We start from the raw sequence: 60,948 nt of genomic DNA, 5'->3' as shown, positions 1-60,948 counted from the left end.
CTTTCATTGATATGATGGGTGACTTATTATTCCCTCAATAAAAAACTTTACACTAACATTTTTTTAAAAATTGAGTTCAACCGCATATATTTAAAATATAATACAATTTAAATACATTGACCATAACTTTTGTTTTATCATCAAATTTAAATTAATATGCAGATTATATATTAAGTCATTGACGTTGATATTATCTAAATTTATTCTAATTTTAATTGAAAATTTAAGTATAGATCTAATATTGATAATACCTATTTTTTAAATTTGTATATAAAGATAAATATAAATATTTATATATATATATATATTTCGCCATTTTTTCTTTCATCTTCGTCCTCGTTATTGTTTTAAATTAATAAAAATATCTTTAATTTATTAAGTAACCTAAAAAAATATTTTTATTATTATATTTTTTCTTTTATTGTCAATATTCACTATGTTTACTTAATTTTTCAAGGTAAATTTTCTCTTTTAATAATCTCGATGGCATTTTCTTTTCTTTAGGTGATTCATTTCAAAAATGGTGTATTATATTTAAAGAATAGTAAATATCAAATTATCAAATAAAATATTTTTTAAAACACAATTTAATATTTTTTAAAATTTAAATTTTTTATTTTATTTTTATTGTTTGAGAATTTCTCTATCAATTTCTGAGTTTAGAATCATGTTAGTTCTTTAATTTAAAAAACTTAATTCTGAATCATTCTTTTGTTACACAATTCTTCATTCTTCCTTCTAATAATAATAATAATAATTATTATTATTATTATTATTATTATTATTATTATTATTCAAGTTGTTTGATATTTATTAAGTCACTTAAATATCTAAAATATTTTTCTCTCAACATTTTTTAAAAAATAACAAATATTATAGTTATAAAATTTTAATTTTATGTAGTTGTGTGACAAATAACAGATATTATAGTTACATTATTTTAATTACATGTAATTTTGACTTTTTTTACATTAAATTGTCAATAATATCATTTTTTTACTGTAGTTTTTATATTTTGTAAAAAACCTATTTAATTAATATTTAGTATAATATAAAAGAAAATGATTTTCTGCTCAACCAAGATGTGCAAAGAAGGGTATAATTTTTTCTTCCTATACAAGATACATATAGTCAAGCATGGGAGAGAGTAGAATTGGCGGCATGAAAACATTTGAAACACGTGATAATTAAGGAAATTTTCTCCGTATTTTTCATAAACCAAAATTTAGATATATATTTAAGTCCGAATTTATTACAGACTAATTTGATTTTGTTGTGTGAAATAAATACCCTTCACTAATAAAGCTTAATTATAATTTAATTATGATTTGTGGATATTCTGTTGAATATTATTTATTAATGATGTGTTTAAGTTTTTATTGATGTTGTGGGTAAAATATCTCAAGATACCAACGTAACATTAATTATGTAATATTTGGACATCTCATTAATTTTTACCGAGATGACAAATATTCATCATCTACTGGATATAATTATTATTATCATTCTTATTAAATATTGCAATAGATTATATATTAGCATCTAACCTATCATTTGACTACTATTCGAAAGTGAAAAATTATCCTTTTATAATTCGATCAATCCCAATTAAATCTATAATATATTTCTTCTTCTCTTAATATTCAAATTATCTATTCAAACATTTATGGTTGAAATCTTTTTTAAATAATGAAAGTATCTTATCCGTGTATAATTATGATGATTTGTACTTTTAATTGGGTTAGTTACTAAGCTTCTCTAAGCAATTAAATTAATGGTATCGTAGTTGTTAAGAATAATTAATATGTAAGGAAGACAAATATTTGTGAATCAATCCAATCTAAATATTTCAATCACATCTTAAATTTAAATCTATATTTTTTATAAAATTAATTTGAAATTTTATAAATCTATCCAAATATTTAGATTGAAAAATCTAAATTCATTTTTATTATTAATACTCTTCTTTTATGTTTCTTGTTTCACACTTTCACATGATCCATCCATAAAAGAATGAGATGATTATTTTATTTCCTTGATGAGATTCGTTAAGAGATTTTTTTTCATGAATAATTGAATTTTGTTTTATAAATTATATTGATGGATAGATTTGTGTATGTTATTACTTAGATGTTACCAATAAATTTATGTACATCAATAATTATTAACAAATTTTACTGACAAATATAAAAATAAAAAAAGTTATTACATTTTTTAATTATTGAAAAATAAATAATATAATAATAACAATATAGAGCAACATCAAATTCAAATTCTAAAAATGCCTGATTATTTTATTGAATAGTTCTTTACACATTTTTTTATTTATTTTGTAAGTAAAATACATCAAAATTCGATTAATATATCATCGACGATATATTTTTCCAGCTCTATCTAAATACAAATGACTCTCAATAAAATAGGGAGGATCTTCAAAAACTTCAACGCCTTCCTCAGGGCACAATGACAACCCATGTTTTGCAAGGCCATCAGCTGCTGAGTTTACCTCCCTGAACACGTGATTCCAATGAATCTTGTTAGCCGTCTTACTTATCTCAATTATTGAAGACATGTCATTTTGACTTTGACTTGTGTCGCCATTGCTTTGTTGGACTACAAGGCTAGTAATAATATCAATGGCAACTTTAGAATCACTTTCAACCATTAAGTTTTTGTATCCCTTGGAAATTGCTATTTCAATTCCAATCTTGATTGCCTCTAATTCAGCCATGAGTACAGAATAATTTTTCAAGCCACTAGAGAAACCAAAGATAAATTCTCCTCTCCAATCTCTTACAACCCCTCCTGCGCCTGCTTTGTTTCCGTGCATTGTAAATGCTCCATCACAGTTAATCTTGACAAATCCTTCAAAAGGTGGTGTCCACCAAATTAATCTTGAAGGTATTATATTGTCCTCCTATCAAATTTTTCCACATGTTAATATAAGTTAATAACTTAAAGGAGTTAAATGATACTTCATAATAACAATGTAAATTATATACCTTCACATCAATAGAAGTTCCCTCTGAAATAGACCAGGAATGTAAATTTCGACACTGATCACCATACATGCAATTACCATTTATCCAATATTTGCATGTAATTGATGATCTCAAACCAGTCTTAATCGCACTTGTTTTGGATGTCTTCCTATAAGGAAATCTTTGATAATTTCTATTACATCCTTCATTTCTGATAACGTGTTTCATCCTTGTTGCAACCTTGAATCCAAAAAATATAACATAAAATAAGTAAAGAGAAAGTTAGTCTCTACACTATTTTTATTTTTAATTTCTCAAAAAAATTCAAAGGACATTTTTTTAAATAAAATTCTCAAGAAATGAAAACAAAGAGTAAACTACATATCATAATATTTTTTAAGAAAAGTCATTTTCACCTCGCTATTGTCGAAAACGATATCGTTTTGAAGCTTCACGTCGCAGTGAAGCCCTTCCCCGATGGACCTTGTGCATCGCCGCATGAAAGGCTCCGGGAGGTTTCCGCCGTGTTTCTTGACCTGATCGGCGAGGGAACCTCCGGCGGCCTGTTCGAGGAAGACGTTGTAGAACTCCTCGCTGTTTTCGACGGTGTGATCGTGACCGAAACAGTTGATGATGTAAGGGGAAGAGCCAAGACGATAGAGTATCTCCTTTTCGTGTTTTAGCAAACACGCGTTGTGGGAAACAGAGGATTTGACGGCAGCTGCAGAAGGGAAAAAAGTGGAGCCGCTTGCAGGCACGACGATGTTGACGGTGGCGAAGGCTCCATGGCCGAGTGAGTCTCCACAAACCCAGTTCATGTTTGGTATAGCAGTGTACGATGATTTGTGTTTTAAAGAACAAAGAACACAAAGGAGTTGTCTTTCCTTATAAAGAATGAAATCTTGTTATCGAAGAGTCAAGCATGGGAGAGAGTAAAATTGGCGGCATGAAAACATTTAAAACACGTGATAATTAAGGATATTTTCTCCGTGTTTTTCATAAATCAAAATTTAGATATATATTTAAGTCTGAATTTATTACAGACTAATATGATTTTGTTGTGTGAAATAAATACCCTTCACTAATAAAGTCTAATTATAATTTAATTATGATTTGTGGATATTCTGTTGAGTATTATTTATTAATGATGTGTTTAAGTTTTTATTGATGTTGTGGGTAAAATATGTCAAGATACCAACATAACATTAATTATGTAATATTTGGACATCTCAATAATTTTTACCGAGATGACAAATGTTCATCATATACTGGACATAATTATTTTTATCATTCTTATTAAATATTGCAATAGATTATATATTAGCATCTAACCTATCATTTGACTACTATTCGAAAGTGAAAAATTATCCTTTCATAATTCGATCAATCCCAATTAAATCTATAATAATATATTTCTTCTTCTCTAAATATTCAAATTATCTATTCAAACATTTATGGTTGAAATCTTTTTTAAATAATGAAAATATCTTATCCGTGTATAATTATGATGATTTGTACTTTTAATTGGGTTAGTTACTAAGCTTCTCTAAGCAATTAAATTAATGGTATCGTAGTTGTTAAGAATAATTAATATGTAAGGAAGTCAAATATTTGTGAATCAATCCAAATCTAAATATTTCAATTACATCTTAAATTTAAATCTATATTTTTTATAAAATTAATTTGAAATTTTATAAATCTAGCAAAATATTTAGATTGAAAAATCTAAATTATTTTTATTATTTATACTCTTCTTTTATGTTTCTTGTTTCACACTTTCACATGACCCATCCATAAAAGAATGGGATGATTATTTTATTTCCTGTAATGAGATTCGTTTTTAGATAAATTCACAAGAAAATTTGTTCCTTTAACATTATTTCACTTGTGTTATTTTAATTTCAATTATTATATTTTTTTATATTATATGTTCCATGATTAATCTTATATTATATCTTAAAACATTTTCAATCAAGTTTAAAATTAAGATAAAATTTATATCAAAGTGTATGTAAAAATATTTATATAAAATATATAATAAATTAAATATTTTAGTTTAAATTCTTTTTATTAATTTTTGACTAATACGTATTTATTAAGTTGGAAAATGTATTATTATTTAAAATGTTTGAGAAATTATAGATATTAAGTTTTATTTATTTATTTAGACCGTTAAGATTACCATCTAGTAAAAAATGTTATTTATTACGATAAAAAAAATTACAAAAAAAAGTTAAAGTTGTTTCGAAGAAAATATAGAGTCCTAATAAGATTCAATCCTTAATTCATCCATATAACAACAGCATAAAAAACAATAAAAATATAATCTTTCACAAAAATATAATTATTCTCAAACAAATTTAAAAGATTTGTAAAGCAGTTTCTTTGAATATAATTTTCCAAAATATATCTACAATTTGCCAAAGGTGGCGGAAGTAATCTTATCCTGTGCCTGCTTAATTCACAACTAATGAATTACAAAGAATCAAAGAATGTGATGAATTGTGTTGGTTAAACATAGAACCACCAACACTTCCAAGAACTTCACCTAACGCTCATCCACCCATCCGATTCTGACCAATTCTCCGGTCTCTTATCGGTAACAAGCTGCCGGATACGACTCTCCGGCGAACACGACCACCCAGACCACTCGTCGGAATACGGGGAAGACGGGAACGAAGCCGTTACGGTGGAAGCCCAGTGAGGAAAATCGAAGTGGGTACTTGGTGACGGCGGCGGTAACGGCTCATTAACTTTATCAAACGAAAATGAGTCAACTTTGACGAAAGGGTGTTTGAGAAGCATCTCAGCGCTCCACCTCTTCGTGGGATCCTTAACAAAGCACTTTCTCAAAAAGTCCTTCCCCTCTTCCGACAAATCTTCTGGAATCTTTGGTAATTCTTCTCCCACTCCAATCCGAATCTACAATGACCAAATACTCGATCCCGCGCCAACATCCCACGCCGGTTTTCCTGTCACCATCTCCACCACGGCGCATCCCAGGGCCCAAATATCTGCCGGCGGCTCATACTCATTGTCATTCACCGATTCCGGTGACATAAACAACGGCGTTCCCCTGCACTCGCACTTCCCCTGTTTCTCCCCCTTCTCCTTGGCGAGCCCGAAGTCTGCTATTTTCACCTCGCCGTTGTGGAAAACGAGAACGTTTTGAAGCTTCACGTCGCAGTGAACAAAACCGTGCTCGTGAATATGTCTCAGCCCTTCCACGATGGACCTTGTGCATCGCCGCACGAAAGGCTCCGGGAGGCTTCCGCCATGTTTCTTGACCTGATCGGCGAGGGAACCTCCGGCGGCCTGTTCGAGAAAGACGTTGTAGAACTCCTCGCCGTTCTCGACGGTGTGATCGTGACCGAAACAGTTGATGATGTAAGGGGAAGAGCCAAGGCGACAGAGTATCTCCTTTTCGTTTTTTAGCAAATCCGCGTTGTGGGAAACAGAGGATTTGACGGCGACTGGAGAAGGGAAAAAAGTGAAGCCGTTTGCAGGGACGACGATGTTGACGGTGGCGAAAGTTCCATGGCCGAGTGAGTCTCCACGAACCCAGTTCATGTTTGTTACGGCAGAGTACGATGATTTGTGTTTTAAAGAACAAAGAACACAAAGGATTGTCTTTCCTTATAAAGAATGAAATCTTGTTATTGAAGAGTCAAGCATGGAGGGAGTGAAATTGGCGGCAGGAAAACATTTTAAACACGTGATAATTAAGGATATTTTCTCAGCGTTTTTCATAAATCAAAATTTAGGTATATATTTTAGAAATATGTTTTATTAACAACATCTACCACTAACAAAGACTTGACACTGTGGTATTAATTGACGCGACAGACATGATATTTAGTGAGGATGTGACACTGACTCTATATTATAATACATGACTCATAGCACACGCCAAATTGGTTACCTGTGTGTAAGTGGTTACTTATATGACATTTATGGTCATCCACTCTTCATGAAAAAAAATCATTTTTTTTTTAATAAGAACCATATATTACATCGGTTAGAAGTTAGATGACTTAACCGGTGTAATAACCCTATCAGAAGTGGTTACCTAGCCACAAGTTCCTCCACATATACTGACACACGCAAAATTGGTTACCCGTGTGTCTGTAAGTGGTTACATACGTAACGTTTATGGACACCCACTCTTTCATAAAAAAAATCAATTTTTTTTAATAAAAACCATATATTACATCGGTTAAATGACTTAACTGATGTAATAACCCTACCAAAATTGGTTACCTAGCCACACGTTTATGACCCACCTACTCTTTATGAAAAAGAAATCATTTTTTTAATATGGGTCATATATTACATTGGTTAAATGACTTAACCGGTATAATATGGGTCATTCTGAGTAAAAAAAATATATTACACCGATTGTTATCAAAAATATATATTCTTTTTTACCTTATTTTGAAACTCGTGCTGCTCATTCCCGTGCAATCTCACCCTATCATATCATTGCCAAGTTTGCAACGTCAAATGTGTATTATATTATCAGAGGGTATCAATATATCATTGTCTCTATATTTTAAATATAAATTTATTAGAGACTAACCTTCTGAGATTGAAATACCTAATCGGAACTCAATTTGTAAGTAATGGAATTGTGTACCTTTTAACTTTGCCTCTCTTCATATTTATATTAGTTTTCTTGGACTTTTTAATGATAAGAATATCTGGAAATAAAACTTAATTATATCTTCAATTATAATTTATAGATATTTTATTTTATTTTATATTATTTGTTAATGATATATTTAAGTTTTTAGGGTAAAACATATAAAGATGCTGACATAATATTAACTATAAAAATATAAACATAATATTAAGTATCTGACATGTCGACATCTCAATTTTTTTTTATCAAAATAACAAATGTCTGTTATCTCCACCCTTAAATATAATTATCATTCTTATTAGATATTACAATATATTACATATTAGTAACTAACTTATCATTTGATTGCTCTTTGAAAACGAAAATATATATTTTTTTACCAATTAAATCCATAAAATATTCCTTCCTAACTCAATATTCGTATTATCTATTCAAATATTTATCATTGATTTTTTTTTAAATAATGGAAATATCTTACGCATGTATAAAATCATGATGCTTTTTCTTTTCAAGAGAGATACTCTCATCTAGTTATTATTTTTACCCTTCACAATTATCTTGTCTTATTATATAGATACACATATTATATTAATCTCTTTTGAGATATGATATTTGTGTAATTTACGTATATATTGCACTAATTTATTTATATCTTTAAGAATAATGCGCAGGATTCGATAAAGTTAGAAAAATATTAGACAAGATATAAGGATTTTTATATGATTAGTTTGTATTGATATTTTCTTAAAATGTATTAGATTTTATTTTATCAAATCGCAATAAAATAGAATAATGTATATATATTGTTATATGAGTATAAAGATTAAGGATTCATTTTGTGTAACTGTATTAATTATGGGCCCTCACATGTAATTCATTGTGGAAAACTTACAAAATTGTACTTCATGTTGTTTGTTTTAACTTCTCACACGTTAAATGTTAGTTTTGAAGTAAATAAATATAAAATAGTGCATGATTTATATCATCGGGTCTTAAAAAAAAATTCTCTCCTTTAAAAGTAGCCAATTTTATTTTTTTAAGTTATGATATATAATTAACTCATACCACGACTTTACAACTATTTTATAATATGTATATTAAATAATGTTCATTATAATTATTGTATTATAGTTACCATACTTTATTTAATAAAAAATAATTGCTTCACTTTCATAATGATCCGATTTTTAAAATTTTCTAAAAAAAAATAAAATAAAAGTATATTAACTAGTGTTTTATTTGGTTAATTATAATCTAGTTTGTCCAACAGAAAAATTAGTTAGTATCTCACTTTCCAATAATAAGTTAGTGTTATTGAGACAAAAAAATTGTTAATTATATTAAAGTAGTTTATTTTATCATCTTTTAACTTGTAAGCTACTTCTGTTAACTTAATATTTTAAATTTATATCTTATTTTATTTTATTTTATTATCATTCTTATATTTTAATATATTTGTTTATTATTCTTGATTTTTTACCTATTAATTCCTATTTCATTTTTATGGAGGCAATTAATATTGAATTGATTTTAGTATTTGTTATACCACTTTTCATTTTATTTTTTAAAATTTAACATTCATGATGTGTGAAAATTATAAATAATTAGTGGACACAGAGCCTTTGTGTATCCGCATTTTTTATTTTTATCATTTATATATATTTATGTTTATTATTCTCATCAAGCACTTTTATCTATAATGCTTTTTTTTTCTTTTAATTTTCTATTCAATAAATAAAACTCTATGGTTTTTTGTTTTGGTATTTTCTTTAATAATTTTTTTATTATCATCATATAGTGCCAAATACATGCATACATCAATTAAAAAAAATTAAATTCACACATTGCATATCCATCTTCTATTTTATAATTGAAAAACAATACTTACTGATTGATTTCGTGGTTCTTGAATGATACTACAACTCCTGAAAACAAAAAAGACGTTTGATGGGATAAAAATAAGATGGATGGAAAAATATGCAATTGTGTAATTCTGTTAGTCTCCCTTTAAGATATAAAATTAAAACTGCTCACAAAAATATCTCTTGTCATATATTTGTAAAATAATGAAATAAAATAAAAATATAAGGATCAAATTGAAATAAAATAAAATGTCAGTTTAGGGAAATCCCCTATATATAGAATAGGTATAAAGTATAAATAACATATATTAAAGTTATATATACTTTAATATAATAAAAATCTGAAAACATAAAACAATTAAATTATAAAGTATATTCCATGTCCGGTCAAAGGAAGACTTTTGCTCAGGCTTTGAGAAATACATGTGACATTCCTTTGTCCCAACTACCTACCCCTTTATTAAGGGTGACATGATTGCTGTCCAGATTGATGAGGCAGATTACTTGGCTGGTCTTGAGGATTGCAAAACCCATCTCCATGGTCGGGTTATTCTATCTAAGGGGGATAAACCTCTCACACACCTGGATTGTTGCAGCCGGTGTGGAAAGCTCTTGGACCATGGAAAGCAATTCCTCTTGGAAAGGGTTTCTATGAGTTTGAGTTCGCTTCTATAGAAGACATGAGATGGGCCCTCGGAATGGGTTCCCTCAAGTTATCTCCTGGTTTATTGAGATTGTTTGCCTGGACAAAAGACTTTGTCCCAGCTACCATGAAGAATACCAAAACTCAGACATGGGTTAGAATCTACCATTTGCATTTGGAGTATTGGAAACCAAATACAATATATTCCATCGTTAGAGGCCTTGGTACTCCTTTGTCTTTGGATGAGCATACTATGAGAAAGAATAGGGGTGTGTTTGCTAGAGTGTTGGTGGATATTGATCTTCTATCCCCTCTCTCCGATCAACTTTTGGTTGAACGTCCAGACTTTGCTTTTGTAGCTGGTGTGGAATATGAATGGCTCCCTCCTTTTTGCTCTCATTGTAAGATGATTGGGCACGAGCTTGCTCAGTGTCGGGCGATCCATGACCAGGGTCGTGTTCTTGGGCCTCAACATAAACCTTCTCAGAAGGCATCTTCTGATGAACGGGACCAAGGGAGGACCGTGATTCCTAAACAACGTAAAGAATATAGGAAAAAAGATCCAGAGACAAAACTCGTGGAAGGCCTCATTGATAAGTTGAAAGTTGATGAAACAGGTGGAGGGGAGGATGTTTTTGCAGATATGCCTCCTCTTGAGGATGCTTCAGATCATGATAGGTCCTCACGCAAGCAGGGGTTGTCCACTCCCACTAATGCACAAGTTCCTAATGTGGAGGTCTCTGCTATTGTGACTGTACCATCTCAGTCGTCTCATCCCTCCCCTCGAAAGGCTAAATATCTTGGGGATGTTAAAGCAATATCGTTGGTCCTTCAAAATCACTTTTCTTCTCTTGATGGTTTGGAAACTACAGATGTGGGAGTTGATTCTCATATTGGAGCGTCAACTATTCCGCCTACCATTGTTGGAATTAATTTTGATCATATTGAAAATCAGGTTGTTTCAAAATTTTGGACTGACTCTAATGACATGGAGGAGGATGACAATGATAATGGGGAGGAAACAGTTCGCACTAAAAGAAAACCAGGGAGACCACCTAAGGGGACTGGTAAATCCAGGAAAACTGCTAAGGTAGTTCTCTCTACAACGTCATAATGAAGGTCTCTTCATTTTTTTGGAATGTCAGAGGATTGGAGAACCACAAAACTGTGGAGATGTTGCTTAGTTTACTTAACCTACATAAACCTCTCCTGGTTTTTCTTGCTGAACCCATGATGTCGTACACTAATGCTTTCGACGTCCTTTTCAAATATGTTAATATGCATTTGGTGGCTACGTCTCCTATTGTTAATAAAGTTGCTAAGCTTTGGTGTTTTTCGGTTCCTAATCTTGTCCAAAATTTCTTGGTTAATGATCAATTTATCTCTGTAACTTGTCGTCTGCAGGATAAAAGTTTTAGCTTTGCAGGTGTTTATGGTGCTAACACATACTTGTCTAGACGATTTTTATGGAGGGATCTTAGTTTCTTCACAGGGCCTTGGTGTATTCTGGGAGATTTTAATGCTGTGCTCTCGGCGGATGACTGTAAAGGGGGGTGGCTCCTAATCAGGTTTCTTGTAATGAATTCCTGGACTGGATTAATACTAATGATCTTTCTTGTATGCCTTTTACTGGATCTTGTTATACTTGGTGTAACGGAGGGAGAGGGTTGCATAGAATTCACAGAAGACTGGATAGGGCTTTATGTAATGGAGTGTGTCTAGATGAATGAGAATCTTGTTCTTATCAGGTTCTTGTTAAAAATTGTTCTGATCATTCTCCTATTGTTGCTAGTCTTGCTAGTAATTCTTTGCGGAAGGTTAGCAATTTTCATTTCTTTTCGATGTGGCTTCAGGACACTTCGTGTCTAAAGCTTATTCATGATTCTTGGGCTAATCAGGTTGTTGGTTGTCCTATGTTTATCTTGCAACATAAGTTAAAAAGGTTGAAACTTGAGCTTCGTGACTGGAATAAAAATTCTTTTGGTAATGTTCATAATGAAGTTCTTCTTAAGCAGGGCATCCTTCTTGGTATTCAAAAAAGCTTAGAGACTGCTAGTTTGTGTGATAGTGATGGACTTCTCTGTCAAGAAAAGATTGCTAAGGAGGAGCTTGATCATGCTCTTCACTGTCAATATTTGTTTTGGAAAGAAATGGCTAAGATGTTATGGTTCAAGGATGGAGATCGAAATACTGCTTTTTTCCATGCGGTGGTCAAAAGGAGATATAATTCTAATGGGATTCATCGTCTACGGATTGATAATGAGGTTACGGAGGATCCTAAAATCATTGAGGATCATATTTTGGACTTTTATAAAAACTTTATGCTGAGTCTATTTCTAATGTTCTGCATACTGATAATATGGAAGATTTTATTGGTACTTATATTCCTATGATGGTTTCCTCTGAGGAGAATATGATGTTGATTAAGTGTCCAGATTTCTCTGAAATTAAAAATGTTGTTTTTAATCTTAACGGTAATAGTGCTCCTGGTCCTGATGGTTTTGGTGGTGTTTTCTATCATTCTTGCTAGGAAATTATTGGGACAGATGTTTGCAATGCTGTTCAACAATTTTTTAAACAAAACTGGGTTCTCCCTGGAATGAACAGTAATGTGGTATCTCTTATTCCAAAGGTTCAGGGTGCTGATTCCATTAAAGATTACAGGCCAATTGTTGTTGCTAATTTCAAGTTTAAGATTATTTCCAAGATACTGGCGGATAGGCTTGCACTTGTGGCTGCTAGAATCATTTCTCCTAATCAATATGGATTTGTGCAGGGTAGACAGATTCAGGATTGCATTAGTATTGCTTCTGAAGCTATTAACCTGCTTTCTAAAAAGGTTAGAGGAGGTAATGTGACTTACAAAGTTGATATTCATAAAGCTTTTGACACTCTAAGTTGGAAGTTCTTATTATTAGTTTTAAAACACTTTGGTTTTCACCCCTCATTTGTCGGTTGGATTAGTACAATTCTCCGTTCAGCTATGCTTTCTATAAGAATAAGTGGTAGTTTGGTGGGTTTTTTTCCTTGCAGTCGAGGGGTAAGACAAGGTGATCCATTGTCTCCTTTACTTTTCTGTCTTGCAGAGGAAGTTCTTAGTAGAGGTCTCTCTAAGCTTGTGGATGATAAGAAGATTTTAAATATGGCCAGTCCGCACGGTTATCTCACTCCCTCTCATATTTTGTATGTTGATGACATATTTATTTTTTGTAGGGGGATATTAAGTCTCTTAGAAATTTGAGTTCTTTTCTTAAAACATATGGTGATTTTTCTGGCCAATATATTAATAACTCTAAAAGTAGTTTCTTCACCATGGATAATTCTCCAAGATTTGTCACCAAAATTCAAAATATTATTTCCTGTAGTCATGGTTGTTTGCCTTTCCATTATTTAGGAGTGCCTATCTTTGTTGGTGGTCCAAAGTGTCGGTTTCTTCAACCTTTGGCTGATAAAGTTAAATTGAAGCTAGCATCTTGGAAAGGTAAATCTCTTAGCATGATGGGTCGAATTCAGCTTGTCAATACAGTGATTACTGGATCTCTAGCTTATAGTTTTAATATGTATAAGTGGCCTGTTTCACTTATTAAGCAAGTTGAGCAGTGGTGTCGGAATTTTATTTGGACTGGTGATATTCTGAAAAAAGGTATTGCTACCGTTAATTGGGGGAAAATTAGTTCACCTCTTGAGGATGGAGGCTTGAATATCATTAATCTCCATCATGAAAATAATGCATATCTTCTTAAGCTTGCTTGGAACTTTGCTTATAGCGACAAACCTTGGTCTTTACTCTTGAAAGCCAGGGTTCTTAAATCAAAATATGAATTTCAAACGGTTTATAGATCTTCCTCTCTCTGGCCTGGAATTAAGCAATTTTATTCTACCATACTTGACTATACTTATTGGACTGTTGGTACAGGTTCTTTTATTAATTTATGGAATGATAAATGGTGCTCTACTACTTCTTTAGCAAATATTGCAGGGTTATCTATTGGTGTTAGCATTCCGGATACAGTCTCTCAATTTTGGACAGGTTGTGATTGGAATATTCCCTTCTCTTTACAGCAGATGCCTCTTTGTTTTAATCATATCATGATTAGAGAGGAACAGGATATTCCTAATTGGATTCTAAATGAGTTTCACTCTTAAATCGGCTAGGACTTTTTTCTTGGAACCAGGAGTTCCAGGTGGTTGGGGTAAATTCATTTGGTCTTCATCTATTCCGCCTTCCAAAACTCTAGTACTCTGGAAAATTTTTCATGGGCGACTTCCTACAGATCAACATATTCAGAATAAGGGTTTGCATATATGTTCTATGTGTTCGCTTTGTGAAAAGCAAGAGGAATCTATTCAACATCTATTTTTTGAATGTTCTAACGCATTGCATATTTGGAGTTGGGTACGACAAATTTTTCTTACTTTTCATTTCTCTAATAAGGATGATCTACTTTCTTTTATTAAGAGTGATGGTAGTCCTTTGGTTAAATTGATTAAGCTTGCGGTGATAACCTTTTCTATATGGATGATATGGCGTATGAGGAATTATGCTAGATTTCAGGATAAGATTGGGGTTTCTAAGGCTATTTCGATAATTAAAGATTTAACTTGTCTAGTGGGAAATTCGTCTAAAGCTTCAATGAAGAATGATATGTTGGACTTCAACGTGATTAAGTTTTTCGGTATTAAGACTCGTAGTGGTAAAGTTCTTCGTCCTCTTCCTATTAGATGGGAATTTCCTTCACCAGGCTGGGTCAAAATTAATACTGATGGGGCTGCTAGGGGGTATCCTGGTCTTGCTACTTGTGGAAGTATTTTTCGTGGGAGTATGGGAGAATTTATTGGTGCTTTTTCAGCGTTTCTTGATGTTCAAACTGCTTTGGTTGCTGAGTTTTATGGAGTTATACATGCTATGGAGGAAGCTCAAAAAATGGGACTTACTAATGTCTGGCTTGAATGTGATTCTGCCTTGGTTTGTGCTGCGTTTACTGCTAGGACTAATGTTCCGTGGATGCTTCAGAATCGATGGAATACTTGTCTTAATTTTTGTGGGACAATTAGGTTTAGGGTAACTCATATTTTTCGTGAAGGGAATGCGTGTGCTGATAAGTTGGCTAATTTAGGATTTATTCATAGAGAATCTTTTCATTGGTATAATAGACTCCCAGTTAGTCTGTTCTTAGAATTCTTTATGAATAGGTATAATCTACCTATGTATCGTTTGTGTTAACATATGGGTTTTGGTCTAGTCCCCCCATATTTTTGTATTTTCTTTCTTTTTTCTTTTTTTAATAATATTTTTTTTTCATGTGATGGCAGATGATTGTTGTTTCTTGAGGTGTCAACTTAGCTGAGATGTCAAGTTGCATAGTGATGCCTAACACGAAAACTTTATAAAAAAAATAATTATAAAAACAACATATTAAAGTTATATGTAGTTTAATATAAAAAAATGCGAAAACATAAAAATTTAAATTATAAAAATAACATATTAAAGTTATATATTTTTTAATATAATAAAGATATAAAAAAATATGCCAAATATTCCTTTAAATAGATTGGAATTCTAATGATATGAATTATTTCCTCACAATATTTATATAATAAATCATAAAATTATTTTGTATACAATAAAATTAATCGAAAACTAACATTTTTATGTGGTCGGGTAAGATTAAATTTATCAAATTTGAAACCACTGTTTTTTTTATACAAATCAATTATAATTTAGTGTATTAAAAAAATTAATCCGATTCATCTTATACAATACAGATAGAATTTGATAGAATGAGTTTACATTTTATATACATCTTAACTAGTAAGATAAATGAACCTTTTTATTTTGGTATTGTATAGACTTATTTCGATTTTGATCCGAAATTTCACATGATGGGAATATAAAAAAGATAATATTTTATTTTTAAATTGAATAAGAGGATAATAATGAGTATGTTTATTTTTTTATTTTTATCAGCAAAGAATAAATAAAATAAAAAGAGACACTTTAGGAGTGTCTCAACCCTTATACAAAACTTCAAATTACAAGATCCTAGAACCCTACCAACTAAGGATCCGACACACATAATGAGTATGTTTATATTTATTCTGGTTCTGATATTCGTTTTTGTTTTAAATTATTAAACATCTTTAATTTATTAGGTAACCTAAAAATTATATATTAATTTTTATGGTCCTTAGTTTTGTAACTTATTCATAGATTATACATTTATTCAATTTTACTTTATTGTTTTGGCTGTCTCATCTAATTTTAGCGAGATAATTCTATAATGTATTTTTTCTCTCTTTTTATGGGGTGTAGGAAAAAAACACCCTAATAAAAAAAATACAAAAGTGTTTCCTCCAACTTTTATTTTCTATATATACTAAAAGTGGATTGATATTTTTTTTTAAGAAAATTTTAACTTTTATACGCGAGTCATCCCTTATGCATGGTGGGTCAATAGATTGAATCCGCATTATTTAAAAGGAGGCAAGCTAACCTGACCGCATTGGCAACCCTAATTTTAGAAATGACTATTAACAACCTAATTTTAAAAATAACTATTGTTGCATATCTTTTGCTAAGATATGATCTTTGTTATATGCGTGAAATCTTCTATGCATCCCTTAGATATATGCTTGATAAGAAAAATGGTTGCTCTTGTGTAAGCTTCACACTTTTTGAATTTTTTTATAGAAAAATAATTCAAAGAAAATATCATTTAAAAATATATAAACATATCATGAGGAAATAATATATAATTTTTTTTATATTGTTACAATAAAATTATTTAATAGCAATTAATTTAGAGAAAAAAATATTTTAATAACTATAATAATTAAATTAAATATTATTTTATAAATTAAAAGATAAAAAATAAATAATCATTGATATTTAAAATACTTTTATTTTTACTAAAAAAACATATCATAATTTATAAATTAATACAAACATTACCTATTAAAATTTTAGCTACTAATTACTTTATATTTTAAATTACTTCTTTAATTTAAATTAAAAACTATTTATGAAACCTTATCGCAAAATAAAACTCTTAACAATCCTAATCAATAACTAAACAACCCAATTAGAACCTTTTAAAATTGATTGCATAAATATGGTTTTTGGTAGCCTTTTCAAATAGAAATTTATCCCTAAAATATATCTTTAGAGTAGTTATATATATAATATCAACGATTAAAATCACAATAATTTGATGTTAATTATTTATTTGACATTTTTTAATTCCAAAAACTAGTCCGATAATCTCACACGTTTATTTTTGAAAAAAAAAGGTGAATTAAAATTGAGTATGAAACTGAACAGAACAAATGGCGGAATGGTCTTTCTCCTGTATCTTCCTTAAACCCTAATAGCATTATTTCATTCATTCTTCTTCCATCAATACTAGCAATGAAACGCTTCCTACTTTGTCAATTTCAAACCCCAATATGAAGGATCAAAACCCACTTGAAGTTGTTTTCACTAAACATGTTGCTTTTTGCGCGCAACATCCGTGGCATGGCCTCACTGCGAGTAAGCTCCTCCTGTTCCTCATCCCTTCAAAACCCTTTTCCCCTTTTCTTCACTCCTTCATTCCTCTCCTCTAAAAATTCAATTTTTGCTCGCCCTATGATTTGGTTCACCAGCTTTCTGTGTGTTATGAGATACCCATTTGTCTCTAAATCTTCATCTGATGACATCGCTTCCGAATCAATGCGTAGTTTCTTGCTACAGGACGGTCCCCACATGTTTGATTCGGCATTGGCACCCGTTTGGGTGTCTGTAGCTTTGGTGAAGCTCAAAGGGGACCCAAAATCAGCCCTTAAGTTCTTTAAGGAGGCAGGGGCTCGAGCCGGGTTTCGCCATGCCGCGGAGTCTTATTGCGTTTTGGCTCACATTTTGTTTTGTGGGAGGTTTTATCTTGATGCAAGAAATGTAATTAGGGAATGGATTTTGTTGGGGAGGGAGTTTCCGGGGGTTGACTTCTTTGATATGTTGTGGTCTACGAGGAATGTTTGTAGGCCTGGGTTTGGAGTGTTTGATACTTTGTTTAGTGTTTTAGTGGATTTAGGGATGCTTGACGAGGCTAGGCAATGCTTTTGGAAGATGAACAAGTTTAGGGTTCTGCCCAAAGTGAGGTCTTGTAATGAGCTTCTTCACAGGCTTTCAAAATCAGACAAAGGGAAATTGGCATTAAGTTTTTTCAAGGACATGGTTGCGGCTGGCCTCTGTCCTTCGGTTTTTACGTATAATACAGTGATTGGCTGTTTGGCCAGAGAAGGGGACTTAGAAATTGCTAGTAGTTTGTTTGAAGAAATGAAAGGTACAGGTCTTGTGCCAGACATTGTCACTTATAATTCTCTTATTGATGGTTATGGAAAGGTAGGACTATTAACCAAAGCAGTTATTGTATTAGAGGAAATGAAAGATGCAGGATGTGAACCAGATGTGATAACATACAATTCTCTTATTAATTGTTTTTGTAGATTTGAAAGAATTCCTCAAGCTTTTAACTATCTGCATGAGATGAAGCAAAGACGGTTGCAGCCAAATGTTGTAACTTATAGTACACTAATTGATGCATTTTGCAAGGCAGGCATGATACTGGAAGCAAATAAATTTTTTGTTGACATGATACGGGTGGATCTTCGACCCAATGAGTTTACATATACCTCTCTGATTGATGCAAATTGTAAAATTGGCGATCTCAATGAAGCGTTTAAACTGGCAAGTGAGATGCAGCAGGCTGGGGTGAACTTAAATATTGTCACCTACACTGCATTACTTGATGGTCTTTGTGAAGATGGAAGAATGAGAGAAGCAGAAGAATTATTTGGGGCATTGTTGAAAGCTGGATGGACTCTTAATCAGCAGATTTATACTTCCCTTTTCCACGGATATATCAAGGCTACTATGATGGAGAAGGCCATGTATATCTTAGAGGAAATGAACAAGAAAAACCTCAAACCAGATGTGTTGTTGTATGGAACTAAAATATGGGGCCTCTGCAAACACAATAATATAGAAGAATCTGAGGCTGTAATTCGTGAAATGATGGATTGTGGTCTGACTGCAAATAGTTATATATATACAACCCTTATGGATGCATATTTTAAGGTTGGAAAAACCACAGAGGCTGTTAATCTAATACAGAAGATGCTAGAATTAGGCATCAAGACTACAGTAGTAACATATGGTGTACTAATTGATGGTTTATGCAAAAAAGGTTTAGTTCAACAGGCTCTTAGTTACTTAGAGCACATGACTCTAACTGGTTTGCAACCTAATATTATGATTTATACATCTCTGATTGATGGTCTCTGTAAAAGTGATTGTGTTGAAGAAGCCAAGGAGTTGTTCAATGAGATGCTGGATAAGGGAATTAGTCCAGATAAATTAGTTTACACTTCTTTGATTGATGCCAATATGAAGCATGGAAATCCTGAAGAAGCTTTGAGTTTGCGAAATAAAATGGTTGAAATAGGTATGGAGCTAGATCTGCATGCGTATACTTCACTTATTTGGGGGTTTTCTCGTTATGGTCAACTACAACAGGCAAAGTCATTCCTAAATGAGATGCTCGACAAAGGCATTATTCCTGATCAAGTTCTCTGTATTTATCTATTGAGAAAGTATCATGAACTAGGAAACATCAATGAAGCTCTGACACTTCATGATGATATGATGAGGAGGGGCCTAATTTCCAGGACTATTGACATAACAGTTCCTTCTGTACACTGTTGAGAGGGAAAACATGTTTTACGCACTTGGTTTACAATCTAGATTCCTTCATTTTATTCAAGTGTTCAATAGCATCGTTGAAATGAATTTGATGTGTTATTATATAAAGGCAACTGGGTGTTCTAATTGATGCAATCTCATTCTCAAGACACTGGACTTTTTATGATGTAAATCCTGGGCATCTGGGACTTGCACATCAATGATCATGTTCTCATGTGATAATCAAGAGAGAACCATAACGTGATGTTTTGATGGTATGAAACCAAATGGCTAATATTATAACTAGTAAGTTCATAAGTACTGGACACTATTCTTCTATATACTTAGATTTATTTCCGTATCAAGTTTCATAGTTGATGCAAGTTGTCTTAGAGTCTTATTCCTTTTGTTACAGTGCATTTCTTCTACAGCTGTGTTACAACATTGCGCAAGCTTTAGTGCTTCCCAATCAGGCACTGATTTTCGGAGAGCAGCAAATCTTTAATTGGTGGACGTAGAAGAGTTCAGCCATAGGGGAATGCCCTTTTCACCACTTAGACATGGAAGGTGTATGATACTTTCTTAGCATTTCATTAATTTAATATTTACACATGCAACCATAGTCGTGATCTTAAGTCGCTTTATTAAATTATTACATATTGGCTCCTGTACGAAAGCTTCTCCATCTTATGAGAAAATGAATTTACTCTTAAAATCTTTCATCACAGTTCATACGGTTCGAATGTAATTTTTATTTTTAACTGTCAGCATTACCATTAATGTTAGGTAATGCTTACTTTAATCTAACAAATCAATGTATTTGCTTGGAGATTATAATTGAATTGAGTTTAATGTTGCTAATTAAATAGGCAAGTCTAAGATAGTTTGCTTCCATATTTCTACATATTTAAGCTATAACATGGAACAGGCTGATTATCAGGTGTGAATTATTATCAGGTTGTTCACTTGTTTGGAAGCTGAGGCGTGATAGGCAACCTGATACGGTCTCCTTTGTTAAGCTTTGTGCAAGCTGCTTCTAGATGACATGGATCCAAAATGTCTAGAGCTAGAAACTTGTGAACCTTTCCAATGGGTGGAGATATATATTCAGGTTTCTCTTCTCTCCCAATCTTGTAGCCAACGAAGACATATACTGTCTAAAGATCCGGTGTATATTTGTATTTATTTATTTATTTTTGGCATTAAAAGCTTTGGGCTGAGAAGAGGTTGTCTCATTTTTCAAGGTTACTAGATTCAAGAACGATTTATTGTTTTACTGATGTAATAGTATTATACACTCTAGAGACTAAAATGGTCGTTTATTCCTTAAAAGGCACAGAGAATGAACAACTAAATGGGACAATGTGCCAAAATAATACCACTACATTATTGGAGTATTTCCGCACCTATAATGCTTGTGAGTATCTTTTTTGACTATACTATCATGAATCTCACTCCTATATTCGGTGAATGTGGTGGATGCATTTAAATCCTATAGTGAACAGGGAATAGTGCTACACAAGTTGTTAGCATAAAGAAATTCAATCTATACAAACCCAACAAATTCTGTCTACAGAGCTCATATGATGTGAGAGATGGAATCCAAGAAAAAATGGACCACAGGACATTAATGTAAGCTGTGGAATCCAAAGAGAAAAAATGGACGAGACCAAAAATAAAAGATTATGATGAATTGCATCTTTAGATTTCTTTTTTCTTTGTCTGCTAAATAACAACTGAACAAAAAGAAAATGCAACAATAATTCCCCTCTCATTTCACCTGAACCTGTAGGCGTTGTATTTATTTGGTTGGTTCTACTTTCCCCCTGAATGCAATGTTTCAGAGGATAAAGCCATTTAGCTGTTGTTTGAAAAGGAAATGTAACACATGTGCGAGTGTGGGCATGTAGAAGGTCCTTAACAGAGAGGAATCAAGGTTCATATTTGTTTTGTTACAATTACTTCCTCACCAATGATAATGGAAATGAAATGATTCATTTTGTCGTGCTTTGGTACAAGCACAATCAGGAATGACGATACATAATTTGTATTTACTAAAAACAGTGTTACATTTATTGTTATTTTTGTTGAAGTTGTTACCATTCGTGTATGTACAGTGACGACGAGTTTACTGAGTACACTATTTATTATTGATGAAAATTTATTGAAAATCGTAAATGATTGAGAGGAAAATAAGAAATGACCTTAGTTGTATACATTTTCATTGATATTGATTAATTTTCCTTGTATAGGTGGATGAATGTATAAAAATAGGCAAAGAGCAATCAAGCATGATGAATCTCCTTAGCACACACCAAATCTCCTTTAGCAAAATTATGCAAATTTTGAAAATACAGCAAGTCAAGAACAAATTTAACTGGAGTGGGCTCTTTCCACAAGTCTTGTATGATTTCTATAGTTTGTACGTCTAACTTTCATTTTCTTAGACTTTTAATATTCTTGTCTTTTAGAATTTCAAGTTTCTTCTAGTTTATATTGTTTTTTACAAGCTTTCTTTTACTATTTAGAGAGAGATACTCTAATAATTTTGGACAAGTATAAGATCTTAACAAATATTTGTAAAACCTTCACCATTAAAGATTTCTCTCAACAAGGAGTGTTTATTCGTATATTCTTTCTTTTGAGCGTAATCATTGTATCTAATACAATTCTTTTGATCTTGAGTGACAAATATAGAATATCCATTAGTAGTATTAGTGACTCACTTAAAACAAATATTTGTGTTCTCTATCGCATAAGGAGATAAATGAAATTAAGAGTGAATTTATATACTTGTAAGTAAAAAATACAAAGAATATTTGTTAAATTAATTGGTTAATGGAACCCTTTATCATTTATAAAGTTGAACTATACCTAACAAATGTTAATGTAAACGAGCCTAAAGATCAAATTTAATTGCTTCGTCTATTATACAAGTGCAAACATTTCACAAATTATAAAAAATCATCTCATAACATTATTGACCAATCATCTTATGAAAATATTCAAAATCAATATTAAATTCTATTCATCTTCCCTTTTTAGCCAATAAATTGTTTTCAAGGATTATACTCTTAAAAGAAAACTAACAAGTTTCCCACAATTATCAAAATAATTTTATTCGTTCAAAGTTATCAAAAAAAAACATAGACTTCCTTTAAGTTTTGGATGACCAAACAAATAAAAGACTTGAAACTTTATTTTGGACACCACTTTTGAATTTTAAAAACAAAATCTAAAATCTGTCTCTACTTCTGATAATGACACGAATCTTCTCTCTAATTTGGTCACAAAATTTGAAAATTACAAAATGAAAAGGATCTATAACATTATTGTAAATGAGAGGTAAAATCTTACTTTCCTTACCTCCCTTGTGATTGGAACGGTCCTTTCTTGATCATGATATTATGTCTTGCTTTGCAACATTTGAAAAGGCTTCTAGATTATTTTCAAAGTGATGCACTCCTTGCCATGTTGTATTCCTATTTACAATCACTGATCATGATAATGTTGAATTACTTATTGTTCCAACTATATAAGAAGTTACACAGTTGTTCTCTCCTTATAAGCTCGAAGTTCCCCAAGTCCTAATGATTTTGATGGTGTCTTTTATCATAAATTTTGGAATCTAGTTTCTATTGATGTTAAAGCCGTTTTGCAATTTTTTTCAAGATGGTTTGGATTATTTCCAACCACAATTCCAACGTGGTGGTGATAAAATAGAGAACTTTTTTGTCATTGTCTTAGCCAATTTCAAATTCAAGATTATCATGAAGATAAAATTTGATAGAGACAATCTTTGTTCCTGAGTTCATATCAGAAAATCATAAAGGTTTTATCGAAGGTGGAATAACACAGATTGCATTGTTCTAGGATCAGAAGCTGTTAGTCATCTGTGTAAAAAGTGCTTTGCTGGAAATTTGATTATGGAAAATGATATCAAGAAAGCCATTGAAACTTTAGGGTAGGATTTCTTGCTAAAGGTGTTGATTGGATTTTATGGTTGGACCAAAACTATTGTGGAATCTTCTAAATTATTTTGTTCCAACACTGAAGTTGTGTATAGCATCTTGTTGGCTCTTGTTAAATTCATGCATTAATTACATAAAAACGAAGCAATGCACCCAAATAAAAGAAAACAATCAGTGTAATGTAGTTCCTTCAGGTGACATCCGAGGAAAACGATAATGTGGGTTAATAATTAACTAAACAAACTATAAAATTGGTATTCATGATAGGTTTGAAAAAACGTACTTCTAAAATAAATAAATAAAATCAACTTCTTCATAAATAAAAATTAACTTATTCATTAGTTAAAAATTAGATTTTTTAAAAATGAACACAAATAACTTCTAAAAACGATTTGATAGCATTAAGTTCTGTAAGTTAATTTATTCATAAATTAACTTACAGAACTGTGATGTTTCTTAAGGTTAAGAAAATATTCAATCTATAAAGAACATTTGATAAGCCGAATTCAAGGGTCATTATGGTTTTCAATTCATACTGTCATGCTTCTAAGAATTTATGTACCAAGTAATTTTCGTATTTCAACCAAGTTAGCATTGATCACCATTGAAAGTGAAACCAAAAGAATGTAATATAATAAAGTTTCATTTATACGAACGATCCACAGTGGTTAATTAATGAAAAATATTTAGTTAGACTGTCCTAATACTGAAACAGCAAAAGGCCAAAAAAAAAAAACAAACTAGTCAATTTTACGGCTTCTTGAAGTTCGTCATTCTGGTTCGTAAATCTTACACAAGTGCAAACCTACAACTATTTACCAGAGCACACCTTTCGAGTAAAAACTATATTATTTTCTATTTGTTCTGGCTAAATACATTTTTTTCAAAGAAAAAAGAACTACTAATACTAACAATATAAAAAAAACCTGAGTACACACCTCTGATAAAAAAAAATGATGAGGACAAATGCTATATGGACCTGTAAAAACTTGTCCAATCCTTCTATGTTCCTAACCTCTTTGAACCACACTCGGAGCAGAATTTAGATGTTTCCCTCAGATATGGAGCACCACATTCATCACAAAACTTTGCCGGAGTTGTTGGCTGTATAAATAAGCAACATGATACAACTCAGCAAAAGAAAAAGGAGTTTAAAGAAATGTCAAACAACTAATATCATTAAAATAAACCATTTGTTCAAGTGCCTCCCATATCATCATAAAGATATTTAAAAGTAATGTGCCCATATTGCTTACTAGTACGCATAACAAGGCAGATAAAGCAAAACCTTAATATGAAGTCCTATTGGGAAATCGCAAACTAGTATCTACTTTCAGAGTTATTTCTAAATTTTAAAAAGTCCACAGAAAATATAAGGGATAGGCATCAGAGAAAATACAAGAAAGTAAAGTGAGTATTAGCTCAACAATCAGAGACAAAACGGCATGAATAAGTTGGTCTTACCACACTTATAGACAAGCATATTGAATTGTAAAAACTCTCCTCGCTTGATAAAACAAAATCTATCATATAAGCTCACCAGCATGTGCAAGCGTCCTCCAACAAGGCCACCAGAAAGTGGTTGTAAGCAATTCATGTGTTGAGATATTGATATTGGTTGGTGAGCATGAGAAATTTCAGATAGGTGTGAGGGAGGTCCACTTTGAGGGTTATGAGAATAAGGCCCAGCATGCTGACTTTGGTGCATAGTTGAATTGTTCTGGAGAACTGGGTGAAACTGAGGTTGATGTGGAAATGATTGCAAGTGATGTTTGCACGGGGTTTGCTGCTGGTTTTGAGGCTGGTAAGAAAAAAATATCATCACTAAAAGTAACAAGAAAAAAAATGTCCCAAGATTCACACCAAGCAGCTAAAGCAACTGCGTTGGCAAGAAAATAGGGAAAACAGACCCAATTCCCAGAAGTACACAAGAAAAAGGAAGCTCACGCTCAGTAGTTGAATGTAACTATTTGAAATTATAATAACGGGAGACACCAATCACCACTAGCAACAAATTGATATTTGATCCAACTTAAATTAATAGTCACTGATACCATCTGTGGATCTTACCCAAAAAACTCTACTGAGGTGATAACAATGACATTCATCTTAAGACAAACTGTCAGATATCTGTTAGTAACGTTTGACAGCAAGAAAGTCAGTTGGGTAGCATAGGAGAAGACTTAATATAAATTGAAGAAATAATGCATGCTTGCATAAAAAATAGGAGGGGACCTGGTGGGACAGGTGTCATAAGTGAGAGAATTGGGGGATTTGGGCTTTGAGAGGTGAAGACAGTTGAAGTTTTGCAAATTTGTTGCTGTGTTCAGAGGAGATCTTCCCTACTATTTGTAAAAAGATATCAAGCTTCTAGCAACTGGTATATTAGAGATTGCATCATGTCTCTCAATTGCAGATGAAAAGCATAAATGGTGATGCCAGCGTTGTAATCTTCAGTTGAGACTGCCAAGGTGTGTGAGACAGGTGCCAAGCATGATGAAAATGTACAACTAATGATAGTGGGGGATAGAACATGGTTTCTCAAATACCTTGAATATTCAATAAACTCATTTTTGTTTTTAGAGTCTGGTCCAGATTCTATCAATTGGTATTACAGCTCCAATCTTGGAGCAGCACTTTGACCTGGAAGGAAAAGAGGGATAGCTGGAGCTGCCTGTGGAAGAAGAGGAAGGACATTACCATTGAAACCAAGAATGGAAGGTTACTCACGTTAGCACACCTGAAGCAATTGGGGGGAGGAGGAGGATCCAACCTGAGTACAATCCAGATCTTCGTGTTGGAACCCAAGAAGTTGAATGAACTTTGGAGAAAGGAAACAAAGGGGGGTGGGGGGGGTGGGTGAAGAAATGAAATCCTTGGTAACAAAATAGAAGGTTCTTGCGTTCAAGAAACAAGAAGAGAAAATGGAAGTCTAGAAACAGAAGAAATTGAGCAAAAATAGTGAGAGAAATCAGCATGAAGAGCAGAATAAACCAGAGGGCAAATTATTTTTTAAAGTTGAGAAAAGCTTCCATATTCAATTATGGCATTTCAAAAATCACGAAAGTTTCAAATTGAAACAAATGGATTATGTTGTAGGATATAATTGATTATATTGACATCGATAAGTGCTCTATTCGCTTTTCTTCCCTTGTAGTGCAAAAGAAAAAAGCTAGTGGGTCTCTCCATTTCCATTCTTTCAAACCGCCACTTTTTGCTCTCTTCCTTCCTCTGCCACTTAATCTCATTGCTAATAAACAGACTACACATAAGTTGACAAAGATTTCACCACTGTAATTGCAAGAACCTCTGAGCTTTGTGCCTTGCACAATGTCTGAGACAGACAAAGGGTGTATTGTGCTGCAACTTTCGAGCATAAGCACATGGAATAATGAAAGCAGGTCAATTTTTTTACATAATGGGGCAGGTCCAACCAACCAAGTTCTAAGCCAAATATTTGGATTTGTTGTAGATCCCACATCAACAAAAAATATGGTCAAATTATAGTATACAAAGGAGTGTAAATCTCAATTTATAAACTAGTTGTGAGGTTGAATTAGGCTTACGTTCACTTTGTAAGATGGTATTAGAGTTTATCCTAACAATAATAGCAAGATTTGTTGGAGATATTGTGTCACCTTCAATCAGGCCTCTATTTGACCACTCACAAATATCTAATCCCACGATCAAGATGTCTAGTATTTGACATGAGGAGATGTGTTGGAGATCTCACATCGGCTACAACTATAGTTAATAATATATAAGTGAGTACAAACATTATCGTACCAACCAATTGTGTGAGGTTGAGAAGCAAAGTTGGGCTGTCCAGAAAAATAGAGTTCCATTCCATGAGCTTTTTTGGTCCTTCAAAGGGCAACTATGTTGTTGGTAACTTGCTATTGCATCTCTTACTAGAAAAGATACAAGCGATTGGTATGCTTCAGGCATTAGGACCTTGGTGGAATCTTGTCAACAGATGTTAAGGGCCTTTACATAACCCTTCACCTTGAGTACCAGGTGAAACATTAGGGGAGGAGTATTTTAGATGTTTGTGAGTGTTAGTTCGTTAAAGAGGATTGATAATGGTAATTAGTTAGTTTTGGTTAGTTTGCCTAATATTTTTTAACTTTAAAGAAAAGGTATGTTTGAATATAAATAAGAGGGGTTGGGAGGAAGGGACTTTTTTCAATTATAAGAAAATTAGGGCCAAGGGCATAGGGAAGCACAGACCCTCCAGTTTTGGAAATTTGAAGCTGTATTCAGGGGAATTCCCCCCATTAGGTTTCTATGACAAACCAACAATGACAATAATATAGACCAACTTATAAATCACTTACTGAGCGAAATCCTTGAGTAGTAGCCAATGCAGTAGAATTTTCCGCTCCAGGATAACTCTATAAAAAAAGTCAAAAGTCAATAGCATAAGCACTAGATAATGTTAGGGTACAAAGAATTGCGGCAACTACAATTTATTCATCCTGTAAATAGTCTTTTTATTTCATTTAGTATAATATCATCATGGCATAGCAATAACAAATGCAGGTAGCAGATGACAAAAGTCCATCATGCCAGTAAAATTCACCCCAAATGGAGTAAATTTAGGCAATGCGCACAAAACTGCAGTAGCTCATGTATCATGCATCTTAAAGGAAGAAATTCAAAATGCCAAAAATGAAGCACATCACACATACAGGGATATCTGGGATACTTGAAAGTGAAATTGATGCACCACGCCTATACTTGTGTCTTGGAGAGTAATATTTGTAATCACTAGCTGTAATAGCAACTTCACTCCTACCTGTCAATCTCCTAAACCTAAAACCAAGTGAGACCAAGGATTACACACTTTGCAAAGATCAAATAAATGTTCAATTTCTAACTCATTGTATTGTTTAGGCTCATCAGTAGTTTCTGAATAGAATAATAAAATGACCTACGCTAAAAAAAATAAACCATAAACAGGTCAAATATTCTACACCTAAAACCAAGTGAGACCAAGCATTACACACTTTAGAGAGTTCAAATAAATGTTCAATCTCTATCTCAATGTATTGTTTAGGCTCATCAGTAGTTTCAGAATGCCGATAAAAAATAAATCAGTAGTTTCTGAATAGAATAATAAAAAGACCTATGCTAAAAATAAATAAACCATAAACACGTCAAATATCTTCAAACATGTCCTTTCTTAAAATGGCATGGGCAAGTTTGACATCAGAGAGTATTGTTAACAGCTCCATTAATGCAATAAAAGGCCTAACAGACAAAAAAAATCTTTATCAACATACTTTTTTAAAATGCCACAAGGCAAGTTAACAGCCGAGGGAACTATTTCTAACTCAATTGCAATTATCATGATAAAATTTTGATGTTGCAACAAACTACAAACAAAATATGAGTACTATTTCTCAGGACACAATAGGATTCTGATATAAGTAAAAATGTTAAATAAAATAGTTCAATTTCTATTTAACGCAAGTCAAAAAAACTCAAAAAAAAAAGTAACCCGAGAAATTTAAAAAATAGAATAAACTGAGAGGAGATGCCTAACAACCACAATTAAAGACATTGGGAAAAAATAATCTAAGTATTCCAGCCTTTTTCACTTTTGCTGCAAAATCATTTCAGCACGCAAGTCATTTCAGATCCATTCATTTCATGAAACTGTGACTTCTGAGGTTCCCAACGTTCTCCACTAATATAAAAACAAATCCATAAGCTGAAACTGACAGCAGAAGTGCATTATACTTCATGATAGACTCTAAAAGGAATTCAAGCAGTTTAGGAATTAGTTTTATAAAATTTGGGCATTGATACTTAATCATATAATTACAAAGAGTCAAAGACTTTTTCGGTGGATTTGTAGATCTCACACTTCTATTTTCTTGATTATACAGATCTAGGTCAAAAACAATATCTTTCTTATTCTGGACTTCTTGGTGAACAATAGGGGTATGCTTTCACCTTGAAACAATCATATACAATTTCAAGGTGTTTTCAATGGAATAAAAGACTGAAAAACGTCATCGCAATGAGTTTATGCAATTCACTGGTGTACTTTTAGGAGAGAAATGCGTACTTTTAGGATTTTTCTTTACCCAAATATTTGGTAATGTGATACGTTTGCAATATTGGCTTTTCTCAAACATGCTGATTCTCACCATATGTGAAAACCTGTCAGGCTGCGATGCAGGAATTAGTCTTTAGCCCAATGAGCAGAAGAATACCCATGACAACCAGAAAATATATTGGCTTCTCTTAAGGGAAATTTCTTTCTTAATATGCAGAGATATTGGATTTCTTTGTAGCATATAAGAGTCAGCTCAGCCCACTTTTTTCTCTTATATAGAAGGACTCCTCCTGTCCCCCCAATAATATGTCACTTTTCTTATTTCTTATTCGTAGGCATTACAATTAGAAATAACTTATTTTATTAGATAAAAGGTATACGCCAAACAAAAATTGTGACAAGAATGTTACTATATGCACTTTCAACCTTGGACCATTTCTATTGTTCTATGCATCTGTTTTTCTTAAGAATTTAGGTTAGAGAAAATCATATCAATGACTAGATGAACCAAAAGTAAGGAGATCTTCAAGTAAAGGAAAAGGAACTTGTTAAATCTTACCTAAGCAAATCTTGACAGTCAAAAGGCCAACAACAATTAAAAGAGTATAAAAGTGAAAACGTGACAACAATCAACTTACCACTCAGCATCATCGATTGGCACATTATTTGGTTTTTCAACAATTCTTAATCCATTAACTACCACGAATCGAACCCGCTTCTCTTCTTGTATAACTAGTTCTGGAAATCTTGTCCTTGTTTCCATAGAAGTCGCCAATTCTCTTCTCTTAAATGTATACGGTCCTGATGAGGGGCAACTCAGATAAAAAGACAATGAATGTTGCAATCAAACCAAAACGTTGTGAAAAAGGAAAAAAGAAAAAACCCTCTCTCATCAAACTCCCTAGTTGCGCATAAGCACGAATTCCTATTTTTCTGAGTACTATATATTGAATAGAAAAATTACATTCAAACAACTAAATTGCTCAAAAAAAAAACTGAAGCAAGTTAAATATGCCTATAATAACCAAAGGTACAAATAAAAAAGCATTACCTTTTTTAGGAAATTTCTTAGCCAGTCTTCTATACAAACCACCGGCAGCTTCAAGGGCTACCCCAATTGTCTTCTCCCGAATACCATTCACAGAAGCAAGCCTATTATTCACATCACTAACTAAACTTTCATACATATTCGCCACATACATCAACGGCAGAGCAAAATTGGGGTCTCCTTCATATTGGATCTCCCGGGTCCTCCTCTTACTCATTTTGTCTTGGCCAGCGTAATCAGCCTCAGAATCAGGCACCTCAATCACACGGTCATTGATAAAATGGTCCACAACAATTTGCAAAAACCTCGCCCTCGCGGATTCAATAGGCGAAACATCTAGTTCCAAGTTGAACCAAAATTAATTCACCTTAACTAGTTAACTCAGCCACACACATCTAGAACCCAGTTCAATAAAAGCTAAAAGAGTGCGAGGAGCTTCTCTACTGAAAAAAGAACTCCAAGAAAATCGTCTAGCTTGTATCCAAAACAGTTCGCAACTGGAACAACATCAAAATTCAAAAGTTTAAGCTAGTTTCTTTACCCTCAACGGTCAAGATATCGTAAGAGGTTGTTCTAGAAGACTCGTTGGTATCGAGACTGGCGCGGTCCTCGTCTACCTCCACGCTGTGCAGCGGCAAGCAGCTCCTGTGAGACTCGTTCATGCAATCCTAAGACAAAAATTGAAGAAATGTCACACAGTGGTAAAATTGAAATTAGAGGAAATAAATAAAAAAAAAACAGAAAAGGAATTAGGGGAAGACGGCACTGACTATGGCGGAGGCGGAATCGTCATCGGGGTTGTCGCCGGCGGTAATGTGGTCGATGGCGGAGGCGGCGGTTCGGGCTTCGACGGCGTTGAGTACGTGGAGAGGGCTCTCGATGAAGGAAGAGGGAGAGTTGAGATTGTAGTGCTGCGCGGGAACCCTAGCACCCATTTTAGGAAAATGAACTTGAAAAAGAGGCTGTTGATGGAATTGGCGATTCAGCCAAAGTCGATGGGTTGGGCGTGGTGGTGGCGGCGGCGGTGGTTCTTGAATGTGTCACTGCAGAAGAAGGGTTTGGATGAGAGAGAAAGCATGGTGGAAGAAATAGAAAGAGAGAAAAGAAAAATGTTAACGGCTATCCAGAGAGAGAGAGAGAGAGAGAGAGAGTAGAAGAAGAGGAAAAAGAGGAAGAGTCCAAACCTGAGGGTGACACCGTACCTGAGGTTTCCGGTGCTCGAAGCAGTTCCCAAACCTCATTTCCATATCGGCTCTAGTTACTACTTCATTGACTCTTCCTCCTTTCTTTTATTTTATTCATTAAATAAAAAATAAAAAATTAAATAAAATCTATAAATGTGACTATTTGGAATAAACTGTAACTTCTTAAAAAGTTAAATTTGTCACTAATTCTTTGATTTTTTGTATTGCTTGATCAATAACTAATAAGTTGAATTTTGATTGTAAAAGTCCATATATTTTCATTTTCAATTTTATAATGCAGATTCATTTTTATTTTTAGTTTCAATACATTTGTTGTTTTTCAGATTCAATTGTGTTAGTGTTCCAATTTTCTGGTTTTCAAATGTATTCAGTTCAATGCATTACTTTCTTTCTAGAATTATGTTTTCCATATAGTGTTACTGTTTTTTATTCTATAATTGCAATTCAATTCATAAATTCATTTCTATTACAGCTTTTCGTATAGTTTTGAACATTTGATACACTAAAGAATCAGTTATTAGTAGCATGTTCTTTGTGTTACAGGAGCTGAATGATTAATAATTTTCTTGTTCTGCGTTATATCTTGTTTATGATTTTGGTTTATGGGTGGTTCTTATTGAAATTGATATATACTAATCTGTGATATCCTATTATTACTTAATTGAACTCGATGATAATGCATCATTTGTTTGTTGTTAGCCAAATTTGTATTTGAACAACTTATTTTTTTTTAAATGAGTAGAACTAGTGAATATTAATTAAATTAAATTTTTTTATTTTTTTTATTTGTCAATTTAAACTATTGTTGCATTGAATTTTTTTTTATAATTTCTATTATCTGAAATTTAAAAAAATTGAACTTTTAGCAACCTAGGAAACTAGTGGTTTGGCATAATTATTAGAATATTGATTGAAAGATAAGCAAAATAACTACCTGAGAAAGGAATCAACCCAATTGACTTGAGTTTAAAACAGATCAATTAAATTGTTTCGAATATTTAGCTTAATCATAGCCCATTTTGAACCAAAACAAATCAAATTCGATTATAATTGATTAAGATATTGAATTTGTTATATACAAATTCAATAAATCCAAACTAAACTATGATATATTATTTTTTTATTATTAATTATTATGTATGAAATTTTATGATATTACTATATAGTTTTTTATTATCTTTGTTATCATTTGATGTAAATCTCAATACAAAAATATTTATCTTTTCTGAGGAATAAAGTATATGCAAATTTTTTAACAAAATATTTTTTTTCTTTTTCACGAAAGAAAATTTTGCATATTTACATAAAAATAAATCCAATTAATTCCAAACAAACCAAATTAAATTGTTTTCGATTTTGTTTAGATTAAAACCAGTCTTTTTTAAAACCAAACCAATACTTGATTGGTTTAAATTTTATTTTCTCCCAATCGTTAATACTTCTAACTCGTCTAATGCATTGAAAGTATGAAATAATTTATTTTGAACTTTGACAAATGTTTCTCAGTAATATTATGAGTTTTGTTACTTTACCTTTAATTTCACTTCTCTTTATTTTCTTTTCAATAAAAAGCACAATCATATTTTATTTCTCACCTATTTTTTTCTCTCTATAAAAAGCAAAATTATGATAAGATTTTCATAATTTTTTCCGACTTCTCAAAATAATCAGAAATTAAAAAAATGTAAAATCTTATTAAAACGGAGATCAGAAATTATTTTAAAAATAATCAGTTTGTGACAAACGTATGCGTTAGATTGAGAAAGAGATCGCCGAGGATGTAAACTGCAAAGGCATTGCCAAAAAGAAAAAGGAATACCAAATGTCTAAACATGCAAACTTCAATCCCACGGTGGAAATTAGTCAGTGAGAGATGATATATAAACGCATATTTCAAGCTAATCTGAATCTGACATGAAACCAGAAAATATTCGTCCATCTTGAAGTTCTGTGGCAATAACTTAGAACTATCCCCAGACAACACAAATTATTTAGGCTACATTGAACTCAGAATTTCAAGAAAAGATTATTTAACCATAATGTACAAACAAAAACAATAAGCACCGAAAAAGCTGCAACAGTAAAGGATGAGTTCAACGTCTCCCAGATGCAACCGATTCAGTATTAAAGAGATACTTCACTCGTGACAGAACTGAATCATGTGCCGGATCATAAGGATGGTCTTTAGAAGGGATTTCAAGAATTGCAGGAACAGGCTTGTTATAACTATCAACCAAAAACCTTATCATATTTGCAACCTGCACAACGAAAGAAAGTCTAAGATCTTTGAAGTTTTGGAAAACATGCAGGTACAGCACGGGTTGGGGGGTAGCAGGGTCATAACCCAAGCTTACGAAACAAGTAAAAGTCAAATATGCACGAAGATGGCGAACAAAAGAAAAAAGTAAACCGAATACATTTTGAATCTAAAGCAGTATAACAGGATGGCAGAAAGAGAAAAAAAAAACAAGAAATGAAGCTAACAATTTAACCAAATGTGAAAAACCAAATGACTTGGCAACATTTAAATCCACAGTATTACTTCTGAAAAGCAGGGGAGTGATATATTGCCCCTCGGTCAGACCAGTAAAACTCAACTATTGAATGGCATTATTCATTGTGCAATTTGTTCATTAAAAACCTCATGCATGTTTGGAACCTCCTTCCAGATTTTCCTAATTCTCACGATAATAACTTTGATTACGAGGCAGAACATGAGCTAAACTACAGCTAACAGTAAATAAAAAGGCTTACAGAAATAATAAGATAAGATCATGTTTCAGGCCATATGAAGTAGGAAAACAATTGCAGATATAGTGTTAACTAACAAGCAAGCACACAACAGCCTGGACCATTTATTATAACCATGAAATATGACTTACATATTGGCTAATCAGCACAATTGCAATATCCTCCCTTGTTGTAAATTCTTTGAATGCATCCTCAATTTGTTTGACAGTTGTTTCTGAAAATCAAATCAAGATAAAACAAGAACATAAAGTAAAATCAACTTGATTTCAAACTGATCAAGCATACTTCAGAATGAGACACTTTTGACACACAAAAATGTTATTGTGTAAATCTGTAGTAACCCAAGCACTATCTGAGGTTTTAGCCGGATCAAACCAATAGTTTCTAGAATATCTACTAATAACCAGTGAGAAAATAATAAAAATAATGGACACACAATAAAGATTTCTTACGATGACAAGTGTCTAAGGATATAAAAAGTACTCTCTATCCTTTCTCATGTACCGCAGATAAGGAATATGAACTTTCATATATAGAAAACCTTGAGGCCTGTTTTCTTTTTTAAACTTGTTTTGTTTGAATTTCCTATTTTTACTAAAAATTAGGAAAATGTTATTTTTTTTTTCAAATATTTATATAGGAAAGGTGAAAACGAACCTGTACAAATCTTTATAAACAAGAAACAAAGTGAAAACAAGGTAGCATTTTACTGAAAACAGGAAATAAAGTTGTCCTTTTCAAACCAAACACATCCTTTACTTCTTCACCTCTATCCTATTAAGGAAGAGTACATCACTATTTTTATTTATGATGTCTTAAATAGAACACATACCTTAACAGGAACATAGGTATATTTTTTATTGGGTGTCACAATTTGGATGGCAACTAAAAAGGGTAAGGAGCCACTTCGTTTCCCAATGTACAAATTAACAAGAAAAAGATTGTGGTTTAGGGGATTGATACCAAGCATACACAAAGATTATAGAATAGTAGGTAAAATATAGGTCAATAGCATACTTGCATCCACAATGAGGTAATTTGTCTTCCTACGTATGTCAACATTTCCCACTCCAGCCAACAGAAACCCAACTACGGTGTCCTGTGTAAAATAAAGTAGTCATTGTAAACCTTTAGTATGTTTCAATCATTTAAATCATAAAACCAATTACAAAAAAATTACAACTATAATAGAATGGGGAACTGGTGCAGTCAGCATTTGAACATTAAAACATAATCTTGAAGAATAAAATATCTCAATAATTGGTTTCAATTTGATTGGGGCTAATTTCTTAGTAGAATGGCTGTTTATTTTTAATTATTACAGTAACTTTTAAGCAATAGGGGTATTTCAGTACTCTTCTGTTAAGGTTGTAAAGCCAAGAATCTAGTTGTGCTGAACTGTCAATGTATGGGTTTTTTGTTTGTACTCTATAGGTGTGTTTTCCCTTGTGTTTTTCTCTATTTTTGGGGTTAGATTATGTTAGTTAGTGGATGAAACTTTAATAAGTCTGACACTATTATTTAATTGATGCACTCAACTATCATATTATTAAATAGGCGATCAGCTTATATCTTACCATGGCAGCAAATAACTCTCTCTTCGTGCATCTTAGTGTAATCAATCAATCAAATGCTTGATGCCCAAGACCCTAATTGTGACACCTGGGTTAATTTCTCTTTTACCCACAATTTCTAAATCTTTTTTTTCAGTTTTTTTCAGGTTACATATTTAATTCTTTGGATGATAATAACAACCTCACTACTCCATTTTCTTTTCCAATAATTCTTGCTTGAGTTTACTCAGAGAACTTTCAAATCATAAACAGCCAAATTAGCTTCTTGCACAGAATCTAAATTCTGATAAACTTGAATCCTGAACAACCAAACTCATCACGGCTTACAACCCTTGGCTTCATATGTCCTCAGGATGCTATTAATTCAATCCACTGTTTTTATAACCCAAAATGTCTGAACCACTTAAGAAACTTTAAGCCTAACCGGACAAATCCTAAGCCTTTTTATTGTTCTGTACCGAGAAACAGAATAAAATATATTTTTAATCATCCCGCATGCAGTGGTGCTTAATCACTAACAGACTGATGGCAAAAGAGAGCTCCAAAATATTGCAACTTTCTCTAGCAGTCATAAACATACTAGCTAGGATGATTCGTAGCTATAATCCCCACAGAAACATTGCTGGATCCTAATTATAATATCATCTACTTTAAGTCTTTTAGACAACATGATCCCAACAAGACAGAAGAGAACTTCTATATTGCATAAAATACTAAACAATCGTATCTCATGAAGCAACAATCAGCATAATTCAACTGAACATACTCTAATTTCCAAGTAACAAATTAAAGTATAGGTAGTAAATTATAATTATACTCAATACTTATTTCAACTTTCACAAACTGAAATTTTAAATGTGCCCGGGAAAACCTAAAAGGCATGCATCACAAACAAGCAGTATTTGTTGTTCAGCATTCAAGAAAGCGTACAATCGCCACATTCTTACCTCATCTGCAATCATGGCAATGAGTGCTGAATTGTTGGTAGGAATTTGAACTCTGTTGGCCATTGGGTATCACTGGAGGTAAAAACAAGGGAGACAACAGACGTCAGGGTTATTAGTTAGACAGTAACCAGTATAAAGCAATAAAATTTAAATGATATTTCATTCCTAAATCAAATCATATTATCCATTCATAAGTTTTTTCAAGAAAAACTCTTCTCCGAACAATTTACCCCAATTTTTCATGGGAATCCCAAAACTAATCTCAATAGAAAATTATAATTCTAAGGCAATCTGAGTGCTTCTAAACAGTAAATAATCACAGATCTTAGACACTTTAAACGTGATCCACTAAAGTTACGGTCCCTTTAGTTGTCATTAATCGCAATTAAAAGATCTGTAAATCGAAAAAATGGAATGCGAATTGAAGCATACGTACAACAATCTAGCCTCTGTTTAAAGAGAATTTAACACAATTATGCGCTGAAATTCCTCGTAGAGGATCGAAGTAACCGATAACAGGATCTAAAGAACTAAATTCCAATTTTCACAACCCAGAGCATAGAAGAAATAGAACGCACCAGATCAGAAAACCGGCAAGGCAGAGGGCGGAGACAACGGAGGATCTCAGAGAGTACGGCGGCGCGTGGATGGAGCCAGGGAGGAGTCCGGTCTGTTATGGAGCTCCAACAATTATAGGTGCTAACAATTTCGACCTTGTTCTCTCACCTTTTTCAGCCGTTTTAATTTTCTATTTTTTTCCCTTTATCATCATGCAGTGTAATGAAAATTACAATTAAAATTAACTTTTTTAGAAAATGCTAACCTGTATCTTCGTAGTGGCACTAGACAAATCTAAAATCATTAAATATCAATTAATTTTTTATAATATAAAATTAATATTGCTTTTTTATAAATTAAAAAGGATAAATATATTGTAAAAGTAAAATCATAACAAAATAAATTTGAAGTTTAAAAGGCGGTAAATAATTTTTTTATTAATAGTTAAAATAAAAACTATTTATAATAAATAATTATAATCTTCAATAATTATAACGTTATAAAACTAATAAAAATTACTTTTTATTTTAATAATACTTATAATATCTAATTTTTAATTATATCTTTTACTTTTTATTATCGTAAAAATAATATACATGTGCATAGTTTTGTGTAAAAGATTTACTAAAATCATAATAGACACTGTAATATTCAATACTATATTTTATTGATTGATTTCTTAAATTTTATCTAAAATATTTCAGAATTTAGTAAGAGTATCTCCATATTATTGAAATATAACGCAACCTACATTCTCTCTGTATTTTCGTCACTTACATTTCATTAAATTTTTTATTTATTTATGATACTCACTGATTTTTTTTCCGTATATTTTATACGAATATTGATACTAATATATATAACACGAATACATATAACAAATGTACAGCAATAATTGTTTTTATGCCTAAAATAATTTGTTAGTCGTTATAATATAAAGTTATTTTTATTCTGATATTTTAAAGAAATTATTTGTTTTGGTATTTATAATTTATTTATTTTTTAATTTTGGTTTTTACAAACTACAATTCATTTATTTTTACTTGTATTTTGTTAGTTATAGGAGATGGACGAGTCTGTTAGTTTTTCTTTTTTAATGTTTTAAAGAAGTACAAAAACAAATAACAGTACCCTTGATTGGTAACAAAAGTTTGATTGGATGAGTAGTAAATTACTTTGGAAAAAGAGGTGAATATTAAGGATTATGTTGGAATGGAATTTAATTTATTGGAGAGAATTATATAATTCTATAAATAATTTGCAATGGTAAAATGATTTGGTATCGGTACTCGTTTTAGGAAGATAACTAATATAATTTGGTATGTACTAAGGAAGGTAAAAGTGATTGCATTACAAGTAAAAAGTAAAGCAAATAAAAATGTTTCATTATGCGTATAAAATTTCATACATTCCTTGTAATTATTGGATAGATTTTTGTCACTTAACTAAAAACAATACCATGTTCTCATGAGTTTAGAATCATGTTTAAGTTATTGCTTTCTTTCAAATTTATTCATATAATTAAAGGTTAAATATATTTTTCGTCTATATACTTTCACGTGAAATTGATTTTTGTTCCTAGTCCAAATTTTATATTTTATGAATATTTATAGTAAGAAAACTATTGGAATAAGTCTTTGATAGGTTTATTTTACGTGACTAACGAATTTTCAGTATGGATTAGGATGTTCAAATATTTTATGTTAACTCATCGCTGACGTGCATGTGTATTTGAATATGAGTACATGTTGTTCTTAATCTTGATTTAGTTGTTTTTTTTGCATGAAAATTAATTTAAAGGTGTGTTATTACGTAATTGATTAAATTAATAATGTTTACTTTAATTCGAGAAGGTCTCAATTTAATTGTTTTTTCTTGGCCTTATCAGTCATGTGGTGTTATTCACATTGTCAAGATGCTAGATTTTCTTGATTTTGTTGGTCCTGTCACAATGTCTAAGTATGACTTGGATAATTCTTTGAGTATGTGTGACATTTATGAGTCCCACCAAAAGACTTCTAGTTGGACGAGATCCAATGGTAATAAGGTTAATCAACTGGTATAAATTTTGATTATGAAGGAGGTTGAGGAGTAAGTCAAGAATGACCCACCTTGAATGTCTAAGTATGACTTGGATAATTCTTTGAGTATGTGTGACATTTATGAGCCCCACCAAAAGACTTCTAGTTGGACGAGATCCAATGGTAATAAGGTTAATCAACTGGTATAAATTTTGGTTACGAAGGAGGTTGAGGAGTAAGTCAAGAATGACCCACCTTGAAAGGAAGGTTAGAATAGGGCGGACCATGGGTTCATGTGTACTTTTCTAAATATAGTTCTTTATTCAAAGTGTGGACATTATAAAGGTTTATGGTCCTGACAATATCATAACATTTTATCACTATCAGACAAATGACAATATGTGTCATGGTTGGGTGGGGTTAGGTGATGAGTATTTTTATTTTTATTCTTGTCTAATAATAGGCATCCATGTTTTATTTCCTTTAGTTTTTTTTTTAGTTTTTTTTTTATAGTACTAGGCTAGGAGACCAAGTATGGTGGTTGTTATTAATTGGTTAACTTGGAACTTAGCTTCTTATCCCATTGACATCTTCTTACAAGAATTTTATGAGGGACTTTTTCAAGGTTTTAATGGAGAAAGGAGGTTGATCCTATTTTTATGATTGTGACAAACTCAAGTTTCCTTTTCTATTAGATTAAGAACCTTGTAAGCTATCATATTTGGTCAAGGTCGTTGATGACCAAAAAGGATCTGATGACACTATCAGTCCTAGATCAACTTTATCGAAAACTCCCTAACTAGGAATTCCTTAGTGCATATTTGTCACCTTATGTCTCTATTTTACAATATTATGTTTTTATTTTATTTTAACTTGGTTGAGTTTTTATTTATTTAAGATTTAATGGCATTCGATAACCCTTTGGGCAAGAATTACTTCAAGGAGTTTCATTTGAAGTGTTAGGCCACCACTGTTGACAAAGGAAAAATGACAGCAGAAAGCGTCCCTCGACATAGGAGGATATGGTTGTCGATCTTCATCAGCCTCAAGATTCAAAGAGGAAACACCACCAAAAGAATAAGTCTTCTTGAAAATATCTCACCAAGAAATCCTCCTCGACACGATCTCCTAAGTGGTTCCATTGAGCGCATGAGATCACAATGAGTACCTTAGCTCATGGTTTTCTCGATTGAGGTCTCCAATTATCAAAAAAATTGAGTTTTAGTTTAAGTGTTGCCTATAGGAAGATGTATCAGTTGCCCTCTTCAAAGGAATTGTTTTGATGCTTTTATGGAGTTGTATGCTCACTTCATATTTATGGGTAAGAGGATGTAGATCGAGCTAATAAAAGGTGGCACCTCTACTAAGGTAAATAAGTTGAAGAAAGAGTTGGTTGAGTGAGTCAAACAACTCGTTAAAGAAGGCCTTAAATGCCAAAACACTCTTTGGAAGAAAAAATAAAGAGCAAGATCCAAGGAATACTTAAATGATGATTGACAAGGCTAAGCTGGAAGAAAGTTGCTTATTGTTCAAGGAGAATGAGAAACAATGATTTCTCGAGATTTAAGGTCTCAAGTAGAGTTTGACTAACATGACTTTTTCTCTCTCATCATGCTAAACAAGTGTGCGGGAAAAGATCAAGAATCATCACAATGATGAATGAAACTTTGATGTTGGAAAAACCTTATGATGGTGGAGATGTCAGATGAGGTGAACAATCTCAATTGACCATTGACACCTCTTAATGGAGGTAACAATCATAGCAATGACAATGGGACATTGCAATGAACTTGGAGTAGGTTGTTCTCACTCAGTTTTTGGTGTTGCATAGCTCGTGGTAATGCAATTTAAGTCATTAATAACTTCACTATAACTTTTGAAATGATAGTAATTTGTTCATGCTTCTTTTTTATGTTTATGTGTAAAGTTCTTTATTTTTAATTGTTTTAACAAGTGTCGCATGCATTTTATAAGGTAAATTGTTTTATAATAACTTTTTTTTATTCATTTGAGTCACTTTGGGTCACTTTAGCATTATGAACCAATGTATTAATTGTAGTACTACTTTTTTTTAGAGGGACCAAGTTTCAACGAAGCATCCTAGTCCCATGTGTAAATCATTTTGGTATTTATTCTCGATAGGGGTCATATTGACTCAAATGTCCTAAGATGAGGTATTAATCATCTCAATGCTATTTCTTTGGAGATATCACATTAATTAAAGCATCCTAGATTGAAGTGTAAATTGCTTAATGTTACTTCTCCATATGTGTCAACACCCAATTTTGTTTGAATAATAATAATAATAATAAAATGTTGAAACAATATACTAGAATTGATTTAGAAAATATAAATATAAAATATATTTTAAAAGTTAAATTGAAAATTTAGAAAAAAAAACATTTTAGTAATAAAAAATATCTTTTTTATTTTGTTCAATAATTTTTTTAAAATATCAAGTTCATAGATTATACATAGATTTCAACTCTATACATAAATTATAAGTTCATCAATTTGTAGATTCATAACCTTTCTTCTTTGAAGACATCTTTTATATATAGATTTTTCTGAAAGAGTCATAGCAAATTCTTTCTAGCATTTGTGTGATAGAGAATGTCTTCTTCTTCATGTTATGTTTGTCCATGTTCATCGTAAATATGCATTACATGTTTTTCATGTAGCATTAATTTCATATATCTTCTTCAAACAACAACCTAATACTTGGCATAACTTATCAAACCTAGGTCAAATATGTTTTATCCAAACTAGATTAAAAGGTAGATTGTACAAGGCTGATGGTATATGCATAACTGACATTCCATATTTTCATAAATGTTGTTGGTATGGAGTAGTATTGGTGCATTCTTCAAAAGATATTTGATGTAGACAAATGTTTATGAGATTTTGTTGTAAGATTGATTAGATGAATAATCTCTATAATGTTGAATAAGAATTTATAATATTAGAATTGCACCATGAAAATGCTTAAGATCACGCACGTCTCTTTATCATCTATACAAGCATAAGTTTATCATATGAAGTTATGTATGCGAGGTGCTTTGTGACTCTTGTCATTAGGAGAAACATTGCATTTATCATCATTAGATGAAACATTACTCTATCATCATCAAGTGAAGAATTACATCAATCATCATAAGACGAAACATTACGTTTATCATCATTAGACGAAACATTTGCGCCTGTCATGATCTGATACAAAGACATATTCATCTTTTAACGCTTTTATACAAAGACGTTCATTTTGAGTAACTTCTAAAATCTTTATTTTTTTTAAATATAATTCTTTTACATAGAGACATTAGTTTTTATGAGAGTTATTGACAGATATAATTCCATTTAATTTCAAACATAGTTTTTAGTAAGCTAAAGTTTAAAATGTGGTCTATTTTGGTGAGTTGTTTGAGAAAAGAAATGGTAAAATATGTTTGTTGGAAATATATCACTCAAAATATATTCAAATCTTCATCACTAAATGAATCTTAGAGGATATGAAAACCTCTTAGGTTTGAATTCCCTAGTTGGTATAAATACTGAGAATTCACGACAAAGATAAAATGGACACTTCTAAAAATGTTTGACCTCAACACTAATAAACAGGACAAAAACAAAAAAATTAAAGAGATTTTTTAAGAGACAATAATACTTTACTCTTTGATGAGTTAAATTTTAGTTATTTATTTACATTTGATATATAATTTCTTTATTCATTTTGAAACACTAAGTTATGAAATATATTGTGAAAAAAATGGTGTGATTTTATTTCAAAGTGACATAATTTATTGTTTATTTTGAATATATGTATAATCTCTGGGCCAATTCTATAAAGTGCTTTATTTATAATAGTATGTTTCAGTTTGTTTATATCGTTTAACTCAGTGACATCAATGTGTGACACTTACTCATATTGTATAAGTGTCTCCTTATCATAAATTTCATTATCAATATATGCTATTATATGTTTTATGTCCATATCCTCTCTAGGTTGTTACATTTATTGTATATTATTATATTTCTTATTAAGAAATGAACATCTTAGTCATCTTAGGTATGTTTTGGAAACCCATAAAAAGAATGTTTGTATGAAAACATGAACAAAATGTTCCTTTTACATGAATAATATTATTCTTAGAATTTATTGAGTTTCAAAAGAGTTTATATGGATTAAGCAAATACTAAAACTATAAGAGAATAACCAAATCTAACCACACTCACGAAAGAAAAAAGTTTTCATGGATTGATGAGCTTTAGTAAAAGGTTTGTAAAAGACTTATGCAATGTTTGGTTCTGGGGGTGGACTGTAGTCGACGACGGATGTCGCAGTGCCACCCCCGTTTGGTTCTATAGGTGGATGTGAGTGAGAGAGAAGATGGTGAGAAAGTAGAGGGGAAGTGATGATTCTGAGGAATGAAGAGAAAAGGAGAAAGTGTGGAAAGAAAGCCACGTCAGATGTTGGTAGTTACGAATGTAACCTTATCTTTTTCACTTCTTCTTCCACGTATGTGCCTCTCATGCAACACGACAAAATGGCATGCAATTTGCACTGAACTTTACACTGTTAGAAAATGGTATTTATTACTGTTATAATTAAAAAATTATAAAAAATATTGTAGTAATTAGAATAAGCTTTAAAAATTGATAGAAGAAATATGATTTTTTAATAATAAATGTAGAAAGTTATTATTTTGTGAAAATTGAATTGTTTATAAAGAATATAATTATTTATTTAAAAATAAAATTGTCACAGAATGGAAATAAAAAATTATAATGTTTAGGGTTTTAGTTTTTTTAGATTTAACATTATTTATTACTGTTATAATTAAAAACATTATAAAAAATGTAATTAGAAATAAGTTGTAAAAAACTCATTTTTTTCACCCCAATCATAAACCTTTTGGAATTCTTTTTGAGGGTTTCGTTTTCGCTTCGCTCAATGCCGCGCGGAGCCGCTACTTCGCTCTCCAATTCCAATTCCCCTCCGCGTTCTTCACTGCATTGATTCTTCTTCCTCTTTCTCTTCTGATCAAAATAGACCGTAGGCGGTGAAAACCAAATCCTTCCCTCAAATAGGATCACCCCCATTTTAAGATTTGGGGGTTTTAGGGTTTTCTACTACAGGTCCGGCGCGGTCGACGGCGGTGACTGCAGAGGTGGTGGCTCACGTGGTGGTGCGGTGCGATCGCTATTTCGTGTGTCTTGCGGAAGTTTTTGGCGGCAACTTGTTAGCCTTTTAAAATGGCGGAGGGCTCTGCGGGTTTCCTCATTCCATGGACTTGTTTGATGGATCGAAAAGTATATCCTGATAATAAAGTATACTCTATGTCCGGTCAAAGGAAGACTTTTGCTTAGGCTTTGGGAAATACATGTGACATTCCTTTGTCCCAGCTACCTACCCCTTGTATTAAGGGTGACATGATTGTTGTCCGAATTGATGAGGTAGATTACTTGGCTGGTCTTGAGGATTGCAAAACCCATCTCCATGGTCGGGTTATTCTATCTAAGGGGGATAAACCTCTCACACACCTAGATTTAACTAAAAAGTTGCAGCCGGTGTGGAAAGCTCTTGGACCATGGAAAGCAATTCCTCTTGAAAAAGGTTTCTATGAGTTTGAGTTCGCTTCTATAGAAGACATGCGATGGGCCCTTGGGATGGGTTCGCTGAAGTTATCTCCTGGTTTATTGAGATTGTTTGCCTGGACAAAAGACTTTGTCCCAGCTACCATGAAGAGTACCAAAGCTCAAACATGGGTTAGAATCTACCATTTGCCTTTGGAGTATTGGAAACCAAAGACAATATATTCCATCGTTAGAGGCCTTGGTACTCCTTTGTCTTTGGATGAGCATACTATGAGAAAGAATAGGGGTATGTTTGCTAGAGTGTTGGTGGATATTGATCTACTGTCCCATCTCTCTGATCAACTTTTAGTTGAACGTCCAGACTTTGCTTTTGTAGCTGGTGTGGAATATGAATGGCTCCCTCCATTTTGCTCTCATTGTAAGATGATTGGGCACGAGCTTGCTCAGTGTCGGGCGATCCATGACCAGGGTCGTGTTCTGGGCCTCAACATAAACCTTCTCAGAAGGCATCTTCTGATGAACGGGACAAAGGGAGGACCGTGATTCCTAAACAACGTAAAGAATATAGAAAAAAAGATCCGGAGACAAAACTCGTGGAAGGCCTCATTGATAAGTTGAAAGTTGATGAAACAGGTGGAGTGGAAGATGATTTTGCAGATATGCCTCCTCTTGAGGATGCTTCAGATCATGATAAGTCCTCACCCAAGCAGGGGTTGTCCACTCCCACTTTGGATTCACTTGTTGTTATGCAAGTTAAGGACTCAGAGTCAAATTCTAACAACTTTTATTGATGATCATCATGTGGAGGTATCTGTTCCTGTGATTGTACCATCTCCGTTGCGTACTACCTCTCCTCGGAGGGTTAAATCACATGCAGATACTAATGCACCAGTTCCTAATGTGGAGGTCTTTGCTATTGTGACTGTACTATCTCAGTCGCCTCATACCTCCCCTCGGAAGGCTAAATATCTTGGGGATGTTAAAGCAATATCGTTGGTCCTTCAAAATCAATTTTCTGCTCTTGATGGTTTGGAAACTACAGATGTGGGAGGTGATTCTCTTATTGGAGCGTCAACTATTCTGCCTACCATTGTTGGAATTAATTCTGATCATATTGAAAATCAGGTTATTTCAAAATTTTGGGCTGACTCTAATGACATGGAGGAGGATGACAGTGATAATGGGGAGGAAACAGTTCGCACTAAAAGAAAACCAGGGAGACCACCTAAGGGGACTGGTAAATCCAGGAAAACTGCTAAGGCAGTTCTCTCTACAACGTCGCAATGAAGGTCTTTTCATTTTTTTTTGGAATGTCAGAGGATTGGGAAACCACAAAACTGTGGAGATGTTGCTTAGTTTACTTAACCTACATAAACCTCAACTGGTTTTTCTTGCTGAACCCATGATGCCGTACACTAATGCTTTCGACGTCCTTTTCAAATATGTTAATATGCATTTGGTGGCTACGTCTCCTATTGTTAATAAAGTTGCTAAGCTTTGGTGTTTGTCGGTTCCTAATCTTGTCCAAAATTTCTTGGTTAATGATCAATTTATCTCTGTAACTTGTCGTTTGCAGGATAAAAGTTTTAGCTTTGCAGGTGTTTATGGTGCTAACACATACTTGTCTAGACGATTTTTATGGAGGGATCTTAGTTTCTTCATAGGGCCTTGGTGTATTCTGGGAGATTTTAAAGCTGTGCTCTCGGCGGATGACTGTAAAAGGGGGGTGGCTCCTAATCAGGTTTCTTGCAATGAATTCCTGGACTGGATTAATGCAAATGATCTTTCTTGTATGCCTTTTACTGGATCTTGTTATACTTGGTGTAACGGAAGGAGAGGGTTGCATAGAATTCACAGAAGACTGGATAGGGCTTTATGTAATGGAGTGTGTTTGGATGAATGAGAATCTTGTACTTATCAGGTTCTTGTTAAAAATTGTTCTGATCATTCCCCTATTCTTGCTAGTCTTGCTAGTAATTCTTTGCGGAAGGTTAGCAATTTTCGTTTCTTTTCGATGTGGCTTCAGGACACTTCGTGTCTAAAGCTTATTCATGATTCTTGGGCTAATCAGGTTGTTGGTTGTCCCATGTTTATCTTGCAACATAAGTTAAAAAGGTTGAAACTTGAGCTCCGAGACTGGAATAAAAATTCTTTTGGTAATGTTCATAATGGAGTTCTTCTTAAGCAGGGCATCCTTCTTGGTATTCAAAAAAGCTTAGAGACTGCTAGTTTGTCTGATAGTGACGGACTTCTCTGTCAAGAAAAGATTGCTAAGGAGGAGCTTGATCATGCTCTTCACTGTCAATATTTGTTTTGGAAAGAAAGGGCTAGGATGTCATGGTTCAAGGATGGAGATCGAAATACTGCTTTTTTCCATGCGGTGGTCAAAAGGAGAAATAATTCTAGTGGGATTCATCGTCTACGGATTGATAATGAGGTTACGGAGGATCCTAAAATCATTGAGGATCATATTTTGCACTTTTATAAAAATCTTTATGCTGAGTCTATTTCTAATGTTCTGGATACTGATAATATGGAAGATTTTATTGGTACTTATATTCCTGCGATGGTTTTCTTTAAGGAGAATATGAAGTTGATTAAATGTCCAGATTTTTCTGAAATTAAAAATGTTGTTTTTAATCTTAACGGTAATAGTGCTCCTGGTCCTGATGGTTTTGGTGGTGTTTTCTATCATTTTTGCTGGGAAATTATTGGGACAGATGTTTGCAATGCTGTTCAACAGTTTTTTAAACATAATTGGGTTCTCCCTAGAATGAACAGTAATGTGGTATCCCTTATTCCAAAGGTTCAGGGTGCTTATTCCATTAAAGATTACAGGCCAATTGATGTTGCTAATTTCAAGTTTAAGATTATTTCCAAGATACTGGCGGATAGGCTTGCACTTGTGGCTGCTAGAATCATTTCTCCTAATCAATATGGATTTGTGCAGGGTAGACAAATTCAGGATTGCATTGGTATTGCTTCTGAAGCTATTAACATGCTTTCTAAAAAGGTTAGAGGAGGTAATGTGGCTTACAAAGTTGATATTCATAAAGCTTTTGACACTCTGAGTTGGAAGTTTTTATTATTAGTTTTAAAACGCTTTGGTTTTCACCCCTCATTTGTCGGTTGGATTAGTACAATTCTCTGTTCAGCTATGCTTTCTATAAGAATAAGTGGTAGTTTGGTGGGTTTTTTTCCTTGCAGTCGAGGGGTAAGACAAGGTGATCCATTGTCTCCTTTACTTTTCTGTCTTGCAGAGGAAGTTCTTAGTAGAGGTCTCTCTAAGCTTGTGAATGATAAGAAGATTTTAAATATGGCCAGTCCGCAAGGTTATCTCACTCCCTCTCATATTTTGTATGCTGATGACATATTTATTTTTTGTAGGGGGGATATTAAATCCCTTAGAAATTTGAGTTCTTTTCTTAAAATATATGGTGATTTTTCTGGTCAATATATTAATAACTCTAAAAGTAGTTTCTTCACCATGGATAATTCTCCAAGATTTGTCACCAAAATTCAAAATATTCTTTCCTGTAGTCATGGTTGTTTGTCTTTCAATTATTTAGGAGTGCCTATCTTTGTTGGTGCTCCAAAGTGTCGGTTTTTTCAACCTTTGGCTGATAAAGTTAAATTGAAGCTAGCATCTTGGAAAGGTAAATCTCTTAGCATGATGGGTCGAATTCAGCTGGTCAATACAATGATTACTGGATCTCTAGCTTATAGTTTTAATATGTATAAGTGGCATGTTTCACTTATTAAGCAAGTTGAGCAGCGGTGTCAGAATTTTATTTGGACTGGTGATATTCTGAAAAAAGGTATTGCTACCGTTAATTGGGGGAAAATTTGTTCACCTCTTGAGGATGGAGGCTTGAATATCATTAATCTTCATCATGAAAATAATGCATATCTTCTTAAGCTTGCTTGGAACTTTGCTTATAGCGACAAACCTTGGTCTTTACTCTTGAAAGCCAGGGTTCTTAAATCAAAATATGAATTTAGAACGGTTTATAGATCTTCCTCTCTCTGGCCTGGAATTAAGCAATTTTATTCTACCATACTTGACTATACTTCTTGGACTGTTGGTACAGGTTCTTTTATTAATTTCTGGAATGATAAATGGTGCTCTACTACTTCTTTAGCAAATATTGCAGGGTTATCTGATGGTGTTAGCATTCCGGATACAGTCTCTCAATTTTGGACAGGTTGTGATTGGAATATTCCCTTCTCTTTACAGCAGATGCCTCATTTTTTTAATCATATCATGATTAGAGAGGATCAGGATATTCCTAATTGGATTCTAAATGAGTCTGGTCGTTTCACTCTTAAATCGGCTAGGACTTTTTTCTTGGAACCAAGAGTTCCAGGTGGTTGGGGTAAATTCATTTGGTCTTCATCTATTCCGCCTTCCAAAACTCTAGTACTCTGGAAAAATTTTCATGGGCGACTTCCTACAGATCAACATATTCAGAATAAGGGTTTGCATATATGTTCTATGTGTTCGCTTTGTGAAAAGCAAGAGGAATCTATTCAACATCTATTTTTTGAATGTTCTAACGCATTGCATATTTGGAGTTGGGTACGACAAATTTTTCTTACTTCTCATTTCTCTAATAAGGATGATCTACTTTCTTTTATTAAGAGTGATGGTAGTCCTTTGGTTAAATTGATTAAGCTTGCGGTGATAACCTTTTCTATATGGATGATATGGCGTATGAGGAATTATGCTAAATTTCAGGATAAGATTGGGGTTTCTAAGGCTATTTTGATAATTAAATATTTAACTTGTCTAGTGGGAAATTCGTCTAAAGCTTCAATGAAGAATGATATGTTGGACTTCAACGTGATTAAGTTTTTCGGTATTAAGACTCGTAGTGGTAAAGTTCTTCGTCCTCTTCCTATTAGATGGGAATTTCCTTCACTAGGTTGGGTCAAAATTAATATTGATGGGGCTGCTACGGAGTATCCTGGTCTTGCTACTTGTGGAGGTATTTTTTCGTGGGAGTATGGGAGAACTTATTGGTGTTTTTTCAGCGTTTCTTGAAGTTCAAACTGCTTTGGTTGCTGAGTTTTATGGAGTTATACATGCTATGGAGGAAGCTCAAAAAATGGGACTTACTAATGTCTGGCTTGAATGTGATTATGCCTTGGTTTGTGCTGCGTTTACTGCTAGGACTAATGTTCCGTGGATGCTTTAGAATCGATGGAATACTTGTCTTAATTTTTGTGAGACAATCAGGTTTAGGATAACTCATTTTTCGTGAAGGGAATGCGTGTGTTGATAAGTTGGCTAATTTAGGATTTATTCATAGAGAATCATTTCATTGGTATAATAAACTCTCAGCTAGTTTGTTCTTAGAATTCTTTATGAATAGGTATAATCTACCTATGTATCGTTTGTGTTAACATATGGATTTTGGTCCAGTTCCCCCATATTTTTGTATTTTCTTTCTTTTTTCTTTTTTTAATAATATTTTTTTTTTCATGTGATGGCAGATGATTGTTGTTACTTGAGGTGTCAGCTTAGCTGAGATGTCAAGTAGCATAGTGATGCCTAACACGAAAACTTTATAAAAAAAAAAAGAAGAAATAAGATGTAAAAATTTAGAGAAGAAATAAGATTTTTTAATAATAAACGTAGAAAGTTATTATTTTGTAAAAATTGAATTATTTATAAAAAATAGAATTTAGACATAATGGAAATAAAAAATGATAATGTTTAGGGTTTATTTTTATTTAACCGTATTTATTACTGTTATAATTAAAAACATTATAAAAAATATTGTAATAATTAGAATAAGCTTTAAAAATTTAGAGAAGAAATATGATTTTTTAATAATAAATGGAGAAAGTTATTATTTTGTGAAAATTGAATTGTTTATAAAGAATATAATTATTTGTTTAAAAATAAAATTGTCACATAATGGAAATAAAAAATTATAATGTTTAGGGTTTTAGTTTTTTTTTTAGATTTAACATTATTTATTACTATTATAATTAAAAACATTAAAATATGATTTTTTAATAATAAATGTAGATAGTTATTAAAATTATCTACAAACAAAAATTTAACTAATACAATTTTTTTCAATTAATAAAATTAAAAATTAAGAAATCATATTTCATTTCTATATTCAAATTTTTAATTCATTTCAATTTTATATTATTTTTTAAGTTATAATTGAAACTTACAATTATTTTAATTATCAAAATTATGTACAAAATTAATAATATTTTTTATTATTTTTTTACATCCATGGACAAAAAGTATATTTTATTATTATATATAACATAATATAATAGAAATTAAATAATATAATACTAATTATTTTAATTAACTTAAATATTTTTTAAATTAATTAATATTTCATTTTCCTATTTATTTATATACAAGGGTAAATTTGTAATCTTATAATTTACACTATTCAAAATATATTAAAATATTCATACAACTATCACATTATGCACACTTTTCAATAAACTTTCTTCACACATCCATTCTAACATCTCCCAATCCAAACACCCTCAACTTTCTCCACACTTTCTTCACATTTCCACTCTCTCACACACTCAACTTTTCACTCACTCACAACCTCTAATCCAAACAAAACCTTAATGTCATTACTTCTCTTTTTACTAAAATTATTAAAAAATATGTTGGATTTAAATGGGGTTGAGGAGAAATATAATGTTTTCAAACAACTTAAAGATCTTTTAATCCATGCTCCTAACTTATCTTTACCCAATTTCCAAAATTGTTTTGAAATTGAATGTGATGTAAGTAACACGAGCATAAATTTAATGTTGTTACAAGAAGAGCATCCTATTGCATGCATTAGATTAAAATTAAAGAAAATACCTTATGATAAAGAAGCGTACTTCCCTGTCAAAAAATTGAAAACTTGGCAATACTATGTTTTAACAAAGGAATTTATGATAGGGATGGCAATGCGGGCTAACTTGCCTCGCATAGGCATCTCACGTAGAATATACAAGTTGATTTTACTGACCCGTCCTACATAAGTTTTGGCCCGCGAGCATGCAGGCTAGCCCGTATAAAAAATACTTTTATTTTAAAAATTAATTAAAAATAAATTATTAAATATAAATTTTGAATACTTTTTTTTATTTAGATGAATTATGGAAATGATCTCAAAATATTATTCTCACTATACATGCGTAATAAGATATGAGTAAAATTTTTGGAATGTGAAATTTAGAAACTTCTAGGGTTATAAATTTGGAAGTTAAAATTTGTGTTTTGGATGGTACAATATTCCACATTACATAATCCAAAATAATTTTTTTTATTCTAGATTGTAGAGTTTGGGATGAATAATTTTAGAACTTTTTAGAACATGAGACTGCATGAAGAAAATATGGGGGTACAAAAAGAAATTTCTAGATTTTTAAGTTATGTGCATTATGCGAGCTAGCCCGCCTCGCCCCGCACTTGGCTCGCACGAGCTATGAGTTATGCGGGATGGATCTAAGTGGACCAGCAGGTTGAATTAGGCAATCCGTCACGCTTTTTTCTCAACGAGTCGCGGGTCGACCTACATGACTCATCCCACTTTGTTATCCCTAATTTATGATACACAGTAATCATGAGTACCTAAATTTTTTGAAAATTTAAGGAAAACTAATAAGAGACATGAAAATTAATTTAATTCATTGAGAAATTCTATTATATAATTAAACACATGAAAGGTAAAACAATCCTAATGACATATGCATTGTCTAGAAGACAAACATTACTCACTATGCTTGAAACCAAGCTTGTGGGGTTTGAATATATAAAAATAATTGTATAATGAAAATGATAAATTTAATATATAATTTACAAAGAGTGTTCTCAAAGATTAAAAAATGATACTCTTAGCATAAAATATCATTTTTAGGAATAAATCTCCATGTATACCTAAGAGCTCCTTAGGTGAATCCCTCATTAAAGAGGTACATGATGGTATGAGACAATTTGAAGAAGCTCCAAGACATTATAGATTCTAAATGAACATGACCAAACACGAGGCTTATTATCTCATGATTTTTTGAAAAAATTTTAACTTGTAAAAAGGTCAAAGTTAAGCATAATGTTTCATAAACTTTGTTATTGAATGGTAGATAAAGTAGCTAATTAGATACAAATTAAAAATTATTTATTATTAATAAAAACTAAATATTAATAATTAATCTCTAAACTAATATCTAATTTAATTAATATAATAACTAATTATTTGTAATTATTAAAATTAGCTTTTATTTAATGTGTCACTCGTACCTCGTTGATGTATACTTTTTTTTCTCATTAGAATCCACCATCCACTTCATAAAATTTAAATCACCTTATTAATAACTTGTCTAAATCCGTCATAGTTTATAGTAAAAACACTTAATAATTATATTGAAATAGAAGACATTATATTTTTTATATTTTTTATATTTTTTTCACTTAATTAAATGTTAGAACGTCATTAGGAGGTAAAACTACATTCACATTTTACTCATACCTCATTAACATCAAGCCTCTCATTTTCAAAATTCAACAAATTTATTTTTATTTGAGGTTTAATCAGTTTCATCAAGTGAACTGATAAATATGTATGTAAATATTTTTACGTGAATTATTAAAGTAAAGTGAAAATAATTTTATTTTTTCGTTTACAATTATCATTTTTTATGTGAATCATTAAATTAAAATTAAAGTGAAAATAATTTGTTTTTCAACATGTTTTTACGATTATGATTTTTAGTAGAAAAGTTTTTTATGATATCATTACTAAAATTTGAGTAATTTTAGTACACCACATTTTGGTATATCAACTATTTAATAAAAATTGTTTTAATTAAGTGACGATGGGAGGAAAGTTAACTTTAACAATATTTTACTATGTCTAATCATAGTTAAATTTTTTATGATGAATTTTATCTCAATGAGCTTTATGGTAAAAAGTCTTAATTAAAACTAAAACATTTTCTTACAACTGAAATTATACCTAAATTCATCTTTTTAGTTCGTGTATAGAGAAATAAGAAGTAAACATATAACATATTCACCCTTAAGGCAACCCACAACATTACACTAACATCAAGGAGTAATATTATCACATTTTTTTTTTATTGATTATAACATATATTAGTTTGTGGTATAAATTTTATATATTTTCTTTAACGATTTAATGATATATTTTATCACTAACTTCTTCACTTCATAAAAACGATTAGAACTTAAACAAAAGTAAATGTATTATAGAAAGACCATATAATATTTTGCTACGGTATTGAAACAAAAATCATCAAAACCTTTTAAATGAAATAAATATATTACTCAAAATAAAGAACTAAAAAAAAGAGAAGAATTTGACCCAAATTTAATATTAATAAAGTTAGCCAACTTTTTTAAATTTCCTATAAATTAAATAAATGGTAAGCTGCATTAAAAAAACGTGTCCGCGATAAATCCTGTCTATTAAAACACCTACCGCCACCATTCACTCACCTACCTCCCACCCACCCCACCAGTGGAGTCCCACAATTATAGTTATTATTTTAATCTTTCAATAACAAATCGTTTTTTTATTATAAAATTTAGATTTAATTCAATTTTAAGTGCATCATAAATTTAACTCACGGAAGCTCTCTATTAATATTTTTTTATATAAAATACTTTAAATTTTTATATTTTGAATTAAGTATATGCTATTTAATTTTTCTGTTAAACTAACATCTTAACCTATCATCATTTTAATTATCTTAAGATAAGATATTAATAAATATGAATTTTTATAATGAATATAAATTTATTAATGTTTTTCTTGAAAATATGTTAATAACAAAAGTGATCATGTCATTACTTAGAAATGATAAAAAAACCTATAAACAATTTTTTTCTTAAAAATAATAAAAGTAATTTATTTTTTTATATTAATCACAAAATTTTATATTGCTAAACACGTAAAAATAAATACATAAATAAGATAATAAAATAAAATAAATAAAATTAAACTAATAGAAAAAATAAACAATTCAATTAAAAAATAAAATTTCAAATAATTAATAAAAACAATTGATATTCAATTCAAAATACAAAATTCGAACTCAATTAATACTAAAACAGGACTCAAATCTATGAATTAAAACTTAATTAGTATAAAATTTATAAATAAAATTCACTTTTAATCAAACAAAATATAAAAAAAATAACTTATGTTAAAACCCCAGACAAACAAAGTCACCTTCTTCTTCCTTAGCATCATTCTCTCCGCTCCACCCACTGTGTAAACCCTAATTCCACGATGTTGACCTCTGCATCTTCCTCCATCTTCTCCTTCACCCCTCACCTAAAGCCCTCACATTCCTCTCGCTTCACCGTCCGGGCTCACGCCAAATCCCCCACTTTCCCCAACCTCAAAGCCCTCGCCGGCGCCGCAGTGTTCGCCGCTGTCGCGCTCCAGTTCCCCTCCGCACGCGCCTCTCCTCCTCCTCCTCCACCTCTCCAAACCGAACAACGCCTTGAAGAATCCCACTCGCCGCTCTCAGACATCCTCGAAACGAACGCCGAGGCCCTCGCCGCTCTCAAGTCCCTCCTCCAGCAGAAGCTCGAGCTCGGCGAGGACGACGAGGCTCTCGCCATCCTCAAGCGCCTAATCGCCGCGCAGCCGGACGCCGTCGACTGGAAGTTCCTTGCAGCGCGCCTCACCTCTGAGACCGGCGACGCCGACGCCGCGCGCGCGTACTACGAGGAAGTTCTGGCGGCGAACCCGCTATCGTTCGAGGCACTGTTCGAGAACGCACTGCTGATGGACCGGTCAGGGGAAGGGGAGGCAGCTATGCGGCGGCTGGAGGAGGCACTGCGCGTGGCCGAGGAGGACAACATGAAGAAGGAGGCGAGGGACGTGAGGCTCATCATGGCGCAGATAATGTTTCTGCAGAAGAATGTGGATGAAGCGTTAGGGATTTATGATCAGCTCACGAAGGAGGATTCGAGGGATTTCAGACCTTACTTTTGCAGAGGCATGATTTATAGCTTGCTCGATAGGAACGACGAGGCGAAGGAGCAGTTTGCAAAATACAGAGAGTTGAGTCCCAAGAAATTTGAGGTGGATGGGTATTTGAGAACCCCTTTGTCAAGGATGAAGCTTTTTAGCACCGATGAGAGCTGAAAAATAGTCAGTGATAATAATAGTAGCAATAAACTTGCGGCAACTGGAATAATAAGGATGGTAAACCGAGTTGAATTCTTTTGCTTTAGCTATGCTGTATTGCTTGCTATGCCACTGTTGAATGATGGGTGGGTGTAAAACTTTGTATTTTTAGACTAAATCATAGAGAAATAAGGATTATTATTTTTGAATTTGGTTGCTGTTGGAACTGATGAACTCGACCAAGCAGGCTTGGCTGTAACAGTAATGTCATATTAGCTCTGCTATGATTGGATTATTGTAGTATAGCAGCAGCTATTACTATTTTCAGATATTTATCAAGTTATCGATCTATTTAGACTATTGCATACCAAATGTTTGGTTTTGTGTCTTTTAAGGGATGGTTACCTTTACATTGATTTGGTGTTTCTGGAAGCTCAAAGGACTAGTTTTACCGTCCAACAAAGATTCCAGCCACTATACGTACACTTCAGATTGGATTCCAAACACACTTGGGTTTGCTTCTACGCTTATAAGAGTGAGTCACACATGGTGGGTTATTATTTTAACTAGAGAATGAGTTTGGAATCAAATGAGTTCAATTTATCGTGTTTTGAATTTTGCATTCGTTTTCGGATGTGAAAATAAAAATTATTCAAGTAGTTTTAGTTTGAATGTGATTATTAATCGGTGTGTATCTTGATTTAAATTGGAATTAAGTATGCACGGCACGTTTATAGGCGAAATGTTGTATTCACGCCTTTTCATGGTTGGACACAGGTTCAATCAAGCTCGTGTGTAGAAATTTATCTAACACGGATGCATACACTCGAAATCACTTCAAACAAAGGAACTACGCAAAAGGTTAGACTGAAGTTTTTTAAAAGCAACAATGTTATTTCTTTTGAAAAAATGTTGTTTGTCTTGGAAAAAATTTCAGTTATACGAACATGTCATTAATACTGTGTTTGAATTCAAGGGAGTACACTTCTCTGGGATGAAAAAGCGAATATGGCACAGGTTTGGATCAAGTTTGAGAAACTGTTGCAGTGTTCCTTGCAAGGTGTGAAGAAAGAACCAGAAAGATAGTTGACATTGGTGGAGAAGATGAAATTACCCTCGTCTTTTTTCACTGTGCATGTAGAACACTTTGCAGAGATTTTTGAACGTTGCATGCATGCGAAATTGAAATTCCTGAACGTTGCAGAGGAATTGTCTGACTGTGTTGCGTCTGAATTTGCCATTAAAAATCCGTTAATGCATACGCTTGGCTCACCTTTGGTAGTTAGTGGAATTCTTCCTTCTCACTTGAGCTCTGGTGTTGTCGGTGCTTTCAATCGTTGTTGTTGCTTGAGGTGGACCATCATTGTGTTGTCTAAAACGCACTTTGGTTGGTTGTGTGTAAAGTGCAGTGTGGAGTTGTTGGTGTGAACCAAGCCAATTGTCCCGTGATGGTGGTTTGGTCAGAAGCTTGGATGTTTTGAGGTAAGGTTTGATGAGGTAGAAGAAGGAAGGCGTTGAACAGTGCCAATGATAATCTATTAGCTCCTTTCATAACTGATTATGCTTCATCGATTATGTGCTTCATTTTAAAGCATATTTGATTATGCAAGTAGGTGAGTGATTAGGGCGTTGTATTTTTCTCTTTATTTTCGTGTTGTGTGATTTCATTGTGCATAGTGGCACTTGTGTTGTTTTGTATGAAGTTTAAACATTGTAAATTAGGATTTAAGTGTACAATATTAAACATGTGATGGAAAAGTTTGAAGCTGAAAGTTTCAGTTCTTGTTCAAGTGCGCGCAACTGTTGTTGTCCTTGTTTTTTATTTTGCTGTTTGAGGATTGTGTTTTATTTTTTAAACAAGTATTTTTATTGTGTAAAGAAAGATCTTGGTCCTTGCAAAGTTCACATTCCTTCACAAGTATAAGTTTCACTACTTTCACTTATGTGGATTTGTTTTACAATATTTGGATGATTTTTTTAGAGCAATTTTAAAATTATATGTATTTAGTAAAATAATTAGTATCAATTTATAAATAAATTAAGTTTGATTTTTAAAAATGGCATTTTTTATTATTAATTTTAATTTTTTATAAACAATTTTATCTAAATATATCTTACTCAAATTTTAAGGTCTTGACAGAATGACGGTCAAATATGAAATAAGGGGGGTGTTGTTTCATTCGTGTGTCATAGTTGGCTCCTTATTTAGATCATTAACAACAGATTCGTGCCCAAAATGTTTTATATGCTGATCTTTAGGTTTCTTTTGCGGTGTGGCTGGACAAATACAAAAAGTAGATTATATGAATGTTATTTGTATATCTGAATTTAATTTACATGATATTAATTTAAATATGTTTATTTGATTTTAAATTTGATTTTAATTCATTTATATTCATTGCTGATAAAAAAAAAATGTTTATTCGAAGATTTTGAAATTATTATAGAATAGTCAACGATGTTGGTAGTGTAACTGAATCCCGTTCTAATAATAGGTAGTGAAACTGAACCACATTACTCTTTTGACATGATGATCAATATAGTTATAGCATGTTGTATTTTTCATAACTTTTTTTGAAGGGTGGATAACGATGGATAAAGTAGATCGAGAGTTGATGGAATAAGATGTTGAAGCCTTCCTGTCACAAGTTTGTGAGAAAAATTATAGATAAAAGTTAGAAATGCTATAACTAATGGAATGTGGAGAGATTATAAAAATAATTAAGATGTTAAATTAGATCCGTAAATGTATAACAATTTTCTTCTACGACTTTATTGACTTTATAACTAATTTGGTAGGCATACCATGACAATATATAATTTTGTTACCATTTCTAGATGTGTTGGGTTTGAAATGGGTACAACATGAATAAAAGGAAGAATGTTGTTCCTAAGTCATCTATAGGTATACGCGAGTTCACTAATGTTGTGTTTGAATTAAGGAGGAGATTTGTGAGAAAAGGGAGATAGTGGATTTGTGAGGATTAGAGATGATGTATGAGGATGTGTGATGTTGTTTGGATTGAGGGATGATAGAGTAGATTTGTAAGGATGGTTTATTGAAATTTGTGACTGATGAGATAATTGAGAGGGATTTAGAAATTATTTTAAAGGTGTAAAATGTAAGTTTACAAATTTATCATTGTTGTTAAAAAAATTTGAATAATAAATTAAGATATTTTTTTTTAGGTTTGAGTTAATTAATTTTTTTAATATATAATATCCATAATTATTTATATTTTTAATAAAAATTAAAAAATATAATAGAAAATAATTTTGTATTAAATTGAAATAAATGTATTAAATATATTAAAGTTTATGAAAATAATATTTATTATTATATATATTTGTTATTTTATATAACTATATATGTGTTATTGATATTATAATTTGTTTTTCTTTTATTATTTTCATTATTTATAGTTATATGTTGTTATTAATAGTATAATTAAATATTTTTAAATTTTTTGAATAAAGTTATGTAATATTTAATTTTGTATATTGTAATAAAACGCATAATTTGGGTAAAATGTAAGAATCCTACATGGAATCAACACAAATCTCTTCCTTTGTGTGAAGAATGAAAAAAGGCTTCTACCCTCTCTCTCGTCCACCCCCCCCCCCCCTCCACTCTTAAAAAGAAACATTCCATATCTCCTACCTCCTCATTACACATACATGGAAACAAACATAGTGTAAGTGAAAAAATGATATGGACCTATGCAATGTTCTCAAGATCATGAGTTTACTCGAATGCTCGCACGAGTCAGCGAGTTTGGAGGGCCAACCGAGGTGACTCGGTCGACCGATCGGGATCAAAGTGGATCGGAGCGAGGCGTCACGTGCGGTTCGGTGGATCAGAGGATCGATAGAGGTTGTTGATCCTTGATTGTGACTTGTGCGCGACCATTTTTGGACAAAAAAAATGAAACTTGGTTGCTCAAGTGGAGAGAATGAGGTTTTGCAGTGGCGATGCAAGGTCCGATAATATTTTGTGGCGGCTTTGATGGTCTTGTGCGGTGAGGGCGCACGCTCCAGTGAGGTTGTGACAATGGAAAAAAAATTAAGAAATTAAATGGGATGGTGTGTGGTGCATGAAAGTGAAGAGGTGTTGCCCAAAAATAAACCCTAATTTCAAAAAATCTAATCCAAAAAATTTGGGCTTGGCCCATTTTTAATATCTAGCCCGTTACAATCCTAATTCAAATTAAGTCATTGGAG

The 60,948-nt window shown here is 32.3% G+C and overlaps 5 protein-coding genes and 1 pseudogene across 22 annotated transcripts; 3 read left to right on the top strand and 3 right to left on the bottom strand.

The window, feature by feature from the left end:
* Positions 1 to 5,340: 5,340 nt before the first annotated feature.
* On the bottom strand, positions 5,341 to 6,572 carry LOC137809720 (mitogen-activated protein kinase kinase kinase 20 pseudogene; annotated as a pseudogene).
* Positions 6,573 to 17,431: 10,859 nt separating this feature from the next.
* Positions 17,432 to 22,396, top strand: EMB2794 (Tetratricopeptide repeat (TPR)-like superfamily protein). Of its 11 annotated transcripts, none has more exons than XM_068613482.2 (4): positions 17,438 to 20,152; positions 20,262 to 20,413; positions 20,804 to 20,957; positions 22,099 to 22,396. In XM_068613482.2, the coding sequence occupies exon 1, from the start codon at positions 17,615 to 17,617 to the stop codon at positions 19,868 to 19,870; it is 2,256 nt and encodes a 751-aa protein (XP_068469583.1). In that variant the 5' UTR covers positions 17,438 to 17,614; the 3' UTR covers positions 19,871 to 20,152; positions 20,262 to 20,413; positions 20,804 to 20,957; positions 22,099 to 22,396. The 11 variants fall into 11 exon arrangements, with proteins under 11 accessions (XP_068469581.1, XP_068469578.1, XP_068469583.1 ...); XM_068613481.2 differs by having other exon boundaries at positions 20,775 to 20,957; XM_090298707.1 differs by lacking the exon at positions 22,099 to 22,396 and having other exon boundaries at positions 17,468 to 18,508; positions 18,613 to 20,121; positions 20,262 to 20,415; positions 20,804 to 21,243.
* Positions 22,397 to 24,558: 2,162 nt separating this feature from the next.
* LOC137811669 (PPR containing protein) lies at positions 24,559 to 32,212 on the bottom strand. Of its 6 annotated transcripts, none has more exons than XR_016518681.1 (10): positions 32,117 to 32,212; positions 31,703 to 31,975; positions 31,474 to 31,600; positions 30,936 to 31,268; positions 30,523 to 30,685; positions 29,894 to 29,996; positions 28,509 to 28,632; positions 28,155 to 28,211; positions 25,358 to 25,618; positions 24,559 to 24,921 (listed from the first exon to the last, which is right to left on the bottom strand). XR_016518681.1 is itself a non-coding variant. In XM_068613486.2 (9 exons), the coding sequence occupies exons 2-9, from the start codon at positions 31,865 to 31,867 to the stop codon at positions 24,820 to 24,822; spliced, it is 1,332 nt and encodes a 443-aa protein (XP_068469587.1). In that variant the 5' UTR covers positions 31,868 to 31,975; positions 32,117 to 32,200; the 3' UTR covers positions 24,559 to 24,819. The 6 variants fall into 6 exon arrangements, 4 of the variants coding, with proteins under 4 accessions (XP_068469587.1, XP_068469588.1, XP_068469591.1 ...); XR_016518682.1 differs by having other exon boundaries at positions 32,135 to 32,195; XM_068613486.2 differs by lacking the exon at positions 29,894 to 29,996 and having other exon boundaries at positions 32,117 to 32,200.
* A 1,799-nt stretch (positions 32,213 to 34,011) lies between these two features.
* Positions 34,012 to 38,247, bottom strand: LOC137811675 (vacuolar ATPase subunit F family protein). Its single transcript, XM_068613498.2, has 5 exons — positions 37,988 to 38,247; positions 37,410 to 37,481; positions 35,906 to 35,987; positions 35,020 to 35,102; positions 34,012 to 34,395 (listed from the first exon to the last, which is right to left on the bottom strand). The coding sequence occupies exons 2-5, from the start codon at positions 37,470 to 37,472 to the stop codon at positions 34,231 to 34,233; spliced, it is 393 nt and encodes a 130-aa protein (XP_068469599.1). The 5' UTR covers positions 37,473 to 37,481; positions 37,988 to 38,247; the 3' UTR covers positions 34,012 to 34,230.
* Positions 38,248 to 45,418: 7,171 nt separating this feature from the next.
* Positions 45,419 to 46,126, top strand: LOC137809404 (uncharacterized). The gene has a single exon (XM_068610523.2). It carries the CDS (start codon positions 45,419 to 45,421, stop codon positions 46,124 to 46,126), a length of 708 nt encoding a protein of 235 aa, XP_068466624.2.
* A 9,671-nt stretch (positions 46,127 to 55,797) lies between these two features.
* On the top strand, positions 55,798 to 58,517 carry LOC137811676 (Protein prenylyltransferase superfamily protein). 3 transcript variants are annotated; one of them, XM_090298702.1, is made up of 4 exons: positions 55,798 to 56,805; positions 57,123 to 57,262; positions 57,505 to 57,588; positions 57,704 to 58,517. In XM_090298702.1, exon 1 carries the CDS (start codon positions 55,879 to 55,881, stop codon positions 56,743 to 56,745), a length of 867 nt encoding a protein of 288 aa, XP_090154828.1. In that variant the 5' UTR covers positions 55,798 to 55,878; the 3' UTR covers positions 56,746 to 56,805; positions 57,123 to 57,262; positions 57,505 to 57,588; positions 57,704 to 58,517. The 3 variants fall into 3 exon arrangements, 2 of the variants coding, with proteins under 2 accessions (XP_090154828.1, XP_068469600.1); XM_068613499.2 differs by lacking the exon at positions 57,123 to 57,262; XR_016518680.1 differs by lacking the exon at positions 55,798 to 56,805 and having other exon boundaries at positions 57,123 to 57,276.
* Positions 58,518 to 60,948: the final 2,431 nt, after the last annotated feature.

This window comes from Phaseolus vulgaris, chromosome 2, assembly GCF_051622355.1.
Source record: "Phaseolus vulgaris cultivar YP4 chromosome 2, ASM5162235v1, whole genome shotgun sequence".
In the NCBI taxonomy this organism is placed as follows: Eukaryota; Viridiplantae; Streptophyta; class Magnoliopsida; order Fabales; family Fabaceae; genus Phaseolus; species Phaseolus vulgaris.
Note: the sequence above shows the minus strand (reverse complement) of the source record. Positions and strands in the feature narration are given on the sequence as shown.

Excerpts from the sequence above, each read along its gene's own strand:
- LOC137811669 (XM_068613486.2), bottom strand. The coding sequence starts at position 31,867 with ATGGGTGCTAGGGTTCCCGCGCAGCACTACAATCTCAACTCTCCCTCT. Across the intron at positions 31,601-31,702 it reads ACGATTCCGCCTCCGCCATA|GATTGCATGAACGAGTCTCA; the intron begins GTCAGTGCCGTC and ends TTTTTGTCTTAG. Across the intron at positions 31,269-31,473 it reads CGATATCTTGACCGTTGAGG|ATGTTTCGCCTATTGAATCC; the intron begins GTAAAGAAACTA and ends ACTTGGAACTAG.
- EMB2794 (XM_068613482.2), top strand. The coding sequence starts at position 17,615 with ATGTTGCTTTTTGCGCGCAACATCCGTGGCATGGCCTCACTGCGAGTA.
- LOC137811675 (XM_068613498.2), bottom strand. The coding sequence starts at position 37,472 with ATGGCCAACAGAGTTCAAATTCCTACCAACAATTCAGCACTCATTGCC. Across the intron at positions 35,103-35,905 it reads TTACCTCATTGTGGATGCAA|AAACAACTGTCAAACAAATT; the intron begins GTATGCTATTGA and ends TTTGATTTTCAG. Across the intron at positions 34,396-35,019 it reads TTGTGCTGATTAGCCAATAT|GTTGCAAATATGATAAGGTT; the intron begins GTAAGTCATATT and ends TTCGTTGTGCAG.
- LOC137811676 (XM_068613499.2), top strand. The coding sequence starts at position 55,879 with ATGTTGACCTCTGCATCTTCCTCCATCTTCTCCTTCACCCCTCACCTA.
- LOC137809404 (XM_068610523.2), top strand. The coding sequence starts at position 45,419 with ATGATTGTTGTCCGAATTGATGAGGTAGATTACTTGGCTGGTCTTGAG.